Raw genomic sequence first — 72,089 nt, forward strand, 5'->3', positions numbered from 1 at the left:
ACAATAGACCTGGTATTTTCGAATGTAGATCTACCCCTATGCCAAGCAATCTATTGTGTGTGGTCTGACCATAAAACTTTGCAAGTTGGAATTTAAACATTACAGTATTAGTAGCATATTTGGAATAATGCATGCCTTTTTGGTTGCTCTTATTCCTTTCATCATCAGATGGCATCGAAGACAATGGTTGTTTATATGCTTACTGAACTGGAGACAAGAGGATCAAATTATTTTGCTTATGCAATATCACAAGACGGCGACATACATGAAATGTTCTGAATCAAGTTGAAAAAGGACAATTTTTTTGTCCTAGCCGACTTTTCCTTAAATAAACAGGAGGAATGTTCCTATCTGCGGTTGGCTGGGTAAGATTTTACCAGATTCACAATTACTGACACTTATGTACTTTTACCAGATCTAACCAGAACATTTTTTCCTACAGCAGGTATCAACCATTTTATACAATTGAAAGTTGAAACCATTCAGTTCAACCGTAAGTTGGGTAATGAAAGACCCTCTTCAGGACTTAAACAGTTGGCTCGCCCAAACCTTTCGTATTTTATAACTTCTATTGATTCATATCAGTCTGCTGATTTTCATATGTATATAGACAACATTGAAGATTACAGATACATCCAGTCATATACTACAAATTATACACAAATGAACTAGGATTGGCAGACTAGCTTCATCTGTATCCACAGACATGACCTGAATAGTGTGAATTGGTTTGAAAGGCGAAAAGTGAAAAACTAGTGGAGACAAAAACATGGGGGATATATATATGTAAAAAGACATGTTGCTGGATACAAGCAAAACTATTTGCAAGTAAGTTTTGTGTTGCTAGCTATCACATATATTTGAAAATGTTTTCCACAACATATTTCAACTAAATTTTGAAACTTTCTCAAATCTCACAAACTAAATGTTACAAAACTAGTGAGAGTACCTTTGAATAACCAATTGTTCACATTTTTCCCATTAAAATGAAAGATATTCATAACACATTGATCACCTTTATTGTACCCATACCACCAGTTAAGAACAACCATCTATTTCTTATTTACAATAGGTTTTTAAAACATCGAAATCATTTCCTCTTCCAAAAGAAAAACTACAGAAGTTTTTCAACCCAACAATCTGCACCATCCCTGATGCTTTCGCGTCACCAAAGAAGAGGAAGCTTTCCGTTCAAGGAAAAGTAGCAAAGGTAATTTAATATGTTTAAAGTATGTAATCAAAATAATATGTTAAAAGTGGAACAGGAAAAGTTTTCACAATGTTAAGTGGAAAGATATCTTTTAATGCAACTTTCATTTGGATATCACAAAGTTACACCAAATTCACTACATCACAAAACTAACAAACGCTGTGTGTATGTATCTGTGAGTATTTAAGACATCATCTTTGTATAAAGTGGTACTAAATATCAAACTAATATGCAGCTGTTACAATCATGGTCTTATTTGCTGGGTAAGTACTCCATAATGAGCAAATGATATGAAACCTTCAACATTTCACTTAAAATAGTGAGAAGTACAGGCAAAATTCATATACGCAAACAGGACCTGGCTCCAAAGCTTTGCGCTAACATAGCAGCTCAAAAAGTTCTCATTCATACCTTTTGTACATGAACCAGTTGTGCTAATTATTACTGTGATAAATATGTATGATTTGGTCTTATGACCGCAGTGTATTTCTATTAAAGATTGCGGTACACTACATTGCCTAGAAAATATATGTAAAGCAATTACAGTACTCGACATATTTTTCAAGGGATACAAATAACATTAATACATTTTCCACTTTGTTCAGGTGTACCACTTAACATAAAACAACAAACACATTGATATAGTATATTATTCACAATTTTCACAAAATGCACTTTTCTGTTCATTTGTTAGGTGTATGACATGAAAGAAGGGCCCACGTGGAAAAGGCGTGATATTCTACTCGCAGATGATATTACAAAAAAAAGTATCTGCTGTAAACTGTGGGGGGAGCATTCAGAAAAAAATACAGAAGACACTGGATCGATTATTAACATTTCCAATGTAGAAGTAGATATCTACCACATTGACAGCGCTGGAGGTAAATTTTTAAACATATCTGTTCTCAATTATCGTGAACATGAATGAATCTGACAGTGTTCAAACTACATTCAATTTATTTTTAGGAATTTGATAAATAGAATACACCAAAAGGGAAATATTGTATTAAGATAAAGAAAATGAAATACATAAACACAGTGGAATATTAAGAGGTAGCAAGGGGGAGAATGGAAATTTCAGCAGACAATAAGATGAAGAATAAGAGAGAACAGTTGATCTGACTTTATAACAATTTTGCATTTAAGCCACCCACCTATGTAAACATAAATTTCTCAGAGAATAGAGGTACATTCCTGAGGCGACATGGCATCCTGGCACTGTTACAATGTTAAAGATAGACAACAATTTCTCAAGGGGAAGAACACCAGAATGACATTCCTTGCAGAAATAACAAACAAAGACTTTGTCCCAGATGTCAACTATTTTAGATATATGCCACTGTATAAACATACTTAAGTTGATTGCATAATTTAACATCTCAAGTACAGAAACCAAGGTCTGTCACTGATTTTTCTAAGCTGCTATGATAGAATTTTTATTAAGTGGCCTATTGCCTTTTTTCTATTCTTTGAACCACAGAGATTGCGACATATCATTCTAGTCATAGGTAAGTACTAATTTCTGCTCTATTTATTGTGCACAACCCTAAAAACTGCATTCTAAACCATGTCAAATGACCCTACATATTTCAGTATCAAAATTCAATTGTGTCTTTCAGCTTCTGTCTATTATAAAGTTAACTCAAGATTCAAAACCTGTAAACCATAAACCAAGTATGAACATAAATGCTCATGAAAACTACTTTCCAATTTCTTCACAGATAACGGGAAAAAAGGTTTCAGCCGAGGCAAGCTACACCAGTTCAATTGTCATATATAATTTTATCATGACACATGAGCAATAGTGTTCTTCTTTAGAAGAAAATTAACATTCTCACCAATCACCATATTTAATACAAATTTGAACAAGGCACCACAATACTATCCAAATTGAATCTGTTATGGATCAAGTGTAGTTTCAAAGTCGTATTCACATTTATACATGTTGTTATTAACAATGACTCCAATGTTCAAAAATATTCTGTGATTTGTTCTCAATCTGGTGACCTCAAATTCACTTTAATTCAACCATTAAATGAAGACTCTGTAAACCAAGATTCACGTTTATGATTTTCAGTTCATACATACAGATTCCATGGTACAATGATGGGATTTATCACGATACTATTGTGAAAGTGTTACTTTAGGTTGTTCCAGAATTTACACTAAAGGTCAACTAAGGATCTTATGCGGCTCAGACCATTGCCCTATATTTTCAATAGACTTTTAATTGATGACCCCAAAATAAACTTCAAATTAGTTGCCACCATATGTTGACTTGAGTATCAACTTACATGTTCATATCAAGTTTCATGTTAATTCACGATGTCTAGTAATTTGGTTCTGGTGACCTCAAAATTAACCTGCAAAACTTTCAGAACAATATTAAGTTTCATGTTGATACAACGATGTCTGGGAATTTGACTCCTGGTGACCCTTAAAATCTTCAGCACAATATGTGAACTTTAGTACCATGTTTCATGTTCATCCAACAATGTCTTGTTTGAACTTCAAAATACCACAAACCAAACACTTATAAGGCCTAAGGAATTTTGATCTATGACACATATCTAAAATATGCACCAAGTTTGGTTCAATCTCATTCAATACTCTTTTAATTATGAACGTTTGTTACGTACAAGACAAAAGAACAGAATAACGAACGTAGAATCATGATGATTTCTTGAACTGCTCTCACGCAGCTAAAAATGTACCCTGGTTCACATTATATCTGCTCTGAACAGGGGACAAAAACTTAACTTGAGACTTCTCAAAACATACTTCTCTTCAAATTGTCCTTAGAAAGAGACACATTATCTTGAGTGCTTTCATGTAACAAAGAAACAAATTCATCTGCCCTAGTTAATTTACTTTGTTTTTTTTAAATTTCAGACAAGACAATATCTCTATGATCACAGAGTGTGGGAACACCTTTGACATACCTTCCAGTCTGCTGGAAGTCACCGGCCTTGAAGTCATCGACATGACTCCATTTCAATGTCAATTGACGGTGGAAGGAAATATGGTCAAGGAAATTCAGATGGAGTATCCTGGTACTACAGATCTATAGAGAAAAAACCAAATAAAACACTTTATATTTATGATATTTATCCAGGGGCAACCAACCAGAGGGGAGGATGGGAAGGGGGAGGGGGGTTGAGGGCTTTTACCTTTAGCACATATCATTTTCTACTTCCAGTCTTCTGAACCGATTCATTCCCCTTAAAATAAAATTATTTATCATGTGTGCTGCAAAAGTAACCTATATTTAAACTAAAAAATTTATATCACCTTGCCAACATATAACTTTACAACACATTCCTGCCATTTTAGTCTGTAGACAGACTATGACATTGTTATTGTTTAAGCTTCTTTTATATTCCTTTTACATCGTTGTTCTTTATTTTTTATATTTATAGTTCTATCAGGCATTTCTGAAAGATGTTAAAATAAAACGAGCCTATAAAACAAACCATTACGACTATGTCATTTCTGTTCATTTTATTATGTTGATAAGTTGAACACATACTACTACACCCATTGGATCAACATGAAACTTGGTACCTTAGCCAACATTTCGTGCTGAAATTAGGAGGTCCTTTTACTAGACATTCATTCATACATGAATAGAATCTTAAAATTTGATTGAACTTATCGTGATGTAATGTAATGAATAATCAACGCTCTGTGTTTAATGCTATCGCTGGATGTACTCTGGCTTCGCTTGTATTAAACCCAGAGGGTTGATTATTTTATATATAACCTCACTCTAGACAGTGAAATAAATCCTAATTGTTAAAACAACATTAAACATGGTACATAAGGTCATTGGAAAAAATTTGGTAATTATCAGTAAAGTTCACGGGAAAGTATATCTTATTAACCGCAGCAGCTATATTGACATGGTTTTCTATATAGATGTAGGCTCATTTGATCTGGTACTGGTGATTTGCATGGATACCGAAGAAAAAAACACTCATAGCTCAACCGGACGAGACACTTCAGACGGATCACCTTCATTTACTTCTCAAGAAATGTTTCAATAGCATTAGCATTTTACATCGGTGGAAATAATATAGATGGAGATACAGCTGCATTGCTGCTCTTGTTTTATGACCATAGCGGTTGGATTAGGTAACAGCAAGGAGCTTTTTGAGCGATATGTTTGAGGCCAAAACTGCAGATTCATAAATCCAAGATAAGTTGATCTTTACCTCCAATTAAGCCCTGCTTTTTTGGTCTAATTGTCTGGAGATGGGGTTTTTCAGACACAATTTAAATTGATTTTGAAATCTCTTTCTAGTTGGAAGCATTGTGAGTCATAAATAAAACTATGTGTCACAAAAAAAGTTATGTACACAATTGGGTTTGGAATGTGCTGGGAATAAAGTAATCCCAACTTTATGTGTTCGTCATTGTTGTGAAAATTGTGTCGATGAAAAGGACTCGCAGACCTTGCAGAGACTGAAGACAGCCTAGAGACGGCAGAGTGATGGGCATTTTGTCATGAAGCAAGCTTTTAAGTGCCAATTTATTCGTGGAGCATTTTATCATGCCAGGATATTTTATACTCTTAACCATGTATTTTTGTTCTGACGGTCATATTGCCTCAATAATCGTCTGAACAGAAGACCCTTTTTTAATATTAGTTTATTATTTGTAAAGGCTTGGACATACTGTGGGTAAGGTGAAACAAGAAAAAGAAGACATACCCGCTGATGGATCAAACAGGAAATGTCTTTAATGGCCAGATAATTAAGCAGTAAATAAAGAGTTGCTTTATCTGCGCCATATATTGCCCATATTTGGTTTCAAATTATATTTCTTTACAATCGCCAGATGAAGTTCTGGCACAGATGAAGCCATTTTTTAGCTCATACCAGCATGCTGGTGTGAGCTATTGTTACAGTGCGGCGTCTATCACTCTATCATTCTATCCGTCAACAATTGGTAAAACCGCTCCCACTCGCACAATGTTTGATGGAATTTCATGAAACTTGAACACAAGGACCATTGGGTATAGGGCCATCATAGATGGTCGGAAATATGTGGTCAAAGGTCACCTGTGGACCGTAATGGGCCATTTTGTGGAAATACACAAAATGCTTCTTGTACAGATTCCATGGTACAATGTTGAGGGTTTGTCACGATAGTACTATGGAAGTTTTACCTTCAGGGTGTTCATGAATTTCAGATCAAAGATCAACTAGGGGTCTTTTGTGGCCCGGGCCGCGGCCCAATATTTTCAAATTGCTCCTGTTCGTACAGTGTATGGCCAGTGATAATGAAACTTGGTCACAACGTTCCTTGGGATAGGAGTTACGAGGGGTGTTCGGAAAATTGAGGTGAAATGTCATTTAGGGGGTCATCGGGGGTCATTCTCTGTAATATTTTGAAATATCTCAATCTCCTCAAGATTTTGATGGATCATATTCAAAGTTGAACTGATGTTTGTTGGATTGTGTATGAATAAGGTGATGCCTAATAATTTTTGGTCAAAAGTTAATTAATTACAATTAATCCCCATTGTTTAAACAAATCTGAGCCTTCACCTTTTGCCAAAGCTCCTTTAATTTGTCTCCCAGTCTCTGCAGTGTTTGTTTACATTTGTGGTTAAGCTCTGCAGAGGCTGTTAGTGGAATTAAAGCAGGACTGGGAGTTGTTATTAACTGTTGAACTGTAAGCGTGAGAGCCCTACAGCCAATCAGCACTTGCCGATTCTTAGAAGTCTTTGAGCCTGAGGTATGTAGGCAGCCAGCCAAAATTTTGGCAACGAGTGCTTCAGGTCTGCTCAGGTAGAGGGGAGAAAGTTTAATAGGGTAGGTCAGTGGTATTGTTTGAGAGAGTGGGTAAAATAGGATTTAAAGGGGGAAAATAGGAATTATAGCCAGTGGTGTGGCCAGGATTCTGCTAACGGAGGGAGGGGGGGGGGGTTATCCCTCATGGGCCCAAAATTGGTGGAATCTGAAAAATGGCCTGAAATTTGGTGGGCCATAAAGTTTTGTGGGCCCTACATTTTTAAGCTCGAAAAGGTATGAGCTTCTGCACCATTGGTGCTCTAGTTTAACTAGTTCAATCTGGATTTATCATAATATGGGACAGTAATGGATTTGCCAAGGGCAATATATATGGATGTGGCATATATGAGCCAGATATGGATTTCTAAGTAATGGGCCAGATATGGATTTGCCATATATGGACCATATCTGGTGCAGATAAAAACTGACCCATATAAAGTTTTATCTGAGGCAGATATGGCCTTTATCTTATATCAAGTTATATCTGCCCAATTCTTGATATGGCCAGATATAAATTCCATATATGGCACAGATATGGGCCAGATACAAATTGCCATATACGGGCCATATATGGATTTTGAGTAAGGGTATGGACAAAATTCTGTAAGTATGTTTATTTCCCTGGAAGAAATTGACCTCACTGGGACATTCAATCATCTCGTGTCATCATTTGGAATGTCTGAGCACAATTGAAAGGATTATTACCCCCAGGAAACTATACTAAACCTTCACTGCATACTGCGGACATCCTGTGCAATTAAAACAGATTGAGAGTTTACCTGTTTCCATGATCCAGTTACAGGAATACTATGGAGACTGGTTCGTAGGTCTACAGGACGATGACGCTTTGACATGTTGTTGAACATAACTTCTTCAACGTTGATAGTTTTCCACTAGAATCTAGACAGTCTGGTGTGTAGTTTATCTATGCAAAGATGAACACCTTCAAAGAGAAAATTCATGATCAAGGAGATATCATGTTCCCCGCACACACAAATATATGGGCTGCAGAATTATTGTACATAGTGCATGGCCACTATGGGGGTCTATAGATATTGAAGAAGTTTTCTTCTGCAGTGAGGTTTGGCCTTCAATATCTGTTCTTACCAACCAAAATTAATGAACGTGAATTTGTTATGTACAGTATTAGTGCCACTTTCCTCTAGAAGTAGGCTAGGCTATAGTCCAATAATTGCATGTTATAGTGGCCCATGCATGCAAACCAGACTGGTTCTGTAAGCTTTAGTGATCTGTTATCTTTTATGATATGAAATTCATAATAATTTTCACCAAAATTGGTTAAGACAATTGGGTAAACAAAACGAAAAGAAATAGGCCCTAATAACTGTCTTCATGCACATGATTTGTGCACCAATCGGTCCTGGAGGCCAAATATACGAATGCATATTGTGTATCCTATACTACAAGTTGCAGGTATTACCTTATAGATGTCACTAGTCAGTATGAGGTACCTCGATTTGGGCGAGTTCAGAAGCCCTAGATAGCAAAACTTTCCTTTAATTTCGGTACGCAAGAGTTCCATATTCAGCCAGTCTGAAAGACTGACTTTGTCTCCGGTAAGATCCTTCTCTGTTTTATTCTTGTAAAACCACTTGGATAGCTCTCATCTCTTTGAATATCCGCAATTTGTGTGACGTTTTCTACTAGCTTTTCCATTTTTAGTTGTCGCACGACTTTACTGCTAAATATACGGAAGCCGAAATGCGACAATTTGCTAATAATACGGATACTGCCAGAGTCCATTACTAATTAAATTTTTGCTACTCGAACGTACATGCTACGGCGGACACACTTTACAACAACATTTCTGACCGTGAAATAATGTCCCCCTCCGTGTTACCATAGCATATACTGTCTGGGAGACAGTAGTCTGTACCAACTGGCCTTGTACAATAGGTCCGAGGAGACGTACTGGTAAATCCAGTATAAACTGTCCTACGGGACTAGGACAGTTAATACTGAATATGGAATATTTGCGACAGTTTGTACTGCTACATCGGGTACACGTTGTCAGTCCGACACGTTTTCAGTCCGAAAATGAAATAGACGTTTTCAGTCCGAAATTAAAATACACGTTTTAGTCGGAGCTTAAATATATACTGTTCATTATACATATATAGCCCTTTATATTATATTTAAGCTCCGACTAAAACGTGTATTTCATTGTCGGACTGAAAGCGTGTATTTTATTTTCGGACTGAAACCGTGTATTTTATTTTCGGACTGAACATTTTAGTGATTTCGGGGTGGTGAGCAAGTACATCTTCTCACACAAATTTCTTTACACCCATTGTAGTATATATGACTTTAATGAAAGAGCCCTATGTAGTCTTTGTAATCCGTACTCCTGAGATCTGTAAGTGTTAATTAAAAGACCTAATGAGTCATAAGAATAAGTGTCATAAGCGTATCTTATCTTGATTTAAAAGCATTTGAAAGTTTGACTGCATGTTTTAATATTATTCCTTTTCCTGGGAAAGTTTTACTGTATGCATGTACTTATATTTTGCTTTGTAAAAGGTGCGAAGACTGCTGGCTTAGCTTATCAGGATTGGTGGTCAGTAGCTGGGCATGGGTCTGTTTAAATAGTGATGTAGTCAGTGGGCAGAAGCCGGTCTATCCCAGTTGTAATTTGTCAACTACCATTTACTTTGCTACTCTAGCAGTTCTCTGCAGTTATCATATTTAGTCTGTGTCACTTGCTCAGTTGTTTAGTTGTTAGTTATCAGCTGTTAGTAATTATTCAGTCAGTTCTTGTTTACCTTGTTGTTATTTAGCCTTTTATGTCAGTTCCTTACATTAATAAATAGAAGCCAATAGCTGTGTTTCGTGACTTGTTTTGGAGCTACAATGTTTTTCTTTCAACAGTGTACTTTTCTGTTAAAGTTTCCTTCTTTTTTTTTTTCTTTCAACTTTCTACAATTTGGCGGCAACGCTACAATATTAATATAATATTACTATAATATTTGGACTGCGAAGAGTGTCAACTAATTGTTAACTTCACTGTCGAAAAAGAAGGTCAAAGTGCTTTGTTTCCCCGGCTGCATTTGTGAAAGATTTAATCTGATTTTGGTGCAACCGAACTTTGCAATTATACCACTTCGTATGCGTACAAGAAAAATTCTGGTTTTGACACCCGCGCAGATCACCGGAAATGGCACATTTCGGGCTTGAAAATGACCAATTAGATGTACACTTTTGCCTGAGTAAACCGAGTATTTTCCCAATATATTTTTTTTTTTTCAAGATTGTCACCAGTCACACTCATTCGGCCTCCAGTTCGGCCTCATCGCATCTCCTGTGGGTCATTGCTTTTGTAGGTGATTCTACGTCGCGGCCCACAATACCCGTCAGCCCCACTTTTCAAGGTTTTAAGCCCATTATTCTTTCAATAATGTTGCACAAAATTTACTCTGTGGACAGCCAATACATTAAAAACCTCCTCCAACCCCTAACAGACCGGCCAAAATTGCACGAGAAGTGGGAAGAATGTTTAGGAATGTTGGTGAGGGAAATTTCGAAAATTCAGACACAGTTATTTTCTTGCTGCGTGGGCGCAGATCAGTCTTGGATAGTGGTGGGTACGCGTGTCTGTTCTCTGATACTATCTAAGCGGAGCGCGACCGTATCGCGCATAGCTTACAAGAAAATGTTGGCAAAATATACCTTCCAGATCACCGGAAATAACACTTCCCAGACCCAATTATGCTCCCAAACCTCCTTAAGTTTTATATCTCATGGATTAGAAATTTAGTTTGGGGAAATGCATGGGCATCTGCGTAAATAATCAGGGTACAAATAATCCAACTAATCAATTGGAATTTTCGGTCCCCCTGGGACCTACGTCAGCAGTACTTGGCAGTCGAATGAAAAGTACTAAATTGAACACAATGAAAGTATGACGCTAGATAAGTGTAAGTTGCATTAATGTAATTAAAACCAAATAAACCATGACTATGCAGAAAGCGGATTAAGGAGCAAAGAACGGATTGCATACTAGTTGTTAAGGGGTCCCAAATCCGTGTTGAGGTCGGTGATGAGAGACTTAATACGAAAGATCCAATCGATTTATTAACGTTTACGATCAGTGGTTGATTTGAAGTTCGAGGCAATTAAAATACATTTTAGGTTTAATAGAGAATGACTATAGAGATTGAAATCTTCGGAAACTGGGAATCCGGCAAAATTATCACGAACATATTTTTTGCTGATTATTAAAACGTAAGCGGAACCGGGAGCCTGTTTCACATACATAATTGCCGTCTTTGCAAGTACACAATAGAAAATGTAAATAACATTAATAGAATCACAAGAAAGGGAATGGAGTCTTCAACACGGTGCCTGGGGTAATATGGGGGCACATTTGGCATCAAGGTTTACCGCAAAGGAAAATTGTCTGCGGAGGTGGAAACTGAGTGGGTGAGTGTTGAGTCTGGGGGACCGAAAACTCGTATATATTTTCTATAACTTACTCCTTATTTGTCAATTATGAGTCATATCTTATTTCACTCGTTTTCTCTAAAATAAAAAAAAATATATAAATATATATATAGTTTTCGAAAATATATATATAACACATGTAATCCATTCTTTGCACCTTAATCCGTTTCCTGTACAGTCATGGTTTATTTGGTTCTAATTCTATCAATTCACACACATATATATATATATATATATATGTGTGTGTGAATTGATAGAATTCTCCAGAGCCCGCAGCTTTCTCCTACTTAGCGGTATCACGCCAAATAATACATCATATGAAAGGTAAATATTCTATTTATTAGTGACATAAGTTTGAAGAAATTTCAATGAGGCCAAACACCCAGCCGCACCTAATGTATTTCTTCATATTGAAAAATACATTTTCCATCAGCACATTTGCACACGCATGTATATTGTTTTTGAGGGGGGGGGGTGTTCACAGAGCCCTTAGCTCTCTGAAACTTGGCGGTATCACGCCAACTAATACATCATATGAAAGGTAATTTTTGTATCAATTAGTGACATGAGTTTGAAGAAATTTCTATGAGGCTGAATAGCAAGCCGCACCTAAAACATTTTTCATATTGAAAAATATGGCACTTTCCAAAATTTCCTCTTTCTTGAGTGGAGGGGGGGGGGGGGTATTTCCAGAGCCCGTAGCTCTATTATACTTGGCGGTATCAAGCCAAATAATACATCATATGAAAAGGTAACACGTACAATACATACAGCATAGGCTTGTTCCTATCAAAACATACTGGCCACGTAATCTATTATATAAGCCACCGTATAATATACATGGTAACATTATCATCTGGATACGTACTTGTTGCTCGCTTCAACGACAACAGATTCTTGAATGTCAGGCTGAATGTGCGGCTCACTTGATTTTAATTCCTTGGGTGCGTCCAGGGAAATTGATCTGCCAGTTCCAAGATAGATCCGTATAATAAAAATGTATAAAATGAATAAATGTATAACTGAATCCGAAGCGCTAGTAATTAGGTGGGTTGCATTGCTACATCCCACACATAATATGTCCGGTGGATTCCCGAAGATTATACGAAGAATATACGAATTTATTTAGCCAGCTATCGCTGTGGTGTAGAAGATCATATATATCGTAGTGCTAAAATAATATTACGGCTTAGAGAACAACCTTCGCTGACCGATTCACTGAACGAAGTTGCTGATCAAATATGTCGCTGTACACTTGAACTTATGACCCCAAAACTTTCTCTCGTTGGACACTGGTCCACTTTGTTCAAGTTAACTATAAATGGGGGTGGAGTTAAGCAAGAAAGTTGGGCGACAGAATGTCTACGTAGGCGGTTCCACTTTGGGAGAGGGAATATATAGGCTCGCTTGCAGTGCGGTCACTACAGGTGTACCCCGCTACACCGGCCCTCGTTCACAGTTCTTTGTGGGATAGGGCCTTCAATGCAATTTTTGTACAGGGACGGCGTTCGGTGCATTCAGGGTTGAATGGTTACAGGCTCCGTGATCTTGCCTGGAGGATTGCACACTGTGCCTTGGTAACTAATCTGAAATGGTATCATTGGCGATTGGGTGGCTCGCTTGACCTGAGTTTCGTTTGTAAGAATGGGATGGTTCGGTAGTGCCGTTTGGCCGTGGCGTTGTATCCCGCGACGTTGTATCCCGCATGGTGGGTCACGTAAAAAGCACTGTGCACAAGGACCGGCTGTGACAGCTTAGAGAGCTGTTTAGAGCTTAGAGAGATGCCCATGTTTTTTGGCATTGTTCATTTGTTTTAAGCTTGTGGGAGTGGTTCCAGACTTGAACCGACCGTGTAACGGGAGACCGTTCATTGTCGGTAGGACAGGGTTTTGTTTTATATGGGGTAGATCCTCCAGTTTCTTCTGTTGCTGTGTTGCATGGTCTTTTTTGTGTTTGTGGTATTTTGAGGAAAAACAAACTTATTTGTAGGAACAGATGCAATAAAAGTCTGAAGGGCCAGTTGGCAGGCAGTCCTGGAGGCGGTGAAGTGTGACATTCGTCTTCGGGGCTGCCTTTTCTTGGACGGTGGTGTGCTGGGGAGAGGTGTTTCGTTTCGCTGCGTGCTGGTCGTCCTTTGTGGGTTTTTTAATGTTTCAGTGGGTGGTTGGGCGTTTTGTTCACTGCAGGTCTGTGGGCGTATGTACTTTTTTTTTCGCTCGCTTGACTTGAGTTTCGTTTGTCAGAATGGGATGGTTCGGTAGTACCGTTTGGTATCCCGCATGGCGGGTATGGCAAGCCATGTGGGACAAACACCGCATAATATATCCGCGTTTTAATTCGAATATATGCGCGTATTAATTCGAATATATGTGTTGTACATGTGTAAAGTTTCGCTTTATGAAGCAATCTCGCGAGCCCGCCTATGGCAAGCCATGTGGGAAAAACACTGCATAATATATCCGCATATTAATTGAAATTTATACGCTTATTAATTGGAACATATACGCGTATATATTAATAGCCAATCGTATGGCTTAAATATACCCGCCGCGTATTAATTCGAATGTATACACGTATTAATTCGATTATATATTCGATTATAACGATAAATGTTTTGGCGGGCTCGCGAGATCGCTTCTAAAAGCGAAACTTTACACATGCAGGCTACAACACATGTATATATTCCAGTTAATACGCGGATATATTATGCAGTGTTTGACCCACATGTATATGTACACAGCAAGAGCGTATGGCAAGCCATGTGGGACAAACACTGCATAATATATCTGTAAAAGTTAGATGTCTGGTAAGACTATATAAATACGATGGAAGAGAGACTCAGAGAGGATTGACGTTTATCTTAATCGTGTATATTGAAAATCGAGTTTTACAGAGTCTGTGTAGAACCACAGAGAAAGTATTAAAGAGTTTCTTACGAGTATGATTATGTTACATCCCCCTTTTTCAGTTTAAGATGGAATCAAGGTAAATCAAAAGATTTTTGTTGTTATGGTGAAGAATTTACTAACGAGAAAAGATGATGCTGAGTGAAATATATATGGAAGGTGGTTAGCAAATAAAACAAAACTATATACATCAGGCTATGTTTTCTTAATGTCTACAAGGGTGATCAATCTGGCGAGAACCTCTGAGGTGGTCGAAGAAGTCTTCCAAATCTGCTTCTGTCACCTGATGCCTCAGCAGCGGGTGTGTAGAACGTCACATGCTTGGCTGGGTCTGCGTTGCCTGATTGATGGGATGAGTCTGTTGTATTGGAGGTTGACGGAAATGTGGGTAAGACTGCAGCTTCTCTGATGTGCTGACGGTTTCTTCGCACTACTTTTCCGTTGGGAGTTTCAATGATGTAGGACCTTGGTTCTGCAGTTTTGTTCCTTACTGTGGCAGGGAACCAGTGTCCTGTGTCTTGGTTTTGCACATGGACGTGTTGACCTGGGTAAAGTGGTGGAAGTGTCTGGGGGAGAGCATGTTTGTCAAAATGCCTCTTTTGTGTGTCTTGCCTTTTCTCCAGTTCTTCCTTAATGTGCTCTTGAGTTAAGGCTGGGGTTTGTGTACTTTCCTGGAAGTATTGACTTAAAGTGTCCTTCCCATTAGCATTTTGGACGGGCTGGGTAGAGTCTGACTGACAGGAGTTGTTCTCCACATTAGTAAGGCCATGTGGATGTCTGTGTTGGATTGTTTGGCCTTTGTCAAGATTGACTTAGCGGTACGGACCTGTCGCTCAATGAATCCGTTGCCTTGTGGTCGCCTTGGAGATGAAGTGACATGGTCGAAACTCCACGCACTTGCAAATTGCTTGAAGAGTTCGCTGGCAAATTGAGGTCCGTTGTCGCTGACAACCTTTTCTGGTATCCCATGTTCACTGAACACCTGTTTCATGGCAATGATAACAGCGTGACTACTACAGTTTCCAGGAATTTTCCTTATGATGGGATACTTTGTGTAATAATCGGCTATTATCAACCACTGATTGTCGCTGAACTCAAATAGATCAACACCAATGGTGTTCCATGGTTTTGCTGGCAGGTCATGTTGTAATAGCGGTTCTGCTTGTTGAGATGGTTGATGTTCTTGACATATGGCACATGAATGCACCAGATCGTCGATGTGCTTGTTGATATTTGGCCAGTATACTGTTTCTCTTGCCAGCAGCTTGGTTTTTTCTCGACCAAGGTGGGGTACATGAAGCTGTTGTAGAATGTTCTGCCTCATGGTTTTCGGAATGACCACACGTTGGCCTTTGAGGATACATCCGTTATCGACAGAGAGTTCATCCCTGCAGCCCCAATATGGTCGTATATCTGTCGGCAGTTCCTTGATATGGTCTGGCCAGCCGGTGACGATGATCTCTGATAGTTGTTGGAGCAGTGGGTCTTGTCGTGTTTCCCTCTGCAACTGTACCATCCTCTCTGTTGAGAACCTCACTAGGTCGACTCGAATGTCAAGGTCAATGGTTGTTGACTCTCTTGGGTTGGGAAACCTTGACAGAGCATCTGCCAGTTGGTTGTCGGTCCCAGGGCGATGTTCGATGGTGAAATTGTAACCTTGAAGTTTTACCAACATGCGTTGCAGACGTGGCGGCGCTGATATGAGTGGCTTTTGGGGGGGTTTATGATCTGTGATCACGTGAAACTCTCGGCCATACAGGTAGGTGTGAAAACGATGACAACCAAAAACAATTGAAAGCAGTTCCCTTTCAATGCAGGCATACCTTTGCTCTGTTTGAGTGAGGCTTTTGCTTGCATATGCCACTGGCTGCAAAAATCCATCCTCATTCTTTTGAAGAAGCGCCACCCCGAGTCCCTTGAGGCTGGCATCACACTGTAGATACACAGGTTCTTCTGAGGCGTACAGAAGCTAGGTTGAGGCTGAAATTTCCTGCTTCAGTTGATTGAAAGTGGATTGGTGGTGAGCTTCCCACAAAAACTCCGTGTTTGCTTTGAGTAGATCTCTGAGTGTGGATGTTTTGCTGCTGAAGTCCTTTACAAAACTGGACAAGTATGTCATCATTCCAAGAAACTGTTGGAGTTCTGTTTTGTTACTTGGAGGTGTCATGGACTGAATGTCTGCGACTTTTGCTGGATCTGGGTGTATGCCCTGGCTGGTGTAAACGTTTCCAAAAAAGGAAATGCTGTTTGTTTTGACGACACACTTGTTTGAGTTGAGGGCTAAGCCATGTTTCTTGGCTTGTTCCATGAAGTTGATTAAGTTTTCATCATGTTCCTTGTCCGTTTTCCCAAATATTACTATGTCATCAGCTATGCCACATGCTCCGTTGCACCTCTCAAGAATTCTATCAATTTCTAATTGGAAGATGTCTTGATGAAGATATTGCTTCCAACGCCTACCCTTCGGTCTAACAGTATCTCCCGAAGGGCGTTTCAAATGTTGTTAGTTTTTGGCTTTCGGTATCGAGTTTGACCGCCCAATATCCGGCTTTTGCATCGAGTTTCGAAAACACCTTTGCCCCTGAGAACTTGTGGTTTAATTCTTCAAGCGTTGGTGTCTTGTGGATAGGTCTTATGAGCGCTTGGTTGAGATGCTTTGGGTCTAAGCACACCCTTAGGCTTCCGTCTCGCTTTGTCACGTACGTGAGGGAGCTGACCCACTCGGTTGGTTCCTCGATGCGTCTGATGATGCTCTGGCTTTCCATTGAGTCCAGCTCTTGTTTGATCTTTCCTCGGAGAGCGATTGGTGTTTTTCTTGGTGGGTCTATGTGGCTTGGCACATTTGGATCCAGGACAAGTTTGTGCTCATTTTGGAATTCGCCTATTTTGTCAAACTGATTTGGATAGGCTTGCTTCAGGTCTTGAATACTGTTGATGTTTGATTGTTCCTTTGTTATGACGCAGTGCAATGTGATGAGGTGTAGATCCCTGCAAGAGTTCAATCCTAGAATTGCTGGACCCGTTACGTCGACCACAAAGAATGTTGTTTGGAGCCATTCCTCTTGGAAACGAGATTCGAGTGTTGTAGTCCCAAAGCATTTGATTACTTCGTCATTGTATGCAGTTAATACACAGTTTGTCTCCTTTAGAAAACCCGGTGTTGGTTTTCCTGTAAGATCAATATGTTCAGGATACATGTTTCTGTAGATTCTCATGGGTAAGGTATTTCCTTCTGCGCCTGTGTCCACCTTTATGTTTAGGGAATGAACACCTGGCTTGTTGAGCTGAATGTCGATGTTGGCATGTACTTGATTTCTCGTTTCAGAAGAGTGCATTGATGACACCTTGATAGAGCTGAAGGAAAATGATTCCAGCTCCTTTGCGATCTGATCCTCTCTGTCCGGTAACTGTTGGATGGACTCGATATGTTTGTTTGTACGTGGCTGGTTATTACTGTGGGAGTCAAAGTTGTTACGACTTATGTGTGCCCCTCTGGAATGAGACTGTCTTGACTTTGATTTCGATTGCCCACCTTTTTTAAACTTTGTTGTGAGGCATAACTTGGCCCAATGGCCATCTTTCCGCATGCTCTGTACTGATCGTTTCGTGCGGGACAGTTACCTTTGACGTGATCACCACCACAGTTCCGGCATCTAGTGCCTTTCTTGTTGATCGTGGCAATTTGAGAAGTTGGCTTCGATTGCATAGCTTGTATGTCAGTGATGTGTGCTGCAGCTGCTTCATATCTACGACCTAGCTCTAAGGCTTTTTGGATCGGAAATTTTTTGGGCTGACTCAAGAGTTCTTTCTGAAATTCAGAAATCGGAGTACTAGCAATGATTTGCTCCACTAGACGTTCGTCCACTTCGTCTTTCGTGAAATCACATTTTTTTGAAAGTACCTTGCAACGGTTGACAAAATCATCAAGCTTTTCGCCGGGTTGTTGATAGTAGTTTCGCAGTTTCAGTCGTGCAATTCTGAAGCTTTCTGCTGGTTCTAGCTGTGCCATCAATTTTCCAAAAAGGGTACTGGCACATTTTGATTCTTCAACTGTTAAAGTCCAGCTGTTGTATCGCTGTAAGCCTTCCTCCCCAACAGCGAGAAGCAGAATGGGAACGGCTCCGGTTATCTTTTTTATTTGGAAATAGAGCTCAAGTCGCTGTTTGAACAGCTTGAATGATTCTCCCTGGTTCGATAAATTCCATACCATTTTCGGTACACTATCTGCCATGGTTGATCTGTGTTGGCAACTCTCTGTGATGGGGTGCTTAAAAAGTTCTGGAATAGCGCCACACTAATGATGAGCGCGAAAGCAAACTTTGTATGAGAGGCAATCGTTAGGACACCCGTTAGAGAATCGCCGTATCCAGTTGTATTGTATACACAGTAGTGTCGTTGTGGCCTATGTGTACTGAGTGATAGCGCTAGGCCTGTCGTTCCGGTGGTACTTACGGAGATACCGTCTCTAAAATCGTTGATTTCTGGCGTATGTCGATGAAGCCAGGACAGTGTTTACGTTCGGCGTGTTCCTGGTGTTGTAACCTTTGAACCGCTGCCACCATGTAAAAGTTAGATGTCTGGTAAGACTATATAAATACGATGGAAGAGAGACTCAGAGAGGATTGACGTTTATCTTAATCGTGTATATTGAAAATCGAGTTTTACAGAGTCTGTGTAGAACCACAGAGAAAGTATTAAAGAGTTTCTTACGAGTATGATTATGTTACAATATCCGCGTATTAATTCGAATATATACCCGTATTAATTCGAATATATGTGCTTTTTACGTGATCCGCCATGCGGGATACAAAACGTCACGGCCAAACGGCACTACCGAACCATCCCATTCTGAAAATTCTGTATTTTATTCAAATTAATACGTATATATATTCGAATTAATACTCGGATATATTTAAGCCATATCATTGGCTAATAATATATACGAGTATATATTGCAATTAATAAGCGTATAAATTCCAATCAATACGCAGATATATTATGCAGTGTTTGGCCCACATGGCTTGCCATAGGCGGGCCACGTAAAAAGCACTGTATCTCTTATTGACCATATTTTCGTCCGTTTGTCAGCTGATCGCTTCACTGCGAACATTACCTCTGGTAACATGTATTTACCTGTATCCTCCACCTCAATGATTGATAAGTGGAGGATGACGGAGCAGGGAGCCAGTATGGCTAATATGAGCTCCCAAACTGTTTCTCAAAAATTGGTCGATATGTGCCTTGAACTGTGATTGATGGATTTTGATAACACAGCTTTTTCTGGAAGAATATTCCACATATCGATAACTCTTTGTGAGAAGAAGTTCTTTCTGATATTCAGCCTGCTGTACTGTTTATAGACCACGGGTTACGCTGTCACTCATTATGAAGAAAATACTTGGATCAACTTTCTGAAAGCCTCTCATAATTTTGAACACTTGTATAATGTGTTGTAAGGTTTAATTCTTCCAGTCGTCTCTGATATGGGAGATGGCACAGACCAGGAACCATCCTTGTAAACCTTCTTTGTACATTTTCAAGTAGTAAAATATCCTTCTGTAAATATGGAGACCATGCCTGAATGCAATATTCCAGATGTGGACGAACAAGAGATTTGAACAGCTTCAGAAGAATGTCCTTCTCCTTGAAAGTTATTGTACATTTTATCATTCCTAGCACTCCATTCGCTCTTTTTGCAGCTTTAGCACATTGCTGGCTGTGGCTCAATTTGTCGTTGATTAGAACGCCCAAATCCTTATTCTTCCCCTGTAGTAGCAATTCCATTATCTTCCATGAAATAATCATGCAGTATATTATGAAGACCAGCATGTAGACATACCCTTCCGGAGTAAATAACATTTGCCGTTCCAGAGGCCCCTGTTGGACAATTTATCGTTGCGTCCACAGTTGATGCTATCATCCTCCACACCTTTCAGTCAGAAATCAGACTGCGACTTTTGACCGTTATTTCGCAATCATTAAACACTTCGCAAAAGCGGTGAAATGCATTGTGGGAGCTTAGTCCATCACTACATTTCAGTACACTGCAGCTTGGATATCGTCTGAAAATCCGTTTTAATACATATTCATAGAGCACCAATCGAATTGCTTGAAGCAAAACCTTGAAGAAAAGAAGTTAAAATATTCATTAAATATCTGTTTGCGACGATGTCGGACTCACGATGTGGATGAAATTCTGAAATTTCTTCGCCCCGGCTTGAAAAATAAGAAGAAAACGTGAGTAAAAGCCTTTCATCTGTCGAATTGCACATTTTCCGTTTTCAAGAAGGTACTACCTCCATCGTCCGGTCAATGGTATAAAACAAATTGAACAATGATTTTGGGCTTAATTCGGAGTTGTTCCAGCATTCTGGGTTGAATTAAAGTGACATTTGTAAGGTTGTTCTTGATCACCGGCATCAACGTATCCTATCGTGGTTAATTGAATATGTACATGTGTATGCGCATTACCATAGTGTGTAGCCTAGGGTTATAGTTTTAAGTATTCTACAGTACAGTGTATTCATATTACGGGATCTTTTGTTTATGAATGATGTTAGACATTGTTTACGAATACAATGTCGTTTTCCTTGAATTTTAGGGTAATGCTAGTACTGTAGTGACCGAGCAGTAGGACCCTACAGTACAACTACACAATACTAGGCCTATGCTGGTAATTTTAAGTTTACTACTGACTTCTGCCACTGGTGGTTGTCAGCAATGGCAATACCTTCATACCAGCCCAGCTACTAGTAGTATATTATAAGTACTAGTACATATAATAGTACTTGAAAATTAAAAAGCTTACCTTTAAAAAAAGGTACTGCCTTGGTCGGCTCTGGTTAGTACTAAGTAGTTTTACCCTTGTGTGATTTAATCCGGTGTACCTAGATACATAGGTTGGTCGAGTCAGTGACAGGTGAACATTGGTTCTGCACTGAATTTTTGTACATTGTTCGCAACACATTTTGGTAGTATTCTTTTGTGTGTGAATTCATATTGCAGTTAATTTTTTTTTTTGGTTGTGCATGTGCCCATTTCACTTTGTTTCAAAGTTCTTCAACTTGTACTGTTGTATGTCTCTGTCATTTTCAGAGAGAAAATGCATTTACAAGTTCCACTACAATGTTACGTAATATGGGCTTGTTGCAACTAATCTCTTCCTGTTGCATTTAACAGCAATGTGAAGTCATTCGTCATGTGACTTTATATATTGTCTCCTATTATCCAATGTTCTGTTAATATTTATTTCTGTTTTCTTTTATTTTCAGGACTCTTTCTGCATCTGCGGGTTGGATTCTCCTATGTGGGCAGTTTGGATATAGTACATGCATCGATATTCGAGACAATTGTAGCCTGCAATTATTTCAAGTTGCTTCCTTAATGTGTTTTTTTTTTTTTACATTATTAAGTTTCAACAAATATGCATGTGTAAAATAAAAACCCCACCATATTATCTTCATTGTCATACATCATGTGGCAAATATTGATGCAATTGCATGTGGTTGTTTTTGTAGGTCCAGGTTGAAATAATGTTGCGGTGGAATGGAAAGTCAACTGTGCATCTTTTGTTCCTTGCAGAAAGTACACGAACCTAAGCATTCAATAAGGCTCAAGTTGATTTTTGTGTTTATGCATATGTGACACCTACCTTTGATAATTCATTCTGTAGACACAATCTAATGGGTAAAAGTGACCTGTTCTTGTTGCTTTGTCACAGGGTGAAACATGACAAATTTCAAATAATGACAAGTCGTGGTACTCATCATGAATACTAATGAGGCCACAATTTCAAAGTTAATGTTTCAAAAATATAGTCCCAGCAATTGGTCTAACTGCATTGAGACATTGTGGTTGTTGGCCGATGACAGGTAAATGATAATATTTGGTATATTGATTATGTATATTAATGAGGGGATGTGGCTTAATACTAATTTGCAAAACTAGGATTGGGTGGTGGCCCATTAACCCTATACAGTAATATGGCATTTGTTCAGCAAGTTATAATTGATATTTTCATTAAAGCTTGTTTCAACAGACTACTAATCAAGTCATTTCCAGTCAAGAGTGTAAAGTAATGTGTTAGTTCACATACAATTTGATCCAAGTCAGATCAATTTGCTGGTCCTTGCAAAAACGCAAGTGGAGAAATTGTGGAAGTTTCGCTATCGCACAGGTTGTTACACTGTTACTTCACCTTGAATTTTCTCGTTACATATTCGCTGACACCTCATAAACATCTTAATGTGCTTGCTAAGAGCAGAAGTAAAATGCTAAAGTCACTTTTGTCAATCTCACTCACATTAACTTACCAAACAATTATTTTGTCATGAGTGTTTGTTCACTGAGCATGAAACTTTACTTTGGCCGTACCAAAACATTTCATTGAAGACAGTCATCCAATTCTTTCAATTAAAATTTCATTTCACCTTTCAACTTACATTTATGGAAAAGCGTCTTTATACTGTATCTGTTGTGTTGCTTTGAAGTGTTTCGAGTGATTTCTAAAGGTAGTCAGTATAGGCCCCAAATTATAGCACGCTATAATTGCTCGAAGTTTTCCAAAAGTACTTTCCTTGAGGTCTTTACTCTTGGAATTGTTCTCAGACATTTTGAGGAACAAACAAGGTGACTGAATGTCGCACCAGTGAGGAAAAATACAAATAGTTGAAGAATTTTGACAAAGGTGACCATACTTGAATATCTAGCATATTTGTGGCAAACACAGCATGGTAACATTATTTTTTATGTGTTTCAAATCAATTTAAAATGGAGGTTTTCTAATGAGCAACTATCAAAAGTATAGTGTGTTCATTTATTAGATGAACAACACCTTAGTACAAACTACTAAGTATTGCTTAACCTCTTCTCTAATTTAGAATGGTTTTTTTTTCAAATTTAACTAATTCTTTGAAGGTTTCTTTTAACATTTTTTTTAAGGCGATCAGTCTTTCAGGTTAAAGCAATTTTCATCCAATAAAAGACAAATTCCTTTACATTCTATTTGATTCTTTGTTTGTCAAAGGTGTCAGAAATTGGATCTTCTACCTTAATACCACATATCCATAAGACCAATAGTATTTACAGCTCCTTAAAGACAAACATGCTATTCTGCTCCTCTGTACCTTTAATTGCAGTCTCTTGCAAGAAAGTGATTACAGTTATGCAGTTGCACATATTTATCCATCACCATGCAAGTTATGCAACAGGCGGATACCTCCTGTGGGTGGGGGGGTGGGGATTGTTCCTATGAATATACTTTGACTTCACCTCTCATGGGATGCTAAGGAATATGCAGTGCAATGTTACTGTGATAAGGCTAAGCACATGCACAGAAATTAATTCGCGATAGTAACCACACCCCCACTCTTTGAATTGCATGCTCAAGGTTTCAGAAAGGGTGTGATGTAATATGCTACGCACATTAGTTTTTCTGAGATCACCCACCACCTTCCCCAGCACACACCATCGTTGAAACGTGCAATTGAAACCGAACCAGGTGATTGAACATCGGCTGCTACGTAGTGCTTATGAATATCCCTACGAATTGTGGAAACGAGTTGAATGTAGAGCTGGATCATATGATGCTAACTTCTATACAAATTCAGTCATCACTGAATTTGTCTAACATCACTCGGTGCCGTGTGGACTGAATTTTGACTGGTTGTTTTCTAGCAACCTGAAATTTTACGAATGTTTTCATTTGTGGTATGGATTTATCCAAGCAAAAACCTATATAAACCTATTACATCTGCTGAAATCGATCGAAGTATGTACACTGGCTTCTGTGTTGTTGCATTCCAGCGCATACGCTGTGTTAAATGTATAACCGTATCTAGGATGCTAACTTGTTAAAATTTCAAAGATGGCGGCCCAACATCATCACCCGCGAGCATTGGAGACATGTGAAATGAATTGTGATCGGGCGTTTTCAAGCAGACTGATAATTTATTGATGTTTCTGTGTTTGGAATGAAATTATCTAACTGTTTGTGAACATTTGGCGTTTGTTCCGGTATTTTAAGTCTTTTATGAGACGATTTCATGATCGGTCGCTACGGCTTTTGCAGCCGTCACCTAAATATAACCTGTAATTAAGCGGATTTCCTGTGAGTATTTCTGTTCGAATTTATCGCTAGTGGTAAGTCAGAAACCTGTTTATCTTAGTTTCCAGGTTCAGTAGACATTTGCATGAGGTTTTAATGAAAACAACACATTTATTTCAACATTTATTTCTCGTCTCTCAGTGAACGAATACCGCCGAAATTCAAAATGTGTGACGTCACCAAAGCTTAATAAATTCCGGCGAACCTTGGGTCTGCTTCCCAACTGCTTTGTATCATCGGCAAACTTCAAAACATTACTGTCAATTGTGACATAAGTGATCACTTACCAGACTTCTGTTTTATCAGCAATACTGTCAAAAACACATAAGTTAACACCAATGGTTAGACTATACAGGTGCGTATCCAGGGGGGGGGGGCGTTGGGGGCGCGCGCCCCCCGGGTAGGAAAAAGAGGAGAGAAAAAAAAGAGAAGAAAAAAGGAAAAAAGGGGGAAAAAGAGGAGGAAGGAAGGGAAAAGAAAATGAAGAAAGAGAGAAAAAGGAGAAAAGGAGGGAGTAAAAGAAAAACGCGAAGACATCGGGAAGAGAAAGAGGAACAGTGACATCATTACAGCGCTGAAGGGTAGCCAGTGACGGATCAATGATTTCGTAAATGTGTGACTCACCCTACCCCTTACACCGACAACTCCATTTTTTGACGTTTCCATTTTCCTCTCTCACTAATGATCTATATATATACTATATATGGTCTATCATAACGCGTGTGTAGAATTGTGCTATGAAACCAACTGTGGCTGGTCTCGAACTCGACAGCGTCGTCGGGGAACATGACGATTTTTGGGATGGGGGCGACCGCCCGTCCCCCCCCCCCATTCAGCATTTTTTAAATGATATCGCTAAGTAATTTCAAAATAGAAAGTGCTTAGATGCAACTAACAAGGCCTGGGAAGTGTCATTTCCAGCGATCTGGGAGACATTTTTGGCCAAAATTTGCTTGTACGCTTCGCGCTAACAAATGGTCCTGGGTAGTGTCATTTCCAGCGATCTGGGAGGCATTTTCGGCCAAAATTTTCTTGTACGCTTCGCGCCAACCTATGGTGGCGCTACGCTTAGATAATTTGCCTACAGGCTTCGCCCCTCCCATGACAAATTCGTCGCTACGCGCCTGTTTGAATTTGTAACGCAAACAGCAGATATCACATCATATCAGTGAGCATGAAAATGGCGTTCCAGGATGACAAGCCTCAAAACTGTCCGACTTGCCTGAAAAAATAATCAAAAATTTTCGCGCGCGCTCAACGTGTTAATTTCAATATCATATAAGCAAGCCTCGGTTAATACATCGCATGCCATCATGTACCGTACGTTCCGTTAAAATTGCGCAGTATACCGCGGGATGCTAATGTAAACAACGACATGTCTCATGTAGATGTATAAAAAGCATGGAGGTCCAATTATGTCAAAACTCTCTTTTACATTAGTAATGGCGAATTAGGGGCTGCACCCCCGCCGCGCAGTGGCGGAGCGTCCATACGGTCATGGGGGCGGATGCCCCCCTGACGGACTCAAATGGACTGCTGGCGCCTTTTTCAGCTCTTTACCACTTTTTACTTATTCTAGATTATTGACTTTTTTATTGCGCTCTCATCTACTTATTGACATTTGTCACATTTTGTTGGTGTAAGTTGGCGATGACACCTTATTCTTCGTTTATCTGCAAATTAGCCAGGCCCGGAAAGGGTCATTTCCGGCGATCTAGGGAGTATCTTTACTCAAAAATTTTCTGTACGCTACGCGCCAACCAGTGGTGGCGCTCCGCTTAGATAGTGTCGAAAGCGCCCCTACAGACCATTCTCGCCCCTCCTGACCAATACCCCTAGCTCCGCCACTGCCGCCGCGCCTCCTACGCCTATGTGTGTAGTGTTCGGTTTCGGAAATATCTGCTATTTTTTCATTTCCTTCAACCAAGTTTTATAATAGCCGTTATAAGAGGTTTTAATATTTGTACACCAATAAATGAACTGTGTCTGAAGTTTCGAAAATTTCTGACCAACATTCTGCATCACACTTCCCTCTACTCGTGCAATTTTGACCGGTCTGTTAGGGGTTGAAGGAAGTTTTTCTGTATTGGTTGTCCATAGATGAAATTTTGTACAACATTATGGGTATGTTTTCAAGTGAGTTTATTCACGAGAAATGTGAATTTTCAAATTCTGAACAAATATGGGGCTTAAAACCTTGAAAAATGGGGCTGACGGGTATTGTGGGCCGCGACGTAGAATCACCTACAAAAGCAAAGACCCACAGGAGATGCGATCAGGTAGAACATGATGTGTGCCGGGTTGACAATCTTCAAAAAGGTTATGGATGGAAAAAAAACTATTAGGAAATACTTGGTTCTCAGGCAAAAAGTGTACATCTGGTTGGTCATTTCAAGCCCGAGAAGTGCCGTTTCCGGTGATCTGGGGGGTATCAAAATAAGAAATTTTCTTCTACGCTGCGCGCCAACCGATGGTGGCGCTCCGCTTAGATAGTAATTCGCGCCCCCCGGGTTGGAAAATCCTGGATACGCGCCTGCTATACATCAATAGAAATTATTATTACTTTGTTCAGTTAGTTGAATCTACTGACTTTTCGTATATATATACTCTTAAAATGTTTACGATACCTATAATGCTTTTATTCTAAAACTTCGTACTTTACATGACGCCAGTTTTCCTAAAGTTCAACTGTCTAGAAAGGAGTTAAGGGATAAACCATGGGTAACAGCGGGTCTTAAAAGGTCAATTTGTCAGAAAAATATTCTCTATCGTAAGTATATTGATCATCCGTCTCCTGAAAGACGTGTAAATCTTTCAAAGTATAGGTGCATCCTTAACAAATCTAGTATTAGATATGCTTCCTATTACAGAAGTATTCTTGATTCTAATAAATTCTCTCCTCGGAAAATATGGGCTACACTAAACGAACTCCTCAATAGGAAAAGGAATAGTCTAGTTATTAATAACGTTGTCCACAACAATACATCGATTAGTGATGACGCTGGTATTGCCAACGCTTTTAACGACTACTTCATAAATGTAGGAAACAAAACCTGGAGCATATATCTACTACAACTCTGAAGCTATTGTCTTTCACCTGTTACCGTTCAAGAAATACTCAAAGGGATGAACTCTTTGAAAGATGGTAAATCTCCCGGTTTTGATGGAATCACTCCTAATGTCTTGAAATCAGTTTGTCATGTCATTGTCCCCATTTTGTCTTATATTTTTAATCTTGTGCTCTCCTCTGGTATCTACCCTGATGGCATTAAAGTAGCTAAGGTTGTCCCGATTTTTAAAAAGGCTGATCGCAAACTTCCTGAAAACTACCGCCCTATTAGCTTATTATCCAGTTTCAACAAATTACTTTAAAGAATAATTGAAAAACGTCTACGTGAATATTGGGATAACAATGGTATACTCTCTGATTTTCAGTTTGGCTTCAGGAAAGGTCATGTCTTTACCTAGATTTCAAGAAGGCGTTTGACGCCGTCGATCATAAAATTCTCCTTAAAAAGCTTTATGCATACGGCAGTCGTGGAAATGCATATGTTATGTCCAGCTACCTATCCAATAGAAGACTGTATGTATGTTAATGGTATTTTATCTGGCGTTCCTCAGGGGTCAGTGTTGGGACCATTGTTATTTGTTATTTATATTAACGATATTGGTAACATAATTTCTAACGATCATCTGAGGCTCTCTGCTGATGACACCAACGTGCTTGTCCATGACACAAATTGTGTAAACCTTCAGTCCAAGGCCAAATCGACTTTAGAAAAGTTAAGTATTGGTTTGACGCAAACGAAACTGACACTACACCTTGGCAAAACCAACTACACGGTATTTCACTGTAGAGAGCATGATTTCCATCCATGCCCAGATTCTTTTACTCTTAATAATGTCAGATCTGTAGAACAACTTGTGCCAAATACTTGGGATTCTGATTGATGATAAACTGACCTACAAACCACACATGACCTTTGCAACAGCCTTATCAAGTACACAGGCATTTTCTATCGCCTTTGATGTTCACTTCTACTCACCGTCGCTGTACAGATTTACTATGCACTAGTCTACTGTAGGATATCCTATGGTGTGGAAACGTATTGTATGACCAATATTTCCGTTGTAAAGCATTTACAAGTTCACGATCACGTTTAACTACTGGCGTTTCTGCTAAACAACTACTATTATAAAATATGGAATACCCTCCCAACGGGTATTAAAAATCATTTGCTTCATTTAAGTATAAACTAAAGAGTTATGTAAGTTTCATGTACCGATTTTTGTCTTGTTACATTGTTCTGCTATTTTCATTCATTTATTTAGGGTTACTAGCTTCGATAAACATTTTATATTTTTCTAGTATCCTGTATATAACATTACGGAACATTTTGTATGTCTATGTATATGCGAAGTATATTAACTGAATTAAACTGCAGGTCGGTGGGCGTATGCTTTGTTTTGTTTTGTCTGTCTGTTTGTCAGTCAGAGTGGGATGGTTGGGTGACGTAAATAGCACCACTGTTCCTAGAAGTTCATAAGATGCAGTGGATTCCGTCTTGAAAGCAATTGCCCATCTGATGATGACAGGATGCCATCGCATTTGCTTTTTGCTTTTAAGTATAAGGGCTTTCTTCTGCTTTGGGAAGAGCGGGAGAGCAAACCATGTAAAGAACTCTCAGCCAATAGCTTATTTCTCTGCGCATACATTATCTTTCTTGGGCCAACTTTTCAACCTTACCCTTGAGCTGCTCCTTTGTCAGAAGGTCATTTCTGGTGTAGTGAAATGTATTTTGCGTTTTTTCGTATTGTTGTCTGTTATATAACATTTGGTAACTTTGTTTCACCATACCTCAAATGGTTAAGATTCAGCTGCATAATTATTTGCTCATGTTTAAACGAGTACCTTGCGTGATTGGCTTGTTGAACCCTCGTGATTACGTAACGAATTATGTTACGTAATAATTCCTTTTCAATGTCCTTTGATATATATTGGGCGCACACGGAAAAGGGACCACTGGCATTGGTTGCGTTTAGCCAGAACACATAATTTATATATTAAGATCTGAGATCCATGCGAAGCCAATGGAAAGTAATGCCACGTAAGCAGTTGGTAACAGTGGTTGCTGGAAGTTCTCGACATTAAAGGGCTAAAGAGGTATTTTGGTGTTTATATATTATAAGTTAAATGCTTTCTTCATGTGTATTTCATGGTTCATGTTTGTGCAATAGTGAAATTTGTGTAGTTTTATTTATGTCAAAAAACAAATTATAAAAATGTTGTATTTAGTACTGTAAGTTTTCTATTTTTGTATTTTCGATAGCCAGGGAGTTATAAACGAGTGCGGAGCCAATAAATTGCGGTGACTTTACTATAGTTCGAAACCACCCGTCTTTTTTCGTCTTGCCACGACCGGTACATCTGGTATACTTTGAAACTTTAGATGTTTCGATGAACAAAGTAAACTAAAGTATAAAAAGATCGACATACCTTTACATACTATGTTGTCTCACCGTTTGGATCGTGGCTTGTTGTTAACGTTGGAATCTGTCGTTTAGGCCGGCCTGTGTTGATGCAACCAGAATCTGTATATGCTCGAAGGCTAGGCTATATACTAGATTACTAAAGATGACGCTATGGTGCTAAAAAAAATATACGGCTTTAGCGATCGAATAGCTTCCAGTAATAACATGGTATCTGATGTATCGCGTAAACACTGAACGAGTCTGTGGAGAATACTTTCTCCAGCCACTTTTTGAAGTATGGATGCTTACGCTACATCTAGATTATGATAAAATACAAGTCCTCGCTCGGCGCGATGGCTATAAGTAGGTAACGTGGACCTATGTTTAAGCGTTATTGGTTGAACCAACGGTAGGCTGAAGTGTTCTTCGAAGTTAGTCCTCGGCTAAAATCAACAGATAAAAATATGTGCTATGCGAAAGGGTCCTTAAAATCTGCAAAAATATGTTAAAATGCGAGTATCCTCGCGGTAGAGGACGTTCGCCACAAAGCGCGAACCGGTTGCCACTCGCGTCGCTATTCGGTTGTGCCCACGCTTCCTCCAAACTTACTCCTGAAAATCAGGGACCTCCGGCCTGGAAGCGTTTTTTTTTTCCCAGGACGAACGTGGGTTTTAGGTTTTTCAGGAATTTACAAATTCGTTTGAAATCATAGTTAGGGTTTACAAACTGGGTTAGGGATCCAGTTTATATGAAAATGAAGGATTTTCGTTGATAATCTGGGGTCAAAACTAGGAAAAAAGATTCAGAACATGTTTTTGGAAAAGCGTCACATGTTTAGAATCCACGGATATGATTGGCCGATGCCCACGTTCGTCCTGGGGGAAAAAAAATACGCGGCCTGGAAACTCGTCACGAAATGTTCAATTATGAAGGAGGGTGGACGACACTGAAATCACTACAACACCATCTCAGGTTTATTCTTTAGTGCTGCACTATTTCCGCTTAAGTTGCACCTATATTCTTTGCAGACTTCACAAGTATCACTGCTGGCTTTCAAAGGAAGCAGAAGTTGGCAGTGCTTACGACGGATAGTGAGTTTGTGAACAACCCGACCTGATGCCTCATCAAAAACAAATTTGTCCACATAAGAAATTGTCTCCCATTTTGCACTGTGAAGAGGCCTGTCATGAAATGCTTTGGAAAGCTCTTCAAACCCAACATTCCCCACGCAGATTTAACGGTTGAGCACCAAATCCAACACTACAGGTATGATTCCGTTTGTTCTTGGGAAGACATGTCTATTTCGCTTCCGAGAATAAAAACTTTCCACTCTCCACCTTCAAGAACAATTCGCTTGAGTATAACGTTTCCTGTCTAGTATGGCAATACATTTCCCATCATCAAGCCAAGAGTAAAATCCTCTCTGTTGACACAAAGTAACAATGTCCTCCTTGCTTACATGATCATCCACTCCCTCTGTTGATTTAGAAATATTACAGTTTCATTGACTCTATGGATGCTGGCCAACATGGTCTTCTTCAATGATTATTTTCAATGCATCAAAGATATTCTTCTCAATATCAAGCTTTGATCTCCAAGATGGGCGCATCATCCCTTCTCTTCTCGCCGCATAATGATGTTTATATCTAAAGGAATAGTCTGGAGGATTTTACAAATGTTTCATATGTTAGACAAACATTTACAACGCAAACTGGTGATAAAATGAAACTCTTAGAGAATGGCCTGCAAATGGCTGGTCAAATCTCAAATGTGAGATAAAAATGACAAATTTATCTAAACTATATGGTACTGAACACACTGCCTATCACATGTTTGAAAAAAAAAATGTTCTAATCATTCAATAAATGGTCATTATTTTTCAAACAAATCGAAAAAGAATTGTCATTGATTTGTTAGTACGAAATCACCAGACTGAATAGAATCTACTGAACTAGTGTCTTTAAAATGCATTTTCTTAATCTTTAACAATTAATATCTCTGAAACGTAACATGGTATGAAAGTAGATTTTGTAACATTTTCTTTATAAAATTGTCATTTATCGTTTACAAATTTCAAACATCCAAGGGAATATTCCTTAAATAAATTGTAATTGTATTTTTTTTTTCTCCAAAATTTATTCCTTCATAGTATTTATTTAAATAACTAAAGACGAAGTCATATTTAAATGAAATGCAAGAATAAATGTTGGCAGCCAATATGTACTTTCTCACTTTTATTCTTGGTTCACTATTTACAGTACAAATAACAAAAGAATTGGACCTTTTCAATTTCCAGATCAGAATAACTGTTTTACAAAATAAGAAATCAGAGGGAACTTGGAGTCTTAGTGCATTGCTTGTAATCATGACTGCAACATGTGGTAATTGTCATTCCTGAGTGCGACAAAGACTGCAGTTGAAAAAAGATGGCGTAAAGTACAAATTTTGGCATTAATCTTCTGCGTGTATAAAACGACTTTCAACTGTGGGTATGCCTAGCCTCGGCATACGACTTACAAGGCAAAAGTTTTTTGTTTCTAACAATTTGTTTATTCAGGTAGGGGCCTAGGCATAAGCCGTAGTCTCATAGCTTTTGGTAAGTGAATCTGTTAGTGTACCCCCGCCCCCTCATCTTACTTCCATATGCTTAAAATAATTCTGTAAAATACAAATATTTGGCCCTCTAAGGGCCTACGACTCGGCATGAACATAGTTATAATTGTGGAATATAGAAACCCATGAATGAACTGAGGCCCGAAGTCAAGCTTAGGCCCTATGCATAATGAACTAATACTATGCTAAATCCATTTGTTTGCAAAATTCCATTAGGTTCTACGTTTTTACGATCAAAAATATCATGTTTCGGGCTTCAATTCTGTAACAAATTCTATGTTACGAAAACGTTTCTCTTAACGATCATATCATCATCAGAAAGGTTAAGCTTGAAGGAGGCAAGAATATAGGTTGGCAAATTCCCGGGGGGAAAATGGTCACGATTGGTCAACCACAACACAGCTGTACTATTGTTCCTAAAGGCCTTAAGAACGTATACAACGAAAAACATGGGTGTTATTTTTCGCCTTGTATCTCCTTCCCAGGTTTATAGCTCCATGATCTCCCACCCGAGCTACATTTGCGTCCTCGCATTTTCTATACCCATAAAAATTACTAACAACACAACACACAATTCATTAAACAATGGTTCCCCTTAGATAACAAATGACTTCATTTATAATGTAAAGTCCTGGTTACAGTTTTGTTGTCTACCAAAAAGAGCACGAAATAGGCAGAAAAGAATATCAACTTTACGTTTGGTAAGAATATAAAGAAGGTAGTGAAAGAGGGTCTGTAAGAAAAATGTTAAAGATACAAATACGTAGTGTCCGTTGAAAAACACATCATTATCGACTTTTGTTCAAAAACAAAATCAAATTGCTGTGACACATGGTGTCGACGTAAATATAAATTTAAGTAGCGAGAATACATGTGTCCATACAAAGTAACGTTTTTAAAACAATTTTCCGTGCTGGGTCTGGTTAACTTCCTTCCCGGCGATCGTTTTCGCTAATCATTGAAAACGGAGTAAGCAGAAAATTACAGGTTACGAAACCATGTATGTAACCGGTATATATAAAAGAAAGAAACTATTTACAAGGGTTGGTTCTCTTTAAAATTTCTCTACAGTTACGTACATCCTCCCATCCTGGAGTACCACCGTTGAAATCCTCTTCTTTGGTTGTTCTGTCTTTGTTATTACCCACCAGCGGTCTATTCGCATCTTCTCTGGCCTTTTTAGTACCTCGACCACGAGACAGGCTTCTTTTGAGTGGGGTTACTACTGGTGTTGGGGGAGTGTCCCTCTGCTCGATAGCTTCGTCCAAATGGTTCTCTTGCTGAAACTCCGTAGCAGAATGGGGTAATCCGACGATAGCCTGAAGTGTAGGCCAATCTGGCCGCAGATCGAGGTTAGCAGGAACTAGGCTCGTTAGGTTACTTTAAGCCTAGGTTTACCTGCCTGGTGTCTTCCGATTTATGGCGACTACTCTTATGTCGAACCACGTCGGCCTTGTTAGTAATGACATTCTTCACATCTAAAGATTTTCCTGCTGTCTCCGCATCATAACGTTTCAGTTCACTGAGATCAGTAACGTCTTTTACAGTCTCTGCACTTGAATTCGGCTTCTTATAAGTGAGACATTTTTACTTGTTCCTGATGACGATGCAACCCGGAAATGACCGTGTGGAAGATCTAGCTGAAACTAGTGTACGGCATAGTGTCCGATGTTTTGTTTTTCATGCCACGGTGGAGGAAAGATTAAACAAGGAGATCCGCGATGGTATTATCTTACGTAAGGCCAACGCGTCGACGCTACTGCTTTTCATTTTCCGCCTCGATGACCGGTTTGCTGAGGTGCTTCGCTGATCAAAGACTTCTGTAACAACCACAGGGGCGGATCCTCTCCGGTGTAAGGCTTGAAACGGTTGTGCGGTTTCTTGTCTTTAGTATTTTTATTACCCCGTTATTATATAGCGCATAATCCAAAAGTTCAATGCGCTTAAAAATAAGTCTTCTTTATACGTATGTAACGATTCCAAAACGAATCCGAAAACAATGCCACGGGCAACGTTATTCAGCATACGTTGGAGTCGCTGCAACTGGGAGCCGGTAATGCCCGATAACAAAGCACAACAATAGTCCAACCGAGAAACCGCTAGGGCTCTGTACTGTGGTCCGACAGGCTTCAGTAGTGAGGTACTGCCGTATCGTGCCAATCCTGCGCAGATGGAGGTTGCAGGACTGGATGATGCTGGTAACCTGTGATTCCATAGTAAGATGGCCATCGAAATGGACTCCCAGGTTTCGGACACACCGTGGTGGGATGATTATGTTATCTTCAACGCGAACTCCGAAATGGCGACGCTGATGTGGTGGCATTAGGATGAGAATATCTGTTTTGTCATGGTTCAACATTAGGCTGCTCTTTGCCATCCATGCACTGATGTCACTGATGCATCGCTGAATACTGTCGATTGCTGGTGAGGCACACGAGGGATCAAAATCCAAACACAACTGGATGTCGTCGGCATAACGATGATATGAGTGGGATGTTGTGACGATTGACAATGTGCTCAATTGGCCTAGTGTAGACGGAAAATAGCACTGAATCCAACACCGAGCCTTGGGCTCCATTGCGAATAGTAACAGATGGGCTGCATACGCCACCAATGCCGACTGCTTGTTTCCGTCCAGACAAATAGGATCTGAACCAACTGAGAGCCGTACCACCGGTGATATTCAATGAATTCTCAAGAGTGGCCAGCAGAATGCTGTGTCGGACCGTGTCAAAAGCTGCGCTAAGATCGAGAAGCGCAAGATGCACTGCCCTGTTCTTGTCAAGATGGCAGGCGAGATCGCTCTTTAACACGATATATCACATCTCAGTTTCTTCAGAATTTCCCTGGCCCTTCCCAACGTTTCTGGACTTTAGGGGAAATCCCTCTCTTCCTCTTGGTGTTTAGCAGTCATATCAAATTCCCCTGAGTAAACTCCTGGTTGTATGCACCTTTATCGTGAAACTTCTTTTGTTTATCACTGCCTAGTTTTAGCTTCCCTCTTGCAATCTCATGTATTCTGTGTATGGTCTTATCTAACGCCTGGGGAAGATGGGCGCTTAGCGGCAAGGTAAACATCCCTTGCCAGCATGATTTCAGCCGGCGAAAACCCGTTGCTCCCATGCGCCGCGGAGCGATAAGCCATTAGAAGGTACGGCAGCCACGCATCTCAGTCTTTCTGATTTTCATTTACAACAAGGGAGAGCATATCTTGCAGGGTCCGACTAAATCGCTCCACCATCCCGTCGGATTGTGGATGGAACGGTGTCGTCCTTGTCCAACAGTCGACACATGTTGGAATAGTTCGGATTCAAATTGTCGGCCCTGATCAGTGTGAAGTTCTTCGGGGACACCAAACCTGGCGACAGTTTCGGCTTCCATTTCGGCTATGGAAATGCTTCTGTCCATTTTGTGAAATAATCAGCTATGACAACGACGTACCGATTACCCCGGCTTGATGCTGGCAGTGGTCCCATGATATCCATGGCGCAACGTTGTAGTACGTGTCCGGCGCCACACTGCGTTAAGGATGCATTGGCCTTTTTTCTACGGCGATTGCGTGATGCGCATGCGTCACAGCTCTTACACCATTTCTCTACGTGGCCCCTATAACCACTCCAGTAATACAGTTCTCGGATACGATTAAGAGTCTTCTTCGTCATAAAATGGCCGGATTTCTATTGGGACTACCATCTGATGCAGTTCGCTATCTCCCGCGTGCGTCTGAAATTTACGATACAGTACACCCCCTTTAAGAAGTAAGCAATCCCATTGGCTCTAATAGTTTTAAAGGCCGGACTGCCTGCAGGTATTTGCTCCCAAATTCGGTCTTCAATCCTGCACTTCTTTCCAAAGTAGTTGTAAAGGTTGATTCACAATTTCTATGCGTAAAATATATTCATTGATCTGCAGCAATCTCGTGCAATCTTGCATGGCAACCATTCCCAGATGCGAAATTCTTCACATGACTGCACCGCACAATAGTTAGTTTAAATTGTTTTGTGTAAGAAGCCGAGACGTCTCGCACTGGGCATATTCCTCACATACTGAAAAGTCTTTGTACAGACCACAACCATGCATGCTGTTAAGATAAATTTTTTGCCACACCTTAAGACTACCAACTAAGCCGTTATTTTCAAGAGTCCAAAGAGGTACGTTAATTTATGTTATGGTTTAATGTTATAAGTTTACCCCGGATCTAAAGGCTTTTTCCTGACCAATTGTATATGTATTTGAACGAATGTGCACTTTGTAGTTGTTTGTATCATTATTATTTGTATTTGTAGTTTTCACGAAGGTAAAGAACAAAAGAAGAATAAATTAAAGAGCAACCTTCCGTAGAAGACTCGGTCCTTTTTGACGGCTTCAGTTATAGTAGTATAGGCCCAATGTCGCTGTCGTCAATTTGCATTTTCCGTAACTCAGCAATGTGTTCATAGGTGGACCCATGAAGATGGTTGAATTTGTGAAATATCTCAAATATTATCGACAATTTCCACAGCCGGCTCTGACTCATTTCGTCTGTTTAGTACAAGGCACCTGTTTCAAGGTCGGCTCCGCAAAGGTCGTCAAAGTCATATGTTGAGAGAGTCTCCACCCATCGGGCTAGCTGTCCCTCAGGACTACGAAAGTTGACTAGCCATCTTAAAGCGCCATGATCAGTTGGAACCACAAACCTGGCCCATAGAGGTAGTGATGAAAGTGTTTGATCGAGAGAACAATGGCCAACAGCTCTTTACGTGTAACGCCATAGTTCCTTTCCGCCTTAGATGGAGCCTTACTGAAGTAAGCTACAACCTTTTCTTGGGTAGACCCTTCAGTCACCTGGGACAGTACAGACCCTATGGGCCAAGTTACTGGCATCACTGTCGAGGATGAATGCCCGTTTCTCGTCCGGATAGACTAAAATAGGCGCCGACGACAGCTCCTGCTTCATCTTTCTGAAAGCAAGTTGACAGTCCTTATTCCATCTAGTCCCTTTCTTTTCAGTTAGGCGAAACAAAGGTGCGCAAATATGGGAGAATCCCTTTACAAATCGGCGATAGTAGGAACATAACCCGACGAAACTACGCACTTCCGTAGTGGAACAGGGCAGGGCGTTGGCCACTCTAGTACACACCGGATTTTATCAGGGTCAGAGGCGATTTCTTCGCTTGAAACGAAATGTCCCAGGTAGCTGACTTATCCTCTAAAAAGATTACACTTTTTCGGGTTCAGCTGTAGTTTCGCCTCACGAAGTCTCTGAAAAACGCCACCAAGTCGTTTCAGAGTTTTCTCCAAGGAGTCTCCATATACGATGACGTCATCAAGATACAGCAAACACAAGTTCAGCAGGGCGTTCAGAAAGTCCAAACGGAAGCACTTTAAACTGGAACAGACCGTTTCCGGTAACGAAAGCAGTTTTTGGATGGTCGCGTTCTTGAACCTCATCCTACAAGTACCCGCTCCCCAGATCGAGCGTTCAAAACCACTTTGCACCGGAAACAGTGTCTAGGGTGTCGTCAATTCGGGGTAGGGGGTACGAGTCCATTTCGGTTACGTCATTTAGCTTCCTGTAGCCGACACAGAATCTAGTGGAGACGTCTTTCTTTTTCACTAGTACTATCGGTCACGCCCAAGCTCTCACCGAAGGCTCGATAATGTCATGGTCAAGCATTCTCTCCACTTCTATCCGAGCCTCACCCTTACGATGTATCGGGAGTCTACGTGGCGCTTGCTGAATTGGTCTTGCCGCCCCTGTGTTAATCTCATGTTGCACCAGGTCTGTTCGTCGAGGTCCTCTTGATCTAGCAAAACATCGGCATTAAACGCAAGGCATTTCCTGACTTCTGTTCCCGATTGAACCACTAAAGTGACGGTTTCACGTTCCATGATATCTTCTTATTATTGTTTGCGAGAGCTATGGGCCACTCGGGCACGGCGGGTTGCATAGCAACATGCATGCATGTATACAGATGGGTTTGATAAGTATCATTATTATACGGTAGTACAGGGCACATTGTAGTCAGTTAATTAAGTCGAAAAGACACAATGTTGTGTTAGTGTCCTATTTATCCGACTCAGCTACTTTGAGGAGCGGCTCAGTTAACCGTCCTTAAGAACTTAATTGGCGTGCGGCTCGGTTAATTCAGTACAACTCCGCAATGCAAACCCCTGTAAAGGTTCTGCCAACTGAGTAGGCCCAGTAGGCGGTCCATCATCACACCCCTACTTCTTCCTTGCAGGGTTCTACAGCCCATAGACGGCTTGTTTTCTATTATTCTGCAGTGTAGCATTCATTTACGAATGTTTCCTCATACAGTGTAATAGGTCGGTTCGACGGGTTCATCAGTCTCAGCGGTACCAGCTCGTTTGAGGGGTATACGAGTATCTTGGCAATCATCAGACCATGTCTCTCTGTAAAACTGTCGTTACACTTCACTACAGCAGGTACCTCGACTCCAGCTCTCCCTGGAATTCTCGCGGCTACCATTTTCTCGCTTCCCGGGGGGATCACTACCGTTTTGGCTATCACAACCCTACAACGATGTTGTCATGTTGTATACTTCTAATGGTCAGCTCCCCTTTCCAAGCGTCAATGGTACAGTTATACCTCCGAAGGATGTCGTAACCCAAAAGTCAAGGATGTCTGCTACCCAGATCTGCTACGTACTTTCAACTGGAGTCTACCACACCCCGAGAACGTGAGGTCTACCGTCTGCAACAGCTATGTCGAGAGATACATCCTTGAGCTTTTTGGCGTCTTTTTGGCGGACAATTGCTCGACGAATCCCGTTCGCACTACCGTCGGGTCAGCTCCGGTGTCGACAAGTACACTCCCTTCGACACCCTCTAGCTCTCCCCGTACTTACAAACCACTCGCACCTACAGACCGCAACCTCTTCCATGAGAGTGTTACATTGCTGTGGACTTGCCCTAGAAGACCGACTTCTCCTCGTTTTCCTGTTTCGTTTCCTCCTCTGCAAGGGAAACCTCTTTAAGGGGGGAAGGACAGTTCCTCCGAAAATGGCCCACCTCTCCACAGTTGCAGCATTTCATTTTTTTCCGCCTTTCTTGGCCTTCCTTTAACACGTTCGTGTTGTTCACTACAAGCAGTTTTTGTAGCTGTTTAGTAAGTTCGGAGAATTCTTCGGTCATTGTTGTTTGCCCAGTGTTTTACTGAAATCATCTATCGCACCGCACTTGTTTATATCTTCCATCTGATGTCACTGTCGCTTATGGCATGTATGAAGAACTCTTTTGATAGGGTCTCTTTCATCTCAATAGAGGCATTAGGGTAAGCACGGGAGGTAAGTCGCTGTATATCATGGGCCAATTCTGGAATACTCTCCCCTTGTTGTTGGGTCCTGTTACGTAAGCGCCTTCTGAATAGTTCTGTCTGGTTAGATCTCCCAAATCTTTGTTCGAGCGCATCCGTGAGAGATTCAAATCTTCTTCTCTTCGCTGCATCGAGATCAGCAAGGACAGTCTGTGCTGGGCCTCATCAGGCTTGCCGCTAGTTGTAACGCCCTTGTTCTCTCATCCCAACAGTTTAGCTCTGATATTAGCTCAAACTGAACTATGTAATCCTCCCAGGATGTTGAGCTATTAAATGAGGGCGCTGTTACTCTGAAAACACTCGAAATGGGGGCCTGGGGCTCGTACTGCGGGTGCCACATCATTACTCATAGACAACCTTCGATTTCTCCCTTCCTCCCGCCATTGATACCCTGGTCTCATACCAGGTCGCAATTCGTTTGTTCTAAAACTCCCCCGGGCCGTAGGCTGGAGCGCTATCATATGCCTCTGTCGGCTGCTGCATTACAATTTCTTCCTTTGGGCCACCCCGTGGTTGCAATCTACTCACCTCCAGGGCATCCTCTCTAGCTCTCCTCTTGTATCCCTGGTTTACCAACGGACGGCGGTCTTCATCTCCCCAAGCTTCACCACGTTCGTCGGCCAATTCGTACGATCTGCCTACCGTCGGACGACGGTTTTCCTCCGTCATAGCCTCTGGACCCACAGGAAAGTCAGCCAACCTGTGACCGTCCCCTATCTCCTCAGCCAGACTCGTCTTGGTATTTCGTCGTTTGTATCGGCCCTCCCCATGATGTCGGTCTAACTGGCACGTTCAGAGGATCGAATTCATCCACATCAGGGATGTTCTCGTCCGGAAGTGACCACGAAGCCGGCTCCTTCACCACAGACTGGTCGAAGGGGTTGATCCCAGACAACTCCAGAGAGGCACTAGAATCCCACCGCTGCCACCAATGTAACGCTGCCAACGTATAAGTAGTGACAAACCTGTCGGGAAACAAACTGAAAGAGGGGGTGTACACGGGGACGGGTACAGATTAACTCTAAAACAGGAGGCAGACACTAGAGTTGTAGAAAGTATTATTACTCATCTCGTTCTACATCTACAGCGTATAGTATAACAATATTGACATTTGCCCAATATATCGTGCTGGGGTCGGGCACAACTCAAGGATAAGCAGGGCTAAGTTAGACTGGGGCTGCGCAAGGGTCGGGCAGCACAGGCTTCGGGCGATCAACCGGTGTCGGGCAGCCTAGGCGTCGGGCAATCCACTTGTCTCGGGTAGCGCAGGGGTCGGGCAATCCGCTGGACTCGGGCAGCGCCGAGATGCAGGCACTTTAAAATGCTTATACACATTTGTTTTGACTTAGGCAGATATCATAAGCTGTACCACGAGCCGCCCAAATGTATAATGTTCCTCGGTCTTGCACCCGACCGACTTTTCAGTAACGAAAGAACCCTTCATTATGTACCCCGGAAATATGGCGCGAGAAAGCGGAATATATTACGTACAAATATATATATATGCTGTACTTGCGAAATACATACATATATATATATATATATATATATATACAATAAATATTCTTTAAAAATAAATTCGTAAAATAAATTCTGTAAGAAAAATATATATGCTGTACAAAATACGGAGCTCAGTAAGTGCCAACTAAGAAGTTTTGTTGTTCGGATTAGTTCGTGCCGCGGAAGTCCAGCGTTACGGCCTGTACCCGTGCAGTGCACAGTACTAGACCAACACTTCACTTTAGTACTCAGTAGACACATCATGGCCGATCACTCAAAATTCAGAGACATGAGGCAGCAGTTCGAACGGCTCTCAAGTCTAATAGAGTAGGTGGTGGCAAACTCGTCGGTCAACCAATTGACACAGAACTCACCACCAGCATCCACATCCCATCGTTTAACTTGAAGTGAAGGGCAGCAAGTCCGGCCTGTACCTAGGACTAACGTTAGTAATACCGTACTAACTAGGCCAAACGTCAGTGCTCGGAAAAGGCACGGCACCAGTACCCAACAGGAGTTTACAGAGCTGTTTCGATCTTCAAGGAGCTCAGGGTCAAGACAGACACCCCAAGACAGAACCGGGGTAGCATTGAGGCGGTCAAGTTCACGGAGATTCGAACCGTATGAAACAAATGGTACGTGGGCCTAGGCTAATGCTAATTGCATGTAGCCTTTACGTCAATCTTGAGGAACGGCTAGGCCCACCTAACTCAGGTCTATAGCCTACTGTAGGCGTACATTGGTCTGCCGTAGGCTAGCAGGCCTATACTACTAAAACAGGATCAATCACAAATCATGAAATGGGTCATAGGAACTGTAGAAATACCCACCAAGGAACATATACCCAAGTGAGGAGGGATAGAAAAAAAAATTCAAAAGCATATTCACTGATTGTGATCAACAGTCTAGGCCTAACACCTTTGAATTGTATAATGTTTCTCTGAGTCTGTGGGGGCCCCATCATCCTGTTCGGTTAAGGGTATTGTCTGTAGATAGATGGAGTAATTATAATCAAAAGGAAACTAAAGAAGCTTACATAGCCTAATTGTGGAATATAACTTAAACTTTGTGTATGGTAGCAAATATTCAGCTACACAATCATTAAACTATAGTTCTATAAATTTTGGGTGTGTTGATACTAAAAATTAATTATACAAGGCTTGGCATATAGTGAGGTGAGAACCTTACACCCAAGGGTTGAAATAAGGATTTGTGGACCAGGAGCCACTTTTTTAGAAAGTGGTTCGCGGCATATTCAGTAGGACCAGGAGCTAAACTAGGAGAAACAAAATTCAAGTACGGCATGTACGTATCAGTACAGGTGTTGTGCGATATATAAACCATGTGCACCAGTGCTATTGTGCATGCACTCGATCGATCAGTGATTTATCAAATCGCTAGCAGTTACTATATACAGTCACATCAAACAAATGAGGAAATGTTTCCAAGTGCACGTGTACAAACAGAACACTGGTTTGTTTCTTCTTTGAAGTAAGTTCGTAGTCCAGATATATCTTCAAAAAGATTCAGTTTTTAATGATCACAGAAACACGACTGGTGGTTGTTTTGATCTTGTTCTGTTAACTTCCTCATATCTATATATTTTGCTAAATGTTTGTTAGTTCTTTTATGAAGGAGCTTTTAATTAGTGTAACATTTAGTCTCTATAAATCAAGTCATTGTGAGCAAAGACAGGTAATACAGCAGAATCCTGAAAAAGGCAACTCACATAGGGATCATATAATAATGTGTAAGCTGGTCAAAGGTCATCGGAGGTCAAATATTGAAATTGTAGGAGACAATATTTCAAGAATCGTATTTGAAATGAGCAACAGTCTACGTTCAAAAACTGAAAAACTCTGTATCTGATCAACCATGATGATACAGCAGACTTCAGTCCCTCAACTCCCTCCAACACATGGACGCCTCGGACGCGGGCAGCCTCCGAGGTAAACCGTACATCAAAACAATTCATACCCCGGAGAGGTTTACGCTGAAGCGCGTCAACCTCTCCAGGGACCTTTAAACCAACAGAACGCAAAACTGAAAAAACTTGTACGGGGACGACCTTAGCCTCCCCCGAAAAACTCAACAATACGATTTTGCTGTCACGGCGAGCCGCCATGACAGCTAGGGGTGTGGCAAAGCCACGCACCTATACACAAACCAAAACGAAACAAACCCAAAACACAACTGTAAACTAATGAAGGGCCAACGTAAAAACACAATATAGGTGTGGTCAACGAAAGGTGGAGAGCAGCCGAAAACACGTCCACACCCCACGAGAACTGAACTGAACTGTTTTGCTTAATTATACAGTGGACCATCACAAAGCTGTTTCAACAAGAATAAAGCAAAATCAGTACATTATATGTTGACTTTGCAACCTGATTGATATGAGAAAACATGTTTTTACAAACGGAACGTTTCACCCTCCCTGCCGTACCCCCCCCCCCCCGGCCACCACTTATTTGGTAATACAGGGGACACCAATTTGTTATTTTTTATACCAGGGCATTAATATCAGGGACTTTGGAGAACTTGAACCCTTTGCTCGGAATATCATGATCATTCCGTACCTCGCATTGTTGGCCTTTACATCTCATTATGAGCTAGAGTTTCGTTAAATACACATGTAATTAAACAATACTACGACTACGACTGAAGAGTATTTCTCTTCAGGGAAAACTCAGTATAACAACCAAATATTCTTACAAAAAGTATCACAGGGGAGAGATACAGTATATGCAATAATTGGACGTACTGGTGATAAATCTTGACTGGTGCTTAAATATGTAAAATACTACCAAAAGGATGAGCCAAAATATATGACCATATTGGTAAGCATGCATTTGCATATCCTAACAATTAAACTGCACAAATTGATATTTCAATTGCATGAAGTGAATCCATGGCTGTAACTGACGTGAGGAACATAGTAGATTCTGCAATACAAGAAAATTATGAAGAGTGTAACAATGTAAGGGTAACAGTTTAATATATCTGCAGAAATAAAAGCCATGTATACATGGCTTTTATTTCTGCAGATATATTAAACTGCCGAAGGATACAGCTATAACGAAAGGTTATTCCTCCTGTTCAGAGCCAAACTGAACGTGGAAGTGGCGTTGTTGTCTTGCCTTACGTCCCCCCCCCCCCCTCTCTATCAGAGGCTCCTTTAATTTGACAAATTCCCTTTGTATTTCCACTGCAGTGGAGTTGGAAGTTGGTTGGTTCTTCCTTATAGCTTCTACAGTTAAAAAAAAGAAGAAAGTCAAAAGAAACCTTTTAGTTCCTTACATTGAAAGAACATGCAGGTAAGTTCTTCATAATAATACATCGTGTGTGTATATTTTAGAGAAAAGGGAATTTCGTCCTTTTAATATGAACTCCAACCATATAAACCAGCAAATTCCAGGTAGTTTTCCTGAGTGTGTGAGCCACGAGTTTCGCTCCCCATGTTGCAGCTCCCACGTACCGGAGCACGTTCGTCAGTTCATTTGCGGGCTTTAGGGTATTCTGTATTGGCCCCAAATTATAGCATATGCTATAATGTTAGTATTGAAGGTGAAGCACATATGAATTAAGTCTCTGCCGAAGATATCTTGGTATACAATTATCAACTAATAGCCTTATCTAATATGCATATCATAATAGGCCTAAGTGCTTGTCTACTGATTTTTTCTTGGCCGTGGATCTGTCCGTTATCAATCGAAAGCGATGCCGGGACGTTCTCGTTACACTAAAGCAAATAGATACGGGAAAATAGCTTTGCAAAAAGTAAGGCGTACATAATGTAAAGTAAGCAAATATTCAATAAATTGTACGAAGTTTCTAAAACTTTTCGAAGGAACAGGTCCTTAAACGCCAACTTCTCCCCTTGTCCTGTCCAATTGATGCACATGGCTACATTATTTTGGATCAATTCCTGCAGCATCCTCCTTACTGCTACGGACAAGATCTGCCCACCTACTGACGACAGTGTCAAAATCTGGAAGAAAACAGTTGTGAATCTTTCAGTCTTCATGGAAGCCAGAATTTTCTGAGGACTGCGTTATGCTCCAACTAGCTTCAACTTGACGTTTTTTTCCAGCATGCTTATTTTACACCAGAAACGTGCACGAGACAGTGAGTGACACAATCTACTATAAATCAATAGCTTATTCCACATCCTGTATTCGTGTGAAATAATATTGCTCCAAATTATATCGTGAACTGTCCAACTTTGAATACCTGTTGTAAAAAAATAATGTCTATACGTACAACGACAACAACTACTTCTATGACTTCGCAAAAACAATGCAAGAAGTCATGCCGTTACTATCGAGTAACGATTACTTTACTGTGCAGGCACTACAATTTTCAAGGTTCTACCATTGATAAGGTATGTATTACTGTAGTATAGGTTTTTCAATAGTATAGTACGTGGAAGGTTCGGTAAATGACTAGGCTAATGTAGCTCAATTGAAAAGGTTAACTAAATCAGACCTGTGAACCTGTTTGACCCCAAAATAGGGAGAATAACATTTTTCATGGGCAAAAAATAGGGAGCACAAGGGGAAAATCGGGAGGTTGGTCATTTTCAACTGAAATGATATAAATACTCCTAAATAAGTATAGGCCCCTAGTCTACTTATGCAATACAGTGAGAGAATCTTCCAATCAGTGTTTCTTGTTGTAGTTTACAGCAGCTGACTTCGCTTTCTACAGGGTTTCTTTAGTAGGCTTCCATTTGAAACAGGGAACAGTGGACTCTGGGTACTGTAACTTCATGGCTAGTATGCTAGATAGAGTCCCATCAAGCTTGAGACTTAACCGATTGTCTGTCTTGTTCTTGTTCAGCGTTACTGTGGGAATTACTAAGCATAGGACTAATTGTTGGCTATTTTCAGAAATGTCGCAAGTGATGAAACATTAAAAAACCAGGAGAATAGAATATGAAACCGGGAGATGCGGGTAAAGACCGGAAGTCTCCCGGTAAAACCGGGAGAGTTGACGAGTCTGCTAAATACTTCATAATTGACGCACCCTCGTTATTTGCTAAGCTATTTTAGTAAGTGGTGAGTTCTTCTTTCATACAGTACAACCTATTTATCTATATATAGTGTATGTGTTTTTCCTTCTTACATAGGACAAAGTATGGGCAATTACCAAACGTTTCTCCACATTAACATCAGTCCGGGCAAGTTCAGCCAGAGCTGTCAGAAGTGGAACAGATGAAAGGGGCAAGTTTACATCATGTGGCAGTTCCTCCAAATCCAAATGGGAGGTCTTAAGGGATTGAATTAAATGGGAATTTGCAACTGTTTGGCGCTTCAGGTCCCTTACTTCAGCTTTTATTTCTGCCAAAATCATAAGGATCTTCTTCTGAGTTGCTGTTAAGAGACAAAATCAGAGAAAGTTTCGTAAAAGCAACATCAGATGTTAAAAGTAGTCACTTTGAAGTCGAAGTGCAATGTGATAATAGCAGACTGGTACTGTATATACATTGCATTCCCTGGCACAGAAGCACAGTAATTAAGAAAAAGAGAGAAATATTTAGCCTTAGTAAACAGTAACTGGAGTAATAGTTTGCACGGTTGCCACATTACCAGTCACCAGTGCATGGTCAGCAGGTCAAAGAAATGTGCATTATAGCAGTACTTGAACCTTTACAAATGCAGATCATGTACAATGCTTTCTTTAAATTTACGGGGTTGACATGGGAGATATGTTCCGACTGGACCCTGCTAGTGACTGGGTAGACCCGGTAGAGTGCCTTGCACTTATTGGTGATACGACAGCATCAGGAAAATTTTGCCTCTGTGATTGAGGATTTATATTGGAGGTCAATGGCGTTGTGAGGGGAACCAATGGCTGAATCGGTGGAGGCAGGGTGAAGTTCTCAGCTTCTTCTTCTGTGTCGTCAGAGGAAGACACATACCGGCGATTTTGCCCATGAGTATGAAAAGGAAATATACATTGAGTAAGTACATCACAGAAATTGCCTTTACCATAACATCCATGTTCAGAGTATTGTGTCTGATTTGAACATATGGGATTTTTATGTCCGATATGATTTAAGCTGATTATAGGTCAATATAATATGGAGCTACAGTTCATAAAATATTACTGAACTTTCTGAGTTTCATACTTGTTAAGTCAGTAAGGATGGCACTTTTGGTTTAAGTTCTTCGAGTGAGACTGTCAGCATCTCTATAAGAAAGATCAATGATGGTAATTTTGGGATGTACAGTATAACCTGCATTTATTATTGTAGCAGTTTTGCTTGGTATATTTAAATCGAACATTAGCATATTTATATATTGGACACTTACAACTTTCTGCGTTTTGATGGCTTCTCATCTTCATTTTCAGTAGCTAAGTCTGAAGTCTCCTCAGCCCTTGTCAATAATATCATTGCCCGTGCATAGGAACCTGAAGAAATGAAACAATTGAAAAAAATCTTGATAGTGGGCATTTGTGATGAACTAGTAAACTACTGTACACTATACAGTGGTATGGTCCTATCTGTAAATGAAAGGTTTTAATCTCGTACAGAACACACATGTACAGAACGATACACTTTTCTCAGTTTCAACATTTACGTCGTGGAGATGTACAACACTATACAGTGAGATACTGTGGTCTTTGTAGCACCTTGATCCATCAAAGTAACCACAAAGCATAATGTTAATGAAAGAAACATTGTTATTGCAATCATTTTACACTTTCATTTGAATGAATTGTGTTGACAGAACCCGAATGGTATGTCTCGTCCAAGATGCTTGCGGGGCTTCCACTGACTTGACTGCCTTCTCAAACCTTGTGGAAGATTTATATGGTGGCCAGAAGCATTCTCTTTCGCCAGTTCTCCATTGCGATGGAATGACTCCTACACCGTCTTCACCAGCAAAGGCAACAACCAAGAAAGTTTGAGTATCAGACATGCTGAAAGACAGTAATGATGATAATGAATAGCCATGATCAGGTACGGTACAAATTCAAAAATGGAGGAGTGGCACTACCACAAAGCTTTTCTTCCGAGGAATAAGGACATATTTTTCCAGGATACTTGAGATTGGAGCATACTCTAGTTTCCCACTGAGTAATTTCATCTTGAATATGCCAAGTTTGGTGCAATCCAGTGGATATGTGAAAAAAATTTCTTTGTGACAAAACTTTTCATATAAGATGAACTTGCTGCCATCGCTGACAAAGAAGTTTCTGGCAAGAACAATTTCTTCACCAATTTTAACACAGTTGTCCCCCATAGATATTTTGATAGTGCAATCTGGAAGGTTGAGTACTTTGTATTGTGAGGAAGTTACCATGGTCTCAGGAATCTGTCCACCATTGTGGGGCTGCTCAAAAAGTTCTTTGCTTTTAGTAGGAAATGCTACATGGTTTTCAGAAAGACGTCGAATAACTTGTTGTAAGGGGTAATTTGCATTCCTAACCATTCGTTTTATCTGTCCCAAATAACTTTCGAAAGGGAAACAGGATACATTGTCCAATGCACCATATTGTTGTACATCCTCTTTCAAATGCACAAGTCCATGTACATTGTATGTAATCATGTCATTGCCATAGAGAGTTGCATAGTGCTTGATGAAAGTAACAATTAACTGGTGACCAAGCTCAGAGTAACTGCTACAGTTGATTGGACTCAAATATATAAACATAGCAACAGATAAAAGCATGAAATTTTCATAAAATGGCTTTGGAATCATTCTGTAAAGAACTGGACCGGTGTACAAAAGAAATTGCCGAAGCTCTGTGGCTTTCCACCGTTCAAACTCATTGAGAGATCCGAGGTTGGCGAGCAAATTCACGTGGTAGAGCAGCATTCAACGATTGCAATTTTGCAGAAATTTCTCTCATAAGTTGAGGGAAGTTGTCTTTAGTGGACCTTTCAACCAAAGCTTGACCAGTCTGCGTGTCACTCCCAAACATACTAGGTGCATGTAGTCTAGAGGGAAGTTAGATACCATACCCAATGAAAGTTGGGATAGTGGAGTTTCCCCTAGATGATGATTTTCATCTAGCATATTTCTAAATGACTGGTCAGTGCGATGATCTGCTTCTGTTTCTGGGAAAGTTACTTTGTTGATGTACACGCCTCTCTGAACACATCTTTCACAGCCGGAGTAGCCACTATCACCCTTGATGTTTTTGACCATGGCTCTTGCAGGGGCATCACATATGATTTGCTGTCATAAACACTGTAAGCTTTTCTCCCTGAACTTGAATAACATTTTGCTCAACATTTTTGTAGTCTGCTACAAATTCATTCAAAAATTCCAAATCAGTTGGTTTCCTTTTCCCATAGTACAAGCCAATCACAAAAGGACACTTTCTCTCACATGTAGTGATCATACCTAATATGGGCCAAAACTGCGAGTTTGAGCTTGAGTTTGAGAATAGAGGTAAACCATCAATGTTTACATGCATCGTTATTGTTTTGTATTTACTACTTAGGGACTTTTGTCTTGAGTTCAGAATAGAGGTAATTCCATTCTCAATCCCAACATGGTAATATTCACCCCCTCAGACAATTGTTGTGTCCACTTTGGTTTGCGTGCCTGGTAAAGTTCTAGGATCTTTTGGAAGGTCAGGATGGTCATTTTGAAGAATGACAAGGAGCTCAGAGAGTGAAGCATGAGAAATATTATACTTTGAGGCCCATTGCCCAACCTCAATTTTCAGTGTGCAATTTATTTCATCACTTCCATCAATTTCATCATCTGAGTCAGAATATAGTTCATCAACATCTGAGTGAAAGGTCTGGAACAAATCACTGTCAACACCATCAGCAACACCATTTTCAGACAACTGTTTCAGTTGGTGCAACTGCTGCAGTTGGCTCCTTTTTTCCTTGATTTTTCTTCTCTTGGTGCGATATGATTGTGGACCATGATCCATGATGAGCTATCAGGGAGATAAACCAAGTTTGGAACAGTTACAGTACATACAGTATAGATTAGGTGGTGAATGTTTAGTTTAGTAGAAAAAAGGATCAGGAAGGACAATTAAGTCCCCATCAAGGACCCTATTGGAGAGAAGGAACCGATACACAAAAAGGGACACCTGATTACAATGCTTAAAATGCTTGTGTGAAGTTGTTTCAAAAATTTGCCTTGTTTCTGTATTACTTGTTGAAAACCAAATCCCAATTGCAAATTGTTCACCAGTATCCTTCAGTCTATTAGATAAGTAATAAGTGTAATGCATCATATATGTATTTATACCATGTCCATTTTAAATAAGCCTTTCACTATTTTAGCTTCTTTATCTTATGGTTTCGAATGTTAAAATGTATATTTAGTAACAGAAATTCAGTTAGCATTTGTTGATTGCGAAATTATTCGTTAAATAAAGGGGAGTTTTAACTTTACAACCTTTGCAAGCAATACTGTTTCTATGAATGTTATTTTTCAAGGTGTGAGTGCAGGAGGGAACTTTTCACATTAAGGCAAGTCCCATTCCACAGTCAAGGGTGGCTGAAAGCGGCTACAAATTACAATCCTTAAACGGGAAAGTCCTACTTCTAGAAGGAAAAAAAGGTGTATGCCTTTTAGGCAATTTGTCCCAATTCTTTTTTAAAAAAATGAACTGTGCTCAGTTGGTTGCCTAGATTTTTTCATATATATATATCTGCATGTTTGGTGAAACACTTCAAGGTAGAACATTACTACAGTTTAAGCATATTCACTTGTGTTGAACTGTTTACAGTCAGTTCACGTACTGAGCCCAATAAGTAAAAATATTTTGGCCATATTTGACCATATTTTGGACTATAGCATAACTCGTTTCAACATAGATTACGAATCCAATGGTTCGTTTGACAGAAATGTAGCCGAAATATCGAAGCGTGCTCTGGTCAGTTTCATTTCTTTACAAAGCAGATCGCATTGTGCACGTCCCTTGCGTGCATCTCCCACATTGACGTACTTCAGTGTTGTGCTGGTACTGCGTTAGGCCAGTTTAAAGGTTATTTTTTACCGAGAACAGTAGTGAATTTTGCATAATCTGTGATACATTCAAACATGCGAGTACGCATTTCGGTTTGACATAGATTAGGCGTACTGAAAGGATACAGTCTACATACGTTGTGTGTCGCATGTAGTAACTTTCCTGCTTAAATCAGCGAGTCAAGCTGAATTATTGTTGGTCACGTTGGGCCTCTAAAGTCTGGCTAGGCTTTCGTACGCGATCAGATTTATGTTTAGATTTATGTTACACAGTTAGTAGGCCTAACGTGTCTAAGCTAGAGACAAACACACAGTTTAGGCTTTATATCAATGGGTTATTAATAGGCCGCATTTTCAGTGGTATACAGCTATTCACGACGAGTATGTACCATACCCTGTCGAGAACTTTGACATGAATTTTAGCGTAGGCTTTAGACTAGGTAAGGGCACTTTTAATCGATCCTGTGTAGGCTATTTAATAATATGTGGTAGGTCTAGCAGCAAGTACAGTAGGCCTAGTTGTTGTACTAGTCCTATTATTCTAGCCTTTGTAGTTCAAAGGCTATAGAATAGAACTAGTATTACCACTGTAGTCCTATGTACAATACTTGCAAAAGTTGTATAATATTATTCAAAAGTTATATAAAGCTGGGGTTGGAGAAACCCAACTCTACTTTGAATGGCCTAGAGTTATTGTACAATGCGCTCGATTTGTTTATTAGTTAGTATTATGAGTGTATATTAATTGGTATTACTGTACATGGAAAGAATGCTAGGAAGTAACAATCATGTCAGTATCATTATGTAGCCTAGGCAAAATATACAAAGTATTCTTATTGGAAGAGAAACATGAGCCAATAATGCTGGGTAGGCCTATAGTACAGTAATACAAAGTGGCTATTCTTACGACTAGTTGTAAGAATAATTTATAAATGCGCAGTTGCTTTAACATGGCTATTTTTACAATAGGAGTACTATTTTTACAACTAGGAGTAACAATAATTTCCGGTTAGGGTTACCCCTACTACATACGCAGTTGCTTTATTTACTTTACTGTGCTTGAATTCGCCAATGTCGTAAGAATAGTTTATAAATAAGTGTTACGACTAGTCGTAAGAATAGCCACGGCCATAGTTATATGTCATTGTTATTAGTATTAATGTTATGCAAGGCTGAAATTTGTTCACATACCCAATCATGTCTATGCAGTAGGTAGGCAAGGCCTAGTAATAGGATATTATATTCACCATATGCTGCTTTGAGTCTGAACATACTTCAAGTTTTTAAGAATTAATTTCTCAGGCTGAAACCTGTTTCATTGCACATGTAAGTTGTAATGCTGTACTGGTACTAATAACTGCTCAAAATTAAAATGGGCCCTGTACCCCTTACTGGTAGCCCTGGTCCAGGTGTACTCTAGTATAATTATACTGTCATCGGTTAGATGGGGAAGATCTATTTTCATGCTATTTATGTAGCTATAGGCTATGCCCTAAATGACTGCTTTTTACGTGACCCGTCGAACGGGATACAAAACGTCACGGCCAAACGGCACTACCAAACCACCCCATTCTTACAAACGAAACTCAGGTCAAGCGAGCCCAAAAAAAGTACATACGCCCACCGACCTGTAGAGACAAAACGCCCAACCACCCACTGAAACATTCAAAAAACCACAAAAGGACGACCAGCACACAGCGAAACAAAACAGCCTTCCCCAGCACACCACCGTCCAAAAAAGGCAGCCCCAGATAAACGGCGAAAATCGCCTTCAACTTGAAGGCGAATGTCAGACTTCACCGCCTCCAGGACTGCCTGCCAACTGGCAAATTTCCCCCTAAAAACAACATCACATCTATTCCTCCAAATAAGTTTTTTTACAACAGAATAAACATAAATAATACGCTGCAACACAGCAACAGAACAAATTGGAGGATCTAATCCATATAAAACAAAGCCCTGTCCTACCGACCAGGAACGGTCTCCCGTTAAACGGTCGGGCCAGGACTGAAACCACTCCCACAAGTTCAAAACAAAGGGGCAATGCCAAAAAACATGGGCAGTACTTTCTAAGCTGTCACAGCCGGGCCTCGGGCACAGTCCATCACCCAATCGCCAGTGATACCTTTTCAGATTGGTCACCAAGGCACTGTGTGCAATTCTCCACGCAAGATCACGGAGCCTGCAACCATTCAGCCTTGAATGCACCGAACGCCATACTTCGACAGGATGACGTCCCTGTACAAAAATTGCATTCAAGGCCCTATCCCGCAAGGAACTGAGAACGAGGGCCGGCTGTGACAGGTCAACAGGGGGCAACTCAATAAGAGCGGAGCAAATGACACGCACCACTCTGCTTGGTGTGCTACTATGCGGTTCTATGTTGCTAAACAGCGCCGGAACCCATCGACGCAAGTGCAACCCGCCCCAAAAACGTACAAAATATGAACAAGGCAACCCTGGCTCAGTTACCGCTACAAACAATTGCTTAAATAACAAAAAGGTCAATTTACTTCCCAGATGAACCACCCCTAGTCCCCCCCCCCTTCTCCAGTTTTTGGTACAATACCGCCCTCTTGACAAGCTCTGTACCACCAGACCATATGAATGAAAAAATCGCCCTCTCCAACCGTACCAGGACGCGACGCGGAATAGGGTACACCGCGCCCGGGTACCACAAGATGGGCGAAACGAAACGATTAATAACAGTGACTTTCCCCAAGATCGAAAGCCAGCGGGTGCCAAAGGTTTCGAGTCTGCTCTCAAATACCTCAGCCCTCTCGTTCCAGGTGACATCACAAGGTGCATCGTAGCCGAACCATATACCATTAATTTTGATATTCTGATCCGACCACGACGCACCGAATGGTAAGTCTTTGTATCTCCAGCTACCAAGACGAAGGCCCTTTGTCTTTTCTGGATTCAACTTCGCCCCGGTAGCTCTCTCAAAAATAGATAGATCCTGCGAGAGTGCGCGAAAGGAGCCCAGAGTCGAAACAGTACATGTCACGTCATCTGCATATTGAGCGCATTTCACTTTGGCACCCCCTGGCACAACGAATGGAACAAGTTTGGAGTCCCTTTCCAAAAGACGAGAGAGGGACTCGCTAAACAAAACAAAGTAAGGGAGACAGAGGGTACCCCTGGCGCACCCCCCCCCCCCCCTCTACGTTAAAAACCTCCGAACAAAACCCATTTACGATAACAGAACTGTAACTTTCTTGATACAAAACAGAAATCCATTGACGAAAATTTGGGTGCAACTGAAACGTCTCCAATACATTCATTAAAAAACCGCGATCCACCATGTGAAAGGCCTTCTGCTGGTCCAGAGACACTGCACATGGCAGATCACGCTCAATAACAAAGTCGGTCAAGTCGCGCATCAACCACAAGTTCTGCTGGATGCAATGACCCTTCACTGCACAAGTGTGGAGATCACCAACAAGATGCGGCATAGCCAGTGCAAGGCGGTTGCACAAAGCCTTAGCCAGCAACTTGTAGTCCACATTTAACAAGGTGATCGGACGCTTGTTATGGGGATCCAAGGGGTCCCAAGACTTTGGCAGCAAAGTAATCATGCCCAGACGTTGACTTTGGTTTAACAGTCCGTTTTGGAAGGCGTCCTCGAAGACGGCTCTGATGTCGGGTCGTATTATTGCCCAGAAGGTTCGGTAGAACTCCCTCGGAAGCCCGTCCGAACCCGGAGACTTGCCATTCTTCATCTTCGAAAGTGCCTTCCAAAGCTCAACAGTGGTTATTCCGCCCCCCCCCCCAAATATCATTGACATCGTGGGGAACGGTTTTTGAGATTCCCCTCAATAAATCAGACTGTGCCGACAAGTCGACATTGCCACGCGTAAACAAACTCGAATAATACTCTCTATATACGCGGACAATGCCGTGAGGGTCACTGACCACGGTCCCATCGGTAGCGCGCACAGACGGGACGCGTCTGTCACCCGCCGATGATCCAACGGACTGGTAAAACCTCAGTGAAGGGCGCTCCTCGGCTTCGACACGGGCCCTGACGCGGGCACCGTGGTACTTTTCATCGAGATAAGTCTGCAAAGCGATGACTGCCGAAGGGTCGCCAAACTTCACCTCCGCGCACAGCTTCGAGAATTTTTCTCTTCGACGTCGTGCGCGGGTCACGCAATACTGAATTACGTAGCGTTTGATGCGCAACTTGATATCATCCCACCACTGGGATGTAGAAGCAAAGGCCCGGCTTCAATGTTTGCCATCCTTTGTACCTGGGTCTCGAAACCCTGGCGGAACTCTGCCTCGCCAAGAATCCGACAGTTAGGCTTCCATAGGCCCCGCCCGATCGGGAAAATGGAAGGCAAAACAAAACGTGCTACTACCGTGTCATGGTCAGAGAGCGGACAGCTGAGCGTCTCGCAACCCGAAAATTTTAAACTTACGGGCGCATACACTCGATCTATCCTGGAGGCATTTTCTCCGTTAGGCCTCACCCACGTATAGACCGTACTACACGGGTGCATATGCCTCCAGACATCGGCTAAAAGGTGTGCCGAAGTGAATCTGTCCAATTTTGTGATTCCAGCGTCGGGACTAGCAGACACAGACGCCCCGAGTCTGTCAAGACCCGAGTCTGGGACACAGTTAAAGGAACAAAGGAAGGCAGTGTGTTAAAAAATTCTCGTCTAATATGGTTCTCTTTGTCCTTCATTGCCGTCGAAGTTTGAAATGAATTAATCGTGCTACGAACTTCCGGGCAATGTTTAATTTTCTGTGGCAAGAAAAAAAAGCTTCCCCCCAGTCTCTCCTGGTTGACTATATAGAGCCCGTACGCCTATATGGTCACACAATAGTATAGATAAGTATGACCCATGCAGACAGCTAGTATATATTTTTTTTAAATTCAATCCAATTTCAGTTAAAGTTTCGAGTTGTAATTCGAGTCAGTCGTGATGAGGTGCCCCATGGTGGAGCTGGGTAACCCACCCCAACCCCGTTGCCGACTTTTTGGCATTTCGTTGGGAGCCGTTCGGAACAAGAAGCAGTATAGTAAATTCTGGGAGTACAGTACGCTGGAAAGCAATACACTGACGTGATTTAGAAAATAAAGTTTTTTGCTTTGACGGCCGATGCTCAATAACTATTAGTTTATTGTTCATGTACTTATTCCCTTTTTGCCAATCCTTTCTAAAGAGGGTGGAGCCGCCCCTTATGGCAACGTATTTTCCTTCCCTTTTCCGTTCAAGTTTGGTTATTTTTTAATTCGGGTCAAAGGGGTGCAAGGACAGGGTTTACGTGCACCGGTTAGGAGGACGGGGTGCAATAGTTTGTAATCCGACTTCAGTCAATTTTTTCACTCATTCGCGTTTGCCTTTTTGTGACACCAGTCAGCGTGAATCAGACATAAAGTTCATAACTATTAGTTTCTTCAGCTGTTTCTTGACTTTGACTGCTCACCATGTAGGCCTAAAAGAGTAAAAACAGGGAACTGCTGGAGTAGCAGCTCCCTGGTCAAACTATTACGCCTGATGCAAAGCTCGACCGTAACCTATACTGTACAGCCCATTAGTTGTGAAAAGTTCTGAACGTAAAACAAAGCACAGAGTTTTGTATCACACAACACACACGAAAACGCGGCGTAATACCGCATACTACTGACCAGGGAGTTGTTCCATAACAACTCCCTGTACTGCCACAGACAAGAAACTATGCAGGAATTTCGCCAAGGCCACCGATCAAGTAACCGAACCCGCGTTATTGCTTACTAGCCGTAAATACGGGATTGCCTAGAAATTACGAGACAACAGCGACGAACCGGTAGAGGGTAGTATTGATATTATTTTTGAATCGCGTGGTGTGAAGGACAGAATTTACGAGGAAATTACGAGCGATCCCACTTTTTGTTGCTTTTGTTCAAATAATATTATAGTACCATTGAAATGAAACCAAGCAACGATAAAACATTTAAGCTGTAAGTTGTTAATTTCTCACATTTAGTTGGATATCATATGCGAGCAGACATATAATGCTGTTTTGATGGATTTGCACTTATTTTCACTTACAAACATTGAGTTTCTGCCCATCCTTAGTACTTGAAGGTTATTGTTTCCACTAGCAAGGACATTAAGTTTCAACTTACCTGAGGTTTCAAGTGATTCATATGGGTGTTTTAGTGCCACTGCTTGTGGGTACTTGTCGACCAATGCCCCTGCTAACTATTTTCTTGTCAGGATACTTGGGTTGGGACACTTCACCCAAACATGGGTTCTGACAATGTCGATGACAGCATTGAGTTCCTTCGCTGATACATGATTACCTTCTTTCAGTTTTTTTGTCAAGGTGTGGTCCAAAATATCTGGGCAATTTTAAGTTAGTCCAAGTTCCTTTGGGTCATCAGAGTGATTTGCTATTTCAAATCCATGACAACTGCATTCTGCCGCTTGAGTGGCACTGGTATAGATGGTGGGCTGAATGGATGGTCAGAAAGTGCATCTTCTGTATCTGATCACACTGTTGCTGGTGAAACACAATGGGTTGGTGAAACACAAGGGGTTGAACTTGGAGTAGACACCTCAGAGAAACTCCCTTTGGAATGTTAACAATCATCCTGGCACTGAGAGACAAATATAGATGGGAGATAACAAGAAGATGCTTTGCGGTTCCCTTAATATGAAATAATATTACAACATTATTTCGGAGCAAACTCTAAAATAGCACAGCAGGACTTAACCTTCTGTTGCAAATTTGTTTATATATAACAACATTTATTGCCTTTCCTTTATGCAGTCAAAATCTTTGAACTGTTTTCAAATTTCCTATTTACATTGTCCAAATGTAAGTCAATAATATATGCCATTCACTTACCTTAACAATTAACAGAAAACTGTGTAAGTCTTGTCGAATTCCAAAGAGAAGATCCCCTGGTAAAACTTCTAATAAATCATCCCTTGTTAGCTTAAGGCGTGGCCCACTGATATTGCAAGCTAAAAAGGGAAAAGCATGGACAGAAAATGACCTTTTGGCTAAGATCATGTGTAGTATCTGTTCCCTTCGGGAATGGTGATACACACCTGACGATGATCACACAGTCACAGTCCCGATGCAAGGGGACTGGGGCTGAGAGCGGATCAGTCGTTTGGTAGTTTGGTTTTCGTGCCCAGGTTCTTTCCTGGGTGACTTTTTATTAAAAAGTACCTTTAGTTTTTAGGTTATAACGTCAAGAATGTTTTGACATAATGTTTACACCTTAGGTGATTTTTTATCTCTGAAAATATGAAATTGTCGGGAGAGGGATGGGGTAAAACATGGATCAGATACATTCGCAAGTGGGGTGTCGATATGTTGAATTTTCTAATTTGCAAAGTCAAGTTCTTCCTACACTTAAACATGCTTCATTTATTAAAATGTACAGTAATTGTGAAAATGTGTATACTTATTATTTTTGGATTTGGGTGGGTGGGGAAAGGCCGCTCATACAAATGTATTTTCAAAGCATTGTGAATGCATAAAGTAACCAATGATACCATTAAAAGGTCCGAATTTATATTCATTTTGTCACATTTTCTTCTGCAAAACTTACAAAAGTGCTTTTCATGGGTGGGAAAGAACATGCAAACTGAGCACAAGCTATATTAGAACATGAGCTAATGTTTGAAGTTAAACACACTGTGACCTGTTTCAGAACCCAGCGGTTTTTGAAACCACATAGGAAAGGTTACAAGTAATCAAATTATTAAACACCAAGGGCTTTACAGTAGTTGTCAAATAATAAAATATCCAATATTAACCTCTGTTGACCTCAAATAATCTTTGACCTCAATAAAAACCAAATATCATCTACTTACTAATGGCTTTTTACATATCCAGTTTGACGTTCAAGCAATTAACCATTCTTGAGATATTGTATTTTCAAATCAGATTGAACTCCAATGATCTTGGACTCCAAGAAACGTACTAAAAATAATCTACTCACTTTACAAGCAAGGGGTCACACATACACACACACTCACCACCATCGGGGTGATGCTTTAAGTTAGTTTTCCAGTAAACTTGCTCCCAAAAAAAATTCTGCAAAAAGTCTATCACGATTAAAGAAATGCCTCAGTTACAGGCTTCTGTTGATGCATCTCATTTACCTTTTCATTTATTATTATTTTATTGTAAAACTTATTTGTTGGCAAAGCCATAACATGGTGATATGGCGCAATGTTGAAAGTTCTACAGTACTCATAACATCCGGGCTCTGTCTTGACGTGATTGTTCGTACTGGCGGACCGGTCACATATGTTACGATGTGTATTAGGAAAAGGATTCTGGCCTACACTAAGTTATACAGCAGTAGCAAATAATGCATCACCTGAAAATCTACATAAATCAAGATAGCTACCGTAAAGATAAGCATCCAATATATTAAAAGGTAAAGTTCATACTTTTTAGCAAAACGTACGCAACATTTTGAAAACGTCAGTCAACGGTATGAATGAATATGCCAGAGAAAAAATTTCGTGACAATGCAATCGTCATAAAGTGTGCTATACTTCCAACACGATAGGCTATTATTCATCTGTAAACAGTCGGGAGGGTCTTGAACTTTGCGGCATAAACTACACCAGTTAACATATTACTTTAAATACCGTAGTTAAAATAATCCTTACCTGAAAACCGTTCGTCTACCATAGCACTCTCTTGTTCGGACATGTCTAATTTAGTCACGACAACACTTGCCGCGGCCGAAGGGTCCAGACACCTGAGGCTTTCCATCGTCGCATGCAATTGCAAGATACTGTAAAGGTTTGGACTTTTTGATGAAACATCTCTATCAGATGGGCGCAGACAATCTCAAGAAATTACGTAACCCATATCCAGCGTTCGAACAAAGGTAAGTAATTAACAATGGTATGTATCCTGTTAATGTGAATTTATTTAGTTTGTAACTTTTTAGTGATTTGTTGCCACTTGACGAATTGGTAACGATTTCCCGTAATACTTGTTTATGATATTTTCCTTCGAAGTGGAGACACTGGCAGGTGTACACATTACTGTTACTGACGTTAGTTGTAACAGAAACGACTAGATCCTTGCGGAAACTTCAGGGGAAAAAATGTGGAATACTGTTTGTTTTTTTTAGGTTAAATGCGCTTCTGTACATATTGCGATATGCATGTGTAACAAAGGCTCAGCTACGCAGGAATGTTGATGCAACTCCACAGTTAGTTGAAGTATGTAATATAAACAAACATGAGAAGAAACGGGGGGGGGGGGTCGGGTATTACAAGATCTTACCAGTTAATGTCCTACACTGGTTGGCGAAGTTAATTGATGACAATCCATTGAAAGTAGTCTCTTGTAGATATCACGTTTCATAAATTGTAAGCAATTATTGATATTAACAGTGTATTTGCTGTGATTTACACAAAGCTATATGCCGTGATGAATTAACACAACTTGTTTTGAATTTCCAGCAAACTTGATATGTTGATACTTGATATGGAGCACAACCAACAGTCCAAGAATTAAAAGAAGGCATATGAAATTAGCTGGAAATGCCCTTTCAAATATATAGTAACAAAATCATAGTTCTGATTAAGTTGGCTAATTGTGTGGTTACAATTACTCACTGAGGTACAGTGCTGGTTACAAATGAACACATTCCAACACACATAAATATGAGTAGAACTTTTTTTTCTCTTCAGATTGCCATGGATATTGACCAGGAAGGGAGATGGATATGCTTTTCATGTGCAGCTTACAGGATACTCCTTCCCAATCCTTCACTTACTGATCTCCTACACCATGTTCGATCCCCACATGATCCCCACATGGATTATATCCAAACTTCAATCTAGTATGTGGTTTTGAACATTGCCTGAGGGATTACACAAGGTATCTGGAAAGACATGACAGAGGTCCATCCTCATTTCTTTCTAAGTGGACCAGCACCTAACATCCCATACCTTTATCCAGCTGCCCCAGGTATTCTTGAAAATGCATTGGCATATCTTAGACTTGTACAAGAGGATCATGGATACATGCAAGATATTGCTAGGCCACTGGTAAGAGAACCTGACGAAGAAAACTTTATGGAAGAGGATGAAGAAGTTGGACAAGAGAATCATGCTTACATGCAAAATGTTGCTGGGCCTCTGGTCAGACAACCTGATGAAGGCGACGCTCAAATAGTAGAGGGTACATTAATGGCTCATGAGGGGGATCAGCAAGCAAGACCCAGTATTGGTTGTGGAGTACACAACTGCTAGTATGTTTCTAGCTCGTGTTCAGCATAGAAGCAGTCTTCCTGAGGCAACAGTGGATAACATCTAAGACGAGTGCAAAATATATTACAGAGATTACATATAAAAATTCAGCTCTAGGGGGGTACTGTGTCCCTGCATTGATGAACACTGTTTCAGAATATTTTCAGGATGAAATCAATCCATTTGACGATTTTGACACAACATATCGACAGAAAAAGTTTTTCAAGACACTCTTTCCTCTTGTGGTGAGCATACAATTATGGTTTATCTTCATTGGTATTGTAATGGCAAATGTTGGAGAGGTAATGTTTTAGTGGTGGTGTTGGCTGGAAGGGTGCAAAAGACATGCCATACGAATGACACATCTTGTAGCCATAGTCCCCATGCTTCCCTATTCCCCCACCCACCCACCCCCCCCCCCAATAACCAAAATTAGAGTTTTTCCACTAGACAGAGGAACTCGATGCAATTTCACTTTAAAGTGTGTTAATGAAATAAGTGAAATTAATTAATTGAATTCATGGGTAACTCTTGTGAAATCAAAGGCCTGAAAATATTAAGTTGAAATATTTTTCTTTTTATAATTTGCTTAATCAGTTTGTGGTTTAAACCAAATCAATACCTAACTTTCTTACTAAACATTAATGATTATTTTAATGTTCGAATGAACCACTTTAGTATGAACAATACTAGTGCAACCAAGGATTTCTTGGCAATCGTCTGCTTTTTAGAGGTGCTGGAGACAGGTGCTTTTTACGTGACCCGTCATACGGGATACAAAACGTCACGGCCAAACGGCACTACCAAACCATCCCATTCTTACAAACGAACCTCAGGTCAAGCGAGCCAACAAAAAGTACATACGCTCACCGACCTGCAGAGACAAAACGCCCAACCCCCCACTGAAATATTAAAAAACTACAAAAGGACGACCAGCACGCAGCGAAACAAAACACCCTTCCCCAGCACACCACCGTCCAAAAAAAGGCAGCCCTAGATAGACGGCGAAAATCGCCTTCACCCTGAAGGCGAATGTCAGACTTCACCGCCTCCAAAACTGCCTGCCAACTGGCAAATTTCCCCCTAAAAACAACATCACATCTATTCCTCCAAATAAGTTTTTTTACAACAGAACAAACACAGCAACGGAATTAACTGGAGGATCTAATCCATACAAAACAAAACCCTGTCCTACCGACCAGGAACGGTCTCCCGTTAAACGGTCGGTCCAGGACTGAAACCACTCCCACAAGTTCAAAACAAAGGGGCAATGCCAAAAAACATGGGCAGTACTCTCTAAGCTGTCACAGCCGGTCCTCGGGCACAGTCCATCACCCAATCGCCAGTGATACCTTTTCAGATTGGTCACCAAGGCACCGTGTGCAATTCTCCATGCAAGGTCACGGAGCCTGCAACCATTCAGCCTTGAATGCACCGAACGCCATACTTCGACAGGATGACGTCCCTGTACAAAAATTGCATTCAAGGCCCTATCCCGCAACGAACTGTGAACGAGGGCCGGCTGTGACAGGTCAACAGGGGGCAACTCAATCAGAGCGGAGCAAATGACACGCACCGCCCTGTTTGGAGTACTACTATGCGGTTCTCTGTTGCTAAACAGCGCCGGGACCCATCGACGCAGGTGCAAACCGCCCCAAAAACGTACAAAATATGAACAAGGCAACCCTGGGTCAGTTACCGCTACAAACAACTGCTTAAATAACAAGCAAGTTAACTTACTTCCCAGATGAACCACCCCTAACCCACCCTTCTCCAGTTTTTGGTACATTACCGCCCTTTTGACAAGCTCTGTACCACCCGACCAAATAAAAGAAAATATCGCTCTCTCCAACCGCACCAGGACGCGACGCGGAATTGGATACACCGCGCCCGGGTACCACAAGATGGGCGAAACAAAACGATTAACTACGGTGACTTTCCCTAGGATCGAAAGCCAGCGGGTGCCAAAGGTTTCGAGCCTGCTCTCAAATACCTCAGCCCTCTCGCTCCAGGTGACATCACCAGGTGCATCGTAGCCGAACCATATACCATTAATTTTGATATTCTAATCCGACCACGACGCACCGAATGGTAATTCTCTGTATCTCCAGCTACCAAGACGAAGGCCCTTTGTCTTTTCTGGATTCAACTTCGCCCCGGTAGCTCTCTGGAGACAGGCGAAGAAGAGTAAAGGTTCCAGATTATTTTTAGTATGTGCCTGTGTTGGAACAATTGAAAGTGTTATTATCATAATCTCATCAAAGGTATCTTAAAGAAGTGGTTAAAAGGCAGCACCACCAGAAAAATGCAATAACGACAGACGTGAGCAATGGTACTATTCTAAAAACACATGAATTATTTTCTACAGCAGGGACCTTCTTGAAGCTTGTTCTTTACTATGACGACGTTCAATTGTGTAATCCAATAGGGACGAGGCGTATTAGACATAAAGTTGGTTTGTTTTTTTACTCTATTATGAATCTTGCTCCTCAGTATAGCTCAAAAATGGAATCAATAAATTTGTATGCAGCAGCATTGTACAGTCACATCAAAGAGCATGGTCATTGATGTCATCCTAAAAGCCTTCAGCAGGATATTGAAATTCTTGCTAATGGTGTCACAATTGAAAATGACATGGTCACTGGGGCTCTTCTTGCTTTTGTTGCTGATACACCTGCAAGCCATTTAGGTGGCGGGTTTAAACAAGGGGTTGGGTTTGCTTTTCAGAAATGTCGACATTGCAATGCTGATGAGGTGGCAATGCAAGAAAGTTTTTCTGAATCTGATTTCAACCCAAGATCTTTAAATCTCACGAAGAGCAATGTAGATTGCTTGAGACAGCTCCTAATACTGAACTTCGTAGTCATTATTATACTGTATTTGGTGTGAACAGAAGAAGCATTATGTGCGATTTTCAACTGAAATTGTTCAAGAACAATTTACAAATATAGACCAGCTAAATGCTGGTATTACATCATTCCCATACAAGAAACATTCCTAAGCCAATCAGTCAGAATGTAATCAATGACAATTAAGATGTGGACCTTGTGTAGGATTGTTCCATTTATAGTGAAAGATCTTGTACCATCAGAGAATGCGCACTGGCAAAATCTGCATAAAATTCTACAAATAGCTCATATTTGTATGTCATGTGTAATAAGTTGAGAAACAGTGAGTGTTTTGAAAGAACTCATTTGTGAACACCTTGCTCGATTTAAACTTTTGTATAATCGACAAATGACCCCAAAGCAAACACTACTTGATTCATATGCCAATGCTCATTGTCATGTATGGTCCACCAATAAGGCTATGGTGCACTAGAGTTGAAGCTAAGCAAAGATTCTTTAAGAAAATTGCACGACTTGGAAATTCAAGAACATTGCCAAGTCTTTGTGCGAGAGACACCAGAGTCTGCATGCAACAAACTTTTTAGATCACCAACTGGATGGTTCGTCTTGCCCTTTGTTCACAAAACTGGAAATTGGGAAATCTACAGCTCTCCAAAATAACGAATATAGAATGGCTGTAAATACTCTATACCTGGGTGTAAAGGTGTAATGCAAAGAGATCAATCCTGTACGAAGCATATCAACAGCAAAATGGGTTGGTTGTGTTTGGCATTAAGTTTGTCGCAACCGTGTCTGTGGTTCTATTGGGTTTTCACAAAGAGCGTGAACTACCAAGTTTTGGAAAGTTAGGGGGCAAATTTTGGTTGTTAATTATAATAAGATAATTTTACACTGTGATTGCTTGCAAACAATTTTTTATAATGAAAACCTGCTCTTATATGAGATCGCAATTCCTGATGTGGAGAAAGAAATGTCTTTGCTTATTGACAGTGACTGTCTTCCCCTACATGAAGTAGCACATATTCTTCAGTTTGGAGCAACGAAATTGGCTGAAATATAGGTATGGTGGTCATGTCTTGGATTCTTGGAAACATATACTTACAATGGCATAGTGGCTACAGAAACTGCACAGAGACCTTTACTTTGATAACCAGAAAGCCAAAAGGCCGAGTAATTCACGATTGCACAAATTCCTTTTGCCTATGGAGTTATTTGTAACATTTTACACTGTACACTGTTGGAAAGAGATGTGCCACACAATTATTCCATGCTTTGCAATGTATTAATGTATGGCCAATTGTTTTAGTAAGCTTTAATTTGATTTTGAATTTAGTTCTATGCAATCAACATGCTTGTCACATCAAATGATAAAGTAATACACAAGATGAGTCATCATTTTATTGTCATATTTCAATTAACTAGAGGCCTTTTGGCTAAGATCATGTGTAGTATTTGTTCCCTTCGGGAATGGTGATGCACACCTGACGATGATCACACAGTCACAGTCCCGATGCAAGGGGACTGGGCCTGAGAGCGGATCAGTCGTTTGGTAGTTTGGTTTTCGTGACCAGGTTCTTTCCTGGGTGACTTTTTCTTCAAAAGTATCATTTTATTGTCATATTTCAATTAACTAGAGGAATTTAAAGGGTGGTACGACTCGGCGCGCAAAAAGAAGCGTCTAATGCCGGTAATATGACCTACTTTCGAATGAGGTGTAACAGAAGTGTTAGATACCCCCATCGATACCACAAAGTACACATACAGCTTGCTACCGTCGGTAGGTGTAGTCAGTACACATACAGCTGTGGTCAATACCCACAGCACAGTGTATAAACGATACTGCGATGGACATCTGAGGTCCAGCTAAAGATAACAAGGTATCACGTTTCATTATAATTTTTGCATTTTGTAGCGACACAAAGAAAACGTGACTTGCAAGCAACAGAAAGTCAACTTTTTTCGGTGGCCGCACGCAGTTTGGGCCGAGTCTTCAATGCCTTTAAATAGAAATCATGCTAGCAATATGGGATTGAATGACAACCCTATGACACTCCTTGAAAGGCCTAAACTGGACAGTCAAGTCATTCACCAGGACGATCTTGTTATCAGCATGACAATATACTGTAGGTTGTGAATCTCTAAATTTGTGCGTCACGATGAAATATTCCATCAGGCCTGTAGTGACTATACTACAATGTCAAGCAAATCCTGGAAGTTTAGTTGTCATTTTTTAAGAAAAAAATTCTTACATTGAGTTTAAACTACACAGTTAGTTCAAATGTCATATTATATCAGTAGTCACCTTTTGCAATTTCTATGTGTGCCCATATGGGCTGCATGAATTGTCATAACTTGTGAACATGATACAGTAATGTGACATATATACTACACTGTCAAGCCACTTGGTGGCATAGAATCCTGATGTTATATATTTTAATGCTTGCAGAGACTTGCATCTGATGTTGGCTGTGAAAATGCACTTCACTAATATGAGTAAGCACGGTTACATATGTATAGGGCTTTACGGCTGGTAAGGTTGAATCCATCATAAATTTAAGGTATGCAGACTATAAGTTAACATTTGAATGCAACATCATGTGTCTATACCAATTCCATTCAAAATCAAGATCTAACAATGACTATGATCCCGTTCCATAGCATTTATTTGTGATCATTTAAAGCCTTGCTTTTGGATGTTACTACTGTAATCCTATGTGCCAAGTTAACTTGAATCTAGTGAAACCAACTAAGCTAGCATAACTATACATACTGTAGACTGAAATTTAGCACAAACCTTTGCAACACACTTCAATTTAGTCTTGTTATCCTATCACTAGAATTAAGTGATACCACAAAACCTAATTCGCAGTGTTTCTTAATTGCAGTTGGTGCACTCAATTCAAGTATGCTGGGGTTTTATACTCTAGAATGAAGTGCTACTTTTTTTTACAGTGCACGTAGGGCTAGAGGTGCGTCGCAACTGTTTCAGGTCGGTTTGGGGCTGTCAATGCTACCAAAATGTGCTCCTACGCACAGGCCCCTGGGGTGTTGAACGGGCACCGACAGGTTCGGATCGACCTGAAGCAGGACATTCCTTCCTTTTTATTGCCGGGCATAAAGCTCACGTGCGTTACCCCGGTCAGCCCCGTACCTGTTTCAGGTGTGTGGAGACCAGGCACGAAGCCGAGGGCTGCCCAAACAAAAAGTGTGGGCGCTGCCTTCCTCTTGGGCATGATACCTCTACTTGCCCAAGCGAAGCTGTGTGCTCACTCTGTGGGAAGGAGGGACATGTCTTTCGCGCTTGTCTTATCTCTTATGTCTTTGTGACAAAGAGTGGGAGTCATGCAAAGGCGCCAAGTTCGGACGCGCCTATAGCAAGCCGTTTAACATTTACCTCTCTTTTCTACGTAAGTAGAATACAATTAAGATTAAGTGGAATTCATAATAGCTTAAGTTGAAACGGTTTTGTCTACATCGTATTCTACTTAAATAAAATACAATTCTGCTCACGCAAAATGCAATTTAGCTTAAGTAAAATGTGATTGGTCAATCAGTATATGCTACTCATTGCGTCACTGTAACTTGCCGCGAAGTCCGACTTTGTATACTATTAAAGGTACCGCACGTGTTCATCAACTCAATAGGTTAACCATTGTCAGAAAAGAGGTAAAAGTAGCTAACGTAAAGCTTGCTTAAGCATGTTACCATTTACTGTCATCGTTTGTTCTGCCTTTATGTGAAAGAGCATCATTTTAAGTACAGATGGTGTGAAAATAGGGAGGATCGAAGGTTGTATAAACCATTTAAAAAATCTTTGGTTAAATGTTGATATTACTCCAAACGAGCATATGGAAGGGTTCAGTGTGATAAACTTGCTCCTATCTAGCTCACAATCTAAACGGTGATGATGTGGAAGTTTGCAAGTGCCATGATAGGCCAAGAACACAGAGCTCTATCATGTGGTGGGTAAGATATACCACATGAAAAGTTCTATCTATGCTTTGGCAGGTCTTGAAAGAGATGACTTTAGTGTGTAATTCAATGGAACAATTAATTGTGATGGGAGACCTATAGAGTTACGTTGAAGACGTACTAGTTACGTAACCATTTGCGGCCATTCCCCCATTCTGCGATACTTATCCAGCTTTCGTTCTGTATATACGAACATGACACCATACTTAGCAAATGAAGCAAAGCTATGTTTATCACTGAGTCTTGAACGTTACACATTTGGTAAATGCAGCCAGCCAATAAATCGTTCCAAACTGTTGCTGATGCAGTTGGGAAAGCACTTTTGAGGGCAAGGGAACGACTACAACACGACATACCACCAAGTAGTAGTAGTACTACCACAAGGCATGGTACAATGTAAAAATTGCCCCCAGACCCACCGCAAGAGGTAAATGTTATAACGGTTTGCCATATCCTTCAATTCCACTTAAACTAAATTGTATTTTACTTAAGTAGAATTGAATTTTACTAATTGTATTCTACTTAAGTAGAATACAAGTGAAATGCATTTAGCTTAAGTAGAATACAATTAAGCTTAAGTGAAATTTAATTTAACTTACGCTTAAAAGAAAGTGGTAAAAGCTTAAAAGAATACCATTAAACTTAAGTCAAGTGCAATTCATTTTACTTAAGCTCAATTGTATTGAACTTAAGTGGAATTACACTTAAGTACAATACAGAGGTAAATGTAAAAACGGCTTGCCATACGCGCCTGCTGCCTCGAAGGAAGCTTCAAGCAAGGAGGGGGAACCAGGTGAGGATTCACCTTCCCCACCTGGTTCACCCTCCCCGTCGTTGCAGACCCCAACCCCGTGCTCACACCGCCTCCACCACACCGCGAAGCGGACACGGGGTCTCCACCAGCTTCCCCCATCAACTCGTCCAGTTCCGTCCCCAGTCCGCCGCCGGTATCGCCAGATCCGGAGGCTCTGTCCGACGGCGACTCCGTGCTCATCGGGTCTCCGGAGACTCTGTCTGTCAGCGGCTTGCCTACAAGAAACACATATTTTGGATGTCCCTCTATGGGCTTATATGAGTGGGGTGGTGGGCTGCATGCTTCGTTTGGTTCGTCTTCATCCTGTGGCACTGTCATCCTTCTGTCACCTCGTCAGGCGGGTTGTGCCACTAGGGTGGAGAGAGGGCCGATTGGTTTGCATTCTATTCAAGTATCCACAGGGTAACATCTCCCTTTGCAATGTGTATGCTCCCAATCGGCCTTCTGCTAGACGAGAATTTTGGAACACGCTGCCTTCCTTTGTTCCTGGTAGTGCACCATGTGTCATGGTCAGAGACTTTAACTGTGTCCCACACTCGGGTCTTGACAGACTCGGGGCTTCTGTGTCTGGTAGTCCTGGAGCTGGGATCACAGAGCTGGACAGATTCACTTCGGCACACCTTTTAGCCGATGTCTGGAGGCATATGCACCCGTGTAGTACGACGTATACGTGGGTGAGGCCTAACGGAGAAGATGCCTCCAAGGTGCGAGTGTATGCGTCCGTAAGTTTTACATTTTCGGGTTGTGAGACGCTCAGCTGTCCGCTCTCTGACCATGACACTATAGTAGCACGTTTTGTTTTGCCTTCTACCGAATCGAGTGCACTCATGTCATGCGGTACTCCTTGGTAACATGTCACTTTTGTTCATTGGAAAGCTGTTTGGTAGGGGTACATTGTTGTGAACATTGGTAAGTGTTAGTTACTTAATGAGGTAAATATGTATATTGGGCAGGGTCCGAACATAAATGGCCCCAAAATGCATTACCAACAACAACGAGTTTGATATGAACTATGCACACACTATTTGTGTAAAGCAATGCCTGCAAATACGTTTTTTTAGGAAAAACTTGAAATGTTGACACATGACTATGGATCCACTCGTGTCCGCTATCATGGTTGACCTTTGGACTAGAAACCGATCCATTTTGCAGAATCCGATGTTAAGTTATTAAACATTCAGTTCAGTTATTAATTCGAGGTGTCTTGAGCATATACCAGCCATCAATTGGCGACTTGGCCGGGGACAGGGGGAGGGCTACAATTTTATCAAGCGCCCCTAATGGGGGGGGTGGATTGATATTAAAACATACATGCAGTACCTTCTTATCAGCCAGTTGCATATTTGCTGCAGGTTTGCACATCTGTGGGAACTTCGCATGGATAGCTGGTTTGATATAATGAAAGAATATATATATATTTATAGTGTGTAGACTTTAGTGGAATCAGAGGTAAGCAACGGAGATCCAGCACATGCAAACACTACAAATGTGAGTTATTGTAAGTACTAGCTGTGCCAACAGGGTAGCCATGTAAATAGGTGGGTAGGATAGAGATTTAGATGCATTTATGGCTGAGCAAATGTCTTACTGCTGACAAGGGACCACCTTACTGCTGACATGGGACAACCGACTAGGCAAGGTAGGGCAGGGTTGCTTTTGAAAATCCTTCGTTTCCCTTTGCTTTTTTTGTTAGGTGGGTTTCTGTTTCGCCACCACTGGCCCTGACCCTCTCCAATAACCGGCCAAAGGCGACACGCCCTTCTGGGGTCTATACTCAGATTGGTGACTCTCTTCGTAGAATCAAAGAGGAGGGTGGGCCACATGCTCTGCTGAACGTGGCCCCCTCTGTGTTATACCCACCATTGCTTCGTTCAATACTCGCGCCTGTGTGCCCGTCGGCTTGCCGGACCGCCATCTCTCCAGATGTGTGGCGGTCTGCATGGAGGCGGACCATGCACGGCTTCCCGACACTGCGTTTCGTAGACGCAGGCGCAAGCCTGTCGTCTTCTATCGGGACGCCGTTCCCCGGATGAAATTTGGATTGAGTTAGTTGGTAGGTGTGGGGGTTGTGTGGTCGTTACATAATACAGGTTGGTTTGATTTTTTCTCTTTGTGCTTTGGGGTTGGCTTTTTGGGGCCTGTTTGTAGTGTTTTATTTGTTTTGCTTCTGTTGGCCTTTGGGTCCGTGTCCTTTTCGCGTCACGTTAAACGCTGCGTTAGTGAGAGATTGATGTGATTGCTTTGGGTTTTGTTGACCTTTGGTCCGTGTCCGTTTTTCTTAGCACGTAAAAAGCATCAGGGTAGGAATTAGTTGTGAGATGTGGGTTGAGGGTGGATGTGGGTAGGCCCATAATATCTTTTGGGACTGATTAGCTATTATTTTCTCTTGAAGTGCTCTGCCTACTCTAACTATAAGGAAAATTCCTATTTTGCCCTCCTGGCCCTACTCTGGGGCTATTTCAGAAGTGGGGGGGGGGGATAATCACCCACAGCCCAGTATATTACCTACCCTGCTAATAGGGATTGAAAATGCACCTCACCGGGGCTAGACAAATGTTCAAATAGGGCACAGCGTATGCGCTGTCGGTGGATTAAATTTATAAGGGGCACCGACCGCGCAAATGCGTGAAATTGAAGGGCAGGATAGTGCAACACTAAGGGCACCGACTGCAGCGCTTCAATTTCAGTTTTGCAATGTTTTCATGGTAGAAAGACCTAAAGTGACCCCCCCCCAAGTGATCCATGGTGCCAGGGATCAATCAGGAACTGCGTTGTAACCCAAAAATGATTCATAATTAAGTATATATACACAAAATCAGTCAAGTGTAATTTACTAGCCTATGTGTTTCATAATACTATATTCCCTAGCTATATTGTGCA

This window comes from Apostichopus japonicus, chromosome 17 (assembly GCF_037975245.1).
Source record: "Apostichopus japonicus isolate 1M-3 chromosome 17, ASM3797524v1, whole genome shotgun sequence".
In the NCBI taxonomy this organism is placed as follows: Eukaryota; Metazoa; Echinodermata; class Holothuroidea; order Aspidochirotida; family Stichopodidae; genus Apostichopus; species Apostichopus japonicus.